The sequence below is a fragment of the Cupressus sempervirens genome, chromosome 11, assembly GCF_028749045.1.
Source record: "Cupressus sempervirens isolate cs-2001-9-10 chromosome 11, ASM2874904v1, whole genome shotgun sequence".
NCBI classification, from domain to species: domain Eukaryota; kingdom Viridiplantae; phylum Streptophyta; class Pinopsida; order Cupressales; family Cupressaceae; genus Cupressus; species Cupressus sempervirens.
Genome location: NC_143128.1, coordinates 609,373,018 through 609,445,106, shown reverse-complemented (window position 1 = coordinate 609,445,106; position 72,089 = coordinate 609,373,018).

Sequence of the window (72,089 nt, the reverse complement as noted above, 5' to 3'; positions counted from 1 at the left end):
TGTTATTGGAATTGTTGTTGAAATTGTTGTTGATAAATTGTGTGTAAGTCAAGTGGGTTCACATGGGACTGCATATTAGGAATGTTGGATGTTTGCCCCACTTGAGGTTGTTGTCATTGTGGTTGATGTTGTTGTTGATATGTCGAATGTGTGTTAAGTGGATGTATACTTGGTTGAGGGTTGGAAGTGTTAATTCCTTATGCCACCATAGGCCGATGTTTTTGTGGGAGTTGACTAAGTCCTTGGGAAGTGATCATCATGTTGGTATTATTGTTTTGGCTCCTTTGTGTTTTGGAGGTTTCTGCTTGGGACATCATATTGACTTGACAGTGAGGTTCATTCCTTTTGGGAATTGGTGTAATGTCAATAAGACTTTTCCTTTGTATGTCAATATGGAATGTTGTAGATGATGTTGCACATAGTGTACTCATGGGAGGTTCCATAACATTTGATGTCATACCACTTGGTAGGGTTAGGAGAAAAGGTGTACTTTGTTGATTTGCCTCCAAAGAAGGTATGTCTAGCATCCTTAGAGCACAAGTCCCTTTAGGTGCATCATGTGACTAAAATCAAGTCTCAATGTCCTTTTGGAGTGTTTAGGAATTGGTGGTATTTCATCAAACAAGTGATTAACATTGATGTGTTCAAATGTACTTTGGAGGATTTCAATTGTTGGTTCTTGATGGGACCTTATAGGTGCCATTATTGCATTTGAAAACTCCAAAGGTTGTTTTCCCTTATCTAAGTCCAAATTGATCATGGGTTGTAGGTTTTCAATGGTTGTGTTGGTTTGATGTTTGGACTTAGGTCCTTTCATATTTGGGTTGAATTTGACAATTTCTTGAGCTGCCAAAAGTTTGAAGTTTTTATGAAAGTTTTTGTCTTGACATGCCCTAGCCATTTCTTCATTAGTGATGCCATAATTAGTGTTAGAGTCATCATTGAGGTGTACAATATCTTGATGTATGTTTGATGTGTTATAGTTGAAGGTACTTGTGTTAGGTTGGCTGAATTCGAAGGAATGTAATTGTTCATCCTCGAGTGTGGTTACTACACTTCCACCTCTAGGTGGTATTGGCACGAATATAGGTTCAAAGTTAGGACTCCACTGAACCATCTCATGTGTGAGGGAAGTATTTGGAGGAAATCTCATGATAGGTGCATTGTTTAATATTTTTTGTGTCATAGCTTGATTATGAGGATCTTGTAGATACATGTTCAAGGGGTCTGCTAGTAAAGGTTGTGATGCTTTGATTTGTTCTTTGTCAAAGGTTTGTTGGGTTTTCTTGCTCTTCCTCTATCTTGGATGAGGTTTTGGTTGTGCTTGTGCCTCAGAAAACAAAGCTTGATAGAGTTCCTCGGGTCTCTGAGCTGATTGTGTCCTAGTAAGTGCTGAAATGATACCTAAGAATGTAGATACAATGAAAATTTTGAGTGTTTTGGGTGATTTAGAGTGGTGGGTATGCAAGATATGAGTGTTTTTGGGATTTTTGAGTGTTTAAGAATGTTATGCTAAATTAATTAGTTTTTTGATGTGCAAAGTGCAAATGTCCTAGGGATGTTATGCAAATGCAAAATGCAAGGTGGTGTTTTGAAGTTTGACTAGAGGGGATGAAAATGACTCTAAGGTATGAAAAATGACAATTAGGTTTATGTTTTAAACTTCCTAAGGATGCTAAAGATTGGTGTGTGCAAGGTAGACTATGCAAGGGGTGGTGTTCAAGGTTTGATAATGATGTTTGGGACATGAAAAATGAGGGTAAATGCTCAAGAAGGCAATTTGGTTGATGGACAATTTGATAGGGTTTGGTAATGAAAATGATTCTAAGGATTTTGATCACTGTAAGATGAAAGGGATATACCACTAGGGTAAGTCAAAATGATGTTTAGGAATATGATTATTCTAATGATAGAAGTGTGTTGCCCCACTTTTCACCATACACAAATTTTGCAAAGTGCAAAATAATCTAAGGTCAGGTTTCATCAAAGTCTGGTCGTATGTCTTTCCTCTTAGGAGTGGATTTTCTCCATCGGGTTTTCACCTTTTCCTTTCTCCCGTGTCACGTATAGCCTAGGAGGGTAATTCTTGATTGTCATGTCTTATGGGTAGTTTAGAACCATACTCAATGGAGATTCTTGAGTTGTGTTATTTCATCTAATTTTCTTGAAGCTTATTTAATCTAGAGATAGAGAAAATTGAATTGGTGGAAAATCAAGTTTCGACTTCTCCTTAGCAGGTTTTCACACCCCAAAGGTTATTTTCCAAAAAGGCTGGTGAATGCTATTTGTAAAATTTACTGAAGTGAGATGAATCATGTTATAGAATCATCATTCAAATGATGTCATGATTCCACAGCGGGAATTGTTTTAAAGGCCAAAAATAACTGGAATAGTGATCGACAAAAAATTGAGAAAGAGCTTCTCCAGGGCAGGTTCCGAAGTCAGAGATCAGTTTTTTGAAATAGTGTATGTACAGGGATAGGCAAAGCCAGTGGACCCCACCTCTCATTTACGAAGCCGGTTTTGTTTTCTCCGAAGGCTTTACTTAAAATGGATAAGGTAGAAGAGGTAAAACAATCACATTGGCGGAAAATCACATTCCTTCTTCTTTATTGGGGGGTTTTCGTACCCAGAACGTGAAATTTGGGATCCATAACTGCTACTCATAAGATGAAACAAAGAGGGGTAAACCTCATTATGGTTCAATCACCCAAATACCATTATATTTTCATGATCAAAATTACTCATAACTCATTGGATGAGCAAAATAAGCATCGGCGGAAGACTCAGAAGTTCTTTCTCCTGTGGCGGGCTTCGAACCAGGAAGTAAGTTTTTTGTAAAGGCATAAATAGGAAAATAAGGTGATGTAATGCGTCCCACTCTCCATCAGTGAACCTACCTTTATTTTTTTTGAAGGCTTTATAAAGGGGTCAAGGCAAAGAAATAAAAGAAAGATGGGGGTAGAGAATTGGAAATAGGTGTCTCCATTGCGAGTTTTCTACCCTCGAAGACCATTTTCTGAAGATCATCCCTGCAAGCATGGTAAGTATGTAAATTGATTATGGATTGTTCTGAGCAAGTAAATAGAAGCAATTCAATGAATTGATCAGCATCTTTGCAAGAAAAATTGAGTTACGTGGATTTTACCCTAGGAACCCCTCCATTCTTGTTATTCCGAAAAAGGGGATGAAATGGAATGTAAACTAGTAATTAATGAAAATTGCCTTTGAGCCAACAAGAATAGTGAAAAGACTAAGATAAATCCATTAGAACCTTTACATCCACCAATCCAACGGATCTACTCTTAATTTCTCTTGTGTGGTGCGAGTTATGAAATTCAACGAGCAAATCTGGGGTTATTTTATAAAAGGGAACTAACATATTTTCAAACTACCATTTACTGTTATACTATCAAGCTGAATAGTGCTTTCAAGTGATTCTTAGAGTTACAGAGTTTCTTACTATATCAATTGCAATAGTTTGAATCTTTGCCATTATACAACAAACAAAAAGGCAACTAGATTCACAGGTTTCGATGGATTCGGTGGAATTAAGTCAGCATGGTCGACTATCATGGATACTTCACTCCATTTCTATGATATGCAAGATTTCCAAAGGAGATTAAGAGTGGAGCCAATCCATCCTATAATAGAGAAGCTTTAGGGAAGTGGATTAGTGGAAGCAGTCGGGTTTCCTGTAGTAGTGCAAGCCCTAGAATTGATTTTAGAATGCATTAATCATTACAACCTGGATACTAAACAAATTATATTGCTTGATCAAATGGTGTTGATTTCCATTGATCGTCAAGCGATAGTGAATTGCTTGCAGATTCCAAAATAGGAGGAGTTCTCTGATTTGACAATGCAAAGAGCTATGTCTGAGTTCTCTTTGAAGACGATGGTCTGGAGGAAGGAGATTATGCAGTCTTGGTTTGAAAAGCCAAGAGAAGCTAAGAGTAAAATCCCTAAAACTCTTTTCGGCTTAGACCTAAAACCAAAAATTGTTGAAATTTTGGTTCTATCACATTGACTTAAAGGTAAGGTAGAAGCTTTTAATTTCATAGAATAGTACTTCTTTTTGGTGCAAGTTATTTGCTCAAATACATAGTATATTGACTTGGCATATGAGGTCAGTGAACATCTCTCTAGGGCTCTTAGTGTAGCTAAGTTTTATGATTCATTTCATATGTCTTCCTTCTTGATATACATGTTGGCTTCCCTCAAATTGTGGCCAGGACTCCCTAGAATTGAGAATTTTCTTGATGATGTAAAAAGTTATTAGTTTTATCCATGCTTCCAATTATAGAATAGTTATGCGGAGTATATCCAGGTAAATGATGCATTCACCATGAGAATTTGTAGGGAGCTCCAAGGATGTCCAGAACAGAGATTCAGCCTGAAAGCAATGGCTACTATTGGTCAATTTGGCAGTTATTTCATCCAATTCTCATCATTTTCTTATTTACGTATTGCAACGTTTGATGGTTTTCCACTAAAGCTTCCTAGATACCCAGATGATATGATCATGCTCATGGAGATAGTAAGGCAAGCACTCTAGGTGAATGTGTTGAATGCCAGCTTGAAGAAGAAAGGGTATGAATTCCATATAATGGTTGGAGCATATAGTTGCAAAACCAGATCAAATGCAAAGAAAATGCTCAAAGCATTTGAAAGTAAATTCAAATTGGAAGAATATGAAGCAGTAAGGCTCTTGTTTGATCCTAATGGATATTCCAGAGATGTGCTTCAAATTGGAAGCATAATCAAACATGTGACAACCATGCAAGATTATTGGGTAGATTGTAAGAATGAATTGGAGAGTCAAGATCGGGCCTTCACTAGATTCATAGTTGATCAGGTAAAGACATATGGCATAAATTTAGATGTGGAAGGATTGGAAGATGATGGTTAGAATATGTATAGTAATACATATTTGACCAAGTTGAGGAATACCCCCATTAGTTCTAAGCCATATGTTGACATAGAAGAAAACTTTGATGTTATGATGGCAAGAATCATCAAAAGAACTGGGAAGTGGGTAGAGTGGACAGCTAAGAAAAGTTGGAGCAAGACTAGAACTACTCATGCTTCTCCACCTATAGCTACTCCTACTTCATCTCAAAGTGCCACACCCAATGCCACTTTCATAGCTACTCTAAGACCAATCCAATCCATAGGAGGAGATGATTAGGCCCTGGAGAAGAATGCTCCAATAGACCCAACCTGTCAAGGTGGATCACTACTAGTCATTGGAGCGAACATAAAGATACAGCTCTTGCTCCATTCTCACCCCCACATACCACACTACCCTCATCTTCTCAGCCATCTCCAACTCAATCTCCTTGTAGCACCCCAGTTTAATCCCCTCATCATAGCCCTATTCGTTCTATAAGTGCTCCTATTCTAAAGCTCATTGTTTCTCCTATTCAAATAGTAGAGATTAGAGATTATCAGAGTAGTAGTAATGAATCCACTGAATTTGATGAAGTTGGAAAGAAAAATAAAGATGAAGAAAAAGATTTAGGTTCATCTCGACTTCTTTCTCAAGATCTGAAGAACCTCTTTTCTGCAACTACAGTGACAACAACTCTAGTAAAGAAAAAGATGTTCAGCATCGAATCACTTAGAAAAGCCTCCAAGGTGATTAGTACAGAATCTTTGCTTGGGGATAATTTGGAGAAGAAGAGGAAAAGAAAGGATCAAAGGATGTTGTATCTCAAGCAATGCGCTCAGGCTCTACTATGGCAAAAGCTAAAAGGCAGAAGACCTTGTCAATATTGGGACAAGATCCAGAAATAGGGCACTTAACTATGGAGGTAGAAAAACCAAACAAGGTAGGGAGAATTGAAGATATGATGCTAGAGGACTTCACTTTTCATTCAATTGATCTTGAGAGGCTAGAAATGATACAAAGGTAGGCCTATAGAAATCAAGTAATGAGCTGATAGAAGAAGAACTGGAGAATCTAAAGTTGTCAAAGATCAGAATGAAAGTAGAAATAGAGGAGTTAAGAAGGTTGATTGTGCAATTAGTTGTTCCATTGGCAACTATCATCGGTGTACCTACTACTAGAAATCCGTCAGCAGAGGAAGTACATGCCTTCATATCGCAGCTCCAGAAAGATATGCATTTTGGTCAAATAGGAAGAGAATGGATCGAGAGACTCAATACAGATCGAGTTTCCCTAATTGATCAAATTGGAAATGTTATCCTTCAACTAGAAACTAAAAGGAATAACCTTACTTCTAACAATAATATCCTGGCCAAAGAAAGGGTGAGGTGTATAGAGTGTATTTCTCTCTTGGAGATGGTTATTTAGATGAAAGCTAAGGATGCGGTTGAAGCAAAAATTATGAAGAAGGGAGATGAACCCCTAAATGAATGGCTCCAAAGTATGCAGTTCAAGTTGGAAATGATTCAAGAAGCTGAGAAGGGACTCAATGAAATAGGGGATAAAGTGAAGAAGACCCAGGACAGAGCATTTGAGCTCATACGAGGATTGCATACTGAGTCACAAACCAGTGGGCAAGGGAAATCTTTGATTGATGTAGAAGTGATGAAAATCAATTTCTCTCCATATTTTAGTAATCTGTTCGGGATAATTTCAAGCAGCCAAAATAGAGTAACAGAGCTCCAAATGCTTGGTGGATGTGTGCATGTGGCTGCAGAAGGAATAACTAGTCAGTTGAAAGAAGTAAAAGAATTAGCTCTAGAGCATTCTAGATGGATTTTGAGATTCAACAACATACAAGTAACCAATCATGAAGAACTAATTCCCATCATGGTGGATGCTAGGGCATATAGGACAAAAATTGAAAAGGGGAAGAAGTCCAAGTGATTTAGATTCCCCCTTTTCATTTTCTGTTATAAATTTTGAAATCTTTGTTAATACTTCGATATGATAAATTGGTAGCTTGCCATTTGTCATCCAGAGAAGATGAACCATTAATATAACTATTATAACGGTCATCTCTCAAACCTATATGTATGAAATTCAATGATGAATAAAGGGTCAAAAAATTTTGGTGTGAAGTACTATTTGTTGCAGAGCCAATTGAATGGTATTTTATTTCAATTATTTTCCACTCTAGTAGATGTTGTGATTAGTTAGTATTTCCTTTCCATTTGCAAAGAACTAGGGAAGAATAGAGTTTCATTTCTCCTATTTTTTGAATTCAAATGAGTGTGATAAGTATTGTTGTAATTCATTTGGCATAAGGATTCTATTAATTTTTCTCATCTTTCTAAGTCTTAGTTTAGCTTTAAATTTTAGCTTACTCTAGTTTTATATGAATGGATTTATGGATTCATAAGAGGTGTAGATATGTGAATCTATTTTCAGTATTTAGAAATTTTTCTTGCTTGAGTTGAGTTCTAGTTAGGCTTAATTTGGTTTGCCTCTTCTACTCTCGGGTTAAGAGCATACCCCACATTAGTTTTAGAATCAAAACATAACTCATTGAATATTTTTCACATAGGGAGTTGTACCTTAATTAAGAGGGAAATTAGTTATTCTTTAAAAAAAATATGGTTTCCCAACTATTGTGTAAAGTTGTTCTTTATTCCAAATTGGGAAAATTGAAAAGAAAGTTAGAAGAAGAACAATCTATTTACCAATAGATTTTTGGTGACTCCACTGAGGAATAGGAATAGTTGCTTGATCAAAAGGCCTATGTCATGAGGAAAAATGGTACTACCTCGTGAAAACATAATCCCAGTGCTCCAACCTAACCTTGTTTTTCAAGATGACCAAGAGGACATAATTTCTTCTCTCAACACATTTGTTTGGAGGCACAGACGGAACACTAAACATTATCAGAATGCTAGCCAGATATTAGAAGAAGAAGAAAGAACAGTTAAGGCTTTTGAAAGAGCTATTCAATGGAGAGATATCCGAAGAGTAGAAAGACAATTAAGATAGTAAGCTTAGAGTTAAAATAAATCTAGCATCCTGGAATAGTTTAGATTCCTCAGAAGTACCAAGGAACAAGGCGGGCAAGATGCCACCTTTCATAAACTAATTGAGCTTGGTTTTCCTATCTTAGAACTTCCAAAGCAGAAAAGTGAAGGTAAAAGTTAGAGTAGACCTTCTTCCCCTATTAGAAATCAAGACATCAACACTTCACATTCCACTTGTTAAGTATTAGCACTTCGCAGAGTTACTGGACATCCAGTTGTTAACTTTCTACCATATACTGCTAGGACAATCATGGCTACTTCATGGGCCACAGAAATCAGGACGTTAGCACTAAATGCTTATCACCCACTCCCAGCTAGTTCAAGAAATAATTTTCCTAAATTCTTAGGTGATGGAAGGTCACTACAAATGAGCACATTAAAGATTTCTTTGTGGCTACCCATATATTAGGGGTGGGAAATGAAGATGTTGCTGTAAGGTTGTTCATAGAAACCCTTACAGATAATGCAGTAGACTGGTTCTATCATTTAGCTGATGGTTCAATAACTGATTGGAATACGATGAGAACTGAGTTTGAAACCAAATTTAAGACCGTGAAAGATGAACATTCCTTGCTAACATAGTTAACTTCAATTAAGAAGCAACCAAATATGAGCATGAGGGATTTTATTGCCAATTTCAATAAGATCAATAGCTAAATTCCTACTGCTAGTAGGCCCACACCTAGAAATCTAAAAAAATTATTTATTAGTGCTATGCCTCTAGATATCAATTATGACCTGAGAAGGGCACACCCCACGGATCTGGTTGATGCACAGAAGAGATCTATTGAATGTGAAGATGACTTAATTTCTATGAGAAAATGGAAAAGAGAACTTCAAACTAAAGGAAGTTCTAGTAATGCTACGTCATCAGAAGAGATGATTTAGAAGTTGTCCAATGAGCTAGTAGCGATGAAAAAGCAATTACTTGGATTTAATAACTCTTATCAATGGAATTACCAAAACTCACCAGGTAGAAGCAATGAAAATTGATTCTCGTAGCCTACAGGTTCAAAACCTAGATTGTAAATCAAAGAAACACCCAAAAAAGGAAATATGTGTGTCTTTCATCTGACCATAGATCATGACAGCGAGAATTGTCCAAAAACTCTTTGTATGATGCAATTGCTATCTACTAATGAATTAAATATTGCAGCTCCATGTTCAAAACTTGATCCTTGTTCTAATGGTGACTCTGGAAATTTATTTCTAGAATATGAATAAGATTCTGAATCAAAAGGTGAGTGTTATGCAACCATTGGTGGAACTTCATAGACAGTACTTACCCATGGACAAAGGGTGAAGAATCAAGCCTCTAGTCATTCTCACAAAGACAACTCCAGTCCTTCTACGAGTAAGGAGCATACTAATCAAGCAACATCCACTTCACAAATAGGTAAGGACCACACATCTTTTGATTTCATTCAATTTTGTGAAGAGTCAAAGGTTCAAATTTCCACTATTGATTATTTAAGGTCACATCCTTCTGAGCTAAAGAGACTAGTGGATAGATGTAAAGGAGGTATTTTAGACTTGAATCATAGTGTGACTACTGAAGTCAAAGATGAAACTTTAACATCTAGCTTTTTTAATAAAGAAGACTCTACTATTTTGGCAACCTTTCCTGGATAGAAGCTTGAACCCTTTTATATTTCATTATACATTAATGGATGCAAACTCAGTAACTGCATAAAAGACTTAGGCGCATTAGATAATGTCATGCCATATTTTGTAGCTAAAGCCTTGGGATTAAATCTTACTAAAGTGCATGGGAGATGTTATTCAATGGATGCCAAACAAGTTCCTTTGCTTGGACAAATTAAAGATGCACAAGTAGCTCTAGCCTTGTATCCAGAAAAGAAAATCCTGCTAACCATTCTAGTAGCTGATATTCTTGCAAGTTATGGACTCCTTCTAAGTAGAAGTTTCTGCTGAGACTTAGGAGGAGAAATTAAGCTAGACTTGTCCCAAGCTATGATTCCTATTGGTAATAAGAAGGTCAAGTTAGAACTTGAAGAAAAAGAAAAATTGATAGTCTTAAAATTAGATGATCCCAAAGCTCAAATTTTGTACCAAGAGCTGGAATTTGACAACTATATGTTGTTTACCGAAGAAGGTGTGAATCAACAAATAGATAAAATTCAAGACGATAAAACCCCTAATGAAAACAATGATGTACTAGGAATATGGACACTTGAGTTTGATGGAAGTTGTGCTTCCTTAGGCTCTGGAGCTGGTGTAGTATTGATATCCCTAGAGGAGAAGCTGAACCCTTAGCATTCAAATTAGAATTCAGTAACACAAACAATACAACAAAATACAAAGCTTTAATATTGGGGATAGTCACTGTGAAAGAAAGGGGCATAAAGATTTTGAAGGCTCAAGGTGATGCAAATCTTATTGTGAGACAAATCAAAGGACAATACTCGATGAAGAATCATAAACTAAAGAATTATAGGAATAGGGTGTGGGATGAGATAGAAGGTTTAGACGCCTTCTCCATTAGAGTTGTGCCAAGAGAAGTGAATACCAAGGTTGACTCACTTGTAGTCTTTGCTTCCTTATTACTCCCACATCCAAATTTTAAGGATAAGAAATATCAAATTGAAATTATATATCAATCTATTGTCCCAGCTAATATAGAATCCTGGCAAGTCTTTAATGATGATAAGAGTTTGTAGTTGTTTCTTGAAAATGATAAGGCCGGCTTTGAACCTGAGTCCTACGAAGAAGATGAACCTAACAAAAGTGGTGAGGTCCAACTAAAAAGTAATACTATTCCCCATATTTCGTATACCTAGAGAAGTTATTTAACAGACATGATGCTTATGTTAAACAGAAGAGAAAGAAAAGGGGACCTACCATAGGTGAATATGAAGAATTGAATGTTGGAGATGTCCACGATCCCAAAATTATTAATATTGGAAAATGTTGTACTCTTGAAGAAAGAGAGATTGCAAAGAAATTGTTCAGAGAATATATAGATGTCTTTGCTTGGAGTTATGAAGACCTGAAGAGCTACAAAGGAGGAGAGGTAAAACATCAAATTCCTCTCAAACCAGATGCGATACCTTTCCGGAAAAAGCAAAGAAACTATAACCCGAAGGTCGTAGATGCCATTTTTTGAGAAGTTGATAAAATGTTAAAAGCAAAGATCATTTATCCTATCTATCACTCCACCTAGATGTCCAACATACTACCTGTCAAGAAGAAGAATAGACAGATAAGGATTTGTGTAGATTTTCATAATTTCAATCAGGTATTTCTCAAAGATAATTTTGCTCTGCCAAACATGGATCATTTGTTACAAATAGTTGTCGGATCTAAGATGATGTCTATGCTTGATGGATTTTTAGGATATAACTAGGTTGAAGTAGAAAAGAAAGATCAACATAAAACGGTGTTTACAACTCCTTGGGGTACATTTGCATATCATAGGATGCCTTTCAGACTAATCAACGCTAGGGCTAGTTCCAAAGATGTATGAGTGAGACCTTCGCTGAGATGAAAGATCAAATAATAGTCATATACCTAAATGATATCACTATTTTCTCAAAGAAAAGAAAAGATCATATGGAAGATCTGAGAAGAGTGTTACAAAGTGTAGAGAGCGTGGGATTTCTCTCAATCCAAAGAAGTAAATTTTTTGTGTAATTGAAGGAAGGCTACTTGGCCATATAGTGTCACGGGAAGGTACTAAAATTGATCCTGACAGAGCAGAAGCCATCCAAAGACTGAGCTTGCCTACAAAAAAAATAGGAGTTAAATCTTTCTTTGGCCAGGTGAATTTCCTCAGAATATTTGTCCCTGATTTTACAAAAATTACTAAGCATATAGTAGATATGATGAAGAAAAATTCAAATTTTAAATGGAGTGAGGAAGCCAAGCAAGCTTTTCAAGATATAAAAATTGCTATTGCCAATGCACCTATGCTATGTCATCCAAATTACAAATGGGACTTTATTATTTATTGTTATGCTTTTGAACATACATTAGCAGCTATTCTTGTGCAGGAGAATGATGAAGGGATACAAGCCCCCATTGCTTTCATGAGTGTTCCTTTGAAGAGTCATGAGTTAAAATATTTACAGATTGAAAACCATGCTTTTGTAGTGGTGAAAGCCCTTAAGAATTTCTATTTTTATATCCTACATTCGCATTCAATAGTCTTCATCCCAGATGCAGCTGTAAAGAGTGTACTGACGTAGTAGGATATCGGCTATAACACTAGAGGAGCATGGGTGGAAAAAATAAAAGAATATGACATAGAGATTAAACCTACCAAGCTGATAAGAGGAAATGTTCTATGCAAAGCAATTGAAAAAAACAAAATCACTAGAGAATTAGAAGAATTGGATGAGAAACAATTGGTGCTAGCAGTAGGTCTCTGTGATCCATGGTTTGAAAATATTGTTTACCTTTTAACATATGGTGAATGTCTAGGAGGTTTGAATGCAAAATAAAGGAGGGACCTTAAATTAAAAGTGGCCAGGTATGTGATTTGGGGTGGAAAGCTTTTTAAAAGGGCCATTGATGGTACAATCCTGAGGTACATAGATAAATCACAGCATGAAAAGCTGTTGAAGTCATTTCATGATGAAGCCTATAGAGGACACTTCTCTTCCTTAGTTACAGCCTTCAAAATAATAAGGCAATGTTATTACTACCTTGGGATGTTTAAAGATGTGTATGCATGGGTAGAAAAATGTGAAAAGTGTAAAATGTTCTTTGGATGCCCTTAATTAGCTGCATTGCCACTAAAACTTGTTATCATTGAAGGACCTTTTCAACAATGGGGCCTTGATTTCATTGGCCCAATTACTCTTTCATCCATTGTTGGTCACCAATACATCATAACTGCAACTGACTACTTCACTAAGTGGGTAGAAGCTTAAAGCCACGAAGAAAACTACTGCAGAAGTAGCGTGCAAATTTATAAAGGAGAACATTCTTGTCAGGTTTGGCATTCCTGTTAAACTAGTGATGGATAATGCATCTTATGTTTCATCAATTGAAATCATTGATTTTTGTTTTGAATATGGGATTACTATTAGTCTTTCATCAGATTATTTTCCTCAAGGGAATGGTCAAGCGGAGTCTAGCAATAAGAACTTGATTAATATCGTTAAGAAGCTAGTCTTAGATAATCAAAAAGCCTAGCACAAAAAGATTCATGAAGCACTATGGGTAGATAGAGTAACACCTAAGAGGGAAATCAGAATATCTTCTTTTGAACTAGTTTATGGAACTGAGGCTAATCTACCTTTACCACTAGAATTGGCCACAAGAAAACGTAAAACAGTAATTGAAGATGATGTCTATAAGGATGGTCTAGAAAAGAGAATCCTGTATCTGACTAAAATGGAAGAAGAAAGGATGGAAATTGTTGATCATATCACACAACACCAAATATGAGTGAAGCAACTTTTTGACAGGAGAATGAGACCTCAGAAATTCATGGTGGGAGACATGGTGCTACTCTAGGACAAAAGAAACGCTCCAAACGGAATGCATAAGAAGTTTGACATGCTATGGAAAGGCCCTTTCAAAATTCAACAAGAATTTGAAAATAATTCATTCAAATTGGCATATGAAACTGGTGAAGTACTATCCCTGACTTATAACGGTCAAGACCTCAAGCTCTACCAACTTGCAATTGAAAACAGGTAACCCCTGTATTGTACCATAGTTAGTCTTAGTGTTATGTGTGTATTAGTAGTTTTCCCTTTTTGTTATCTTTTCCTTGTTTTGTTTCATTTTTGTTGTGTTGCCTCCTTTTATTTTCTTTTGTGAAACCAGAGATTCTAAGTCCCTTTGCTTCGGCATACTCTACCCAAGTCCCTAGTCAGAGCCAGCTATTGCCCCACTTTTCACCATATACAAATTTTTCAAAGTGGAAAATAAAATAAGGTTGAGTTCCGTCAAAGTCTGGTCATATGTCTTTCCTCTTAGGAGTGGATTTTCTCCATCGAGTTTTTACCTTTTCCTTTCTCCCGTGTCACATATAGCCTAGGAGGGTAATTCTTGATTGTCATGTCTTATGGGTAGTTTAGAACCATACTCGATGGAGATTCTTGAGTTGTACTATATCATCTGATTTTCTTGTAGCTTATTTCATCTGGAGATAAAGAAAATTGAATTGGTATAAAATCAAGTTTTGGCTTCTCCTTAGAAGGTTTTTGCACCCCGAAGGTTATTTTCTGCAAAGGCTGGTGAATGCTATTTGTAAGATTTATTGAAGTGAGATGAATCATGTTATGGAAGGATCATTCAAATGATGTCATGATTTCATAGCGGGAACTATTTTAAAGGTCAAAAATGACTGAAATAGTGATCGATGGAAAATTGAGAAAGAGCTTCTCCAAGGCAGGTTTCGAAGTCAGAGATCAATTTTTTGAAATAGTGTATGTAAAGGGATAGGAAAAGCCAGTGGACCCCACCTCTCATTTATGAAGCCGGTTTTATGTTCTCCGAAGGCTTTACTTAAAATGTATAAGGTAGAAGATCTAAAACAATCACATTGGAAGAAAATCGCATTCCTTCTTCTCCATTTGGGGGTTTTCGTACACAGAAGGTGAAATTCCACTCGGATCCATAACTGCTACTCATAAGATGGAACAAAGAGGGGTAAGCCTCATTATGGTTCAATCACCAAAATACCATTATATTTTCATGATCAAAACTACTCAGAACTCATTGGATGAGCAAAATAAGCATCGGCGAAAGACTCAGAAGTGCTTTCTCCAGTGGCGGGCTTCAAACCAAGAAGTAAGTTTTTTGCAAAGGCATAAATACGAAAATAAGGTGATGTAATGGGTCCCACTCTCCATCGGTGAAGCTGCCTTTATGTTTCCCAAAGGATTTACAAAGGGGTCAAGGCAAAGAATTAAAAGAAAGATGGGGGTGGAGAATCGGAAATAGGTGTCTCCATTGCGAGTTTTCTACCCTCGAAGACCATTTTCCATAGATCATCCCTGCAAGCATGGTAAGTATGTAAATTGATTGTGGATTGTTCTAAGCAAGTAAATAGAAGAAATTCAAAGAATTTATAAGCATCTTTTCAAGCAAAATTGAGTTATGAGGATTTTACACTAGGAAGCCCTCCGTTCTTATTTCTCCAAAAAAGGGGATGAAACGAAAAGTAAACCAATAATTAATGAAAATTATTGTTGAACCAACGAGACCAGTGAAAAGACTAAGATAAATCTATTAGAACCTTTACATCCACAAATCCAATGGATCTACTGTTAATTTTGCTTGTGTGGCATGATTTATGAAATTCAACGAGAAAATCTAGGGTTATTTTATAAAAGGGAAGTAACAAATTTTAAACTACTGTTTATTGTTATACTATCAAGATGAATAGTGCTTTCAAGTGACTCTTAGAGTTACAGAGTTGCTTACTATATCAATTGCAATAGTTTGAATCTTTGCCATTATACAACAAATAGAATGGAAACAAGATTCACAAGTTTTAATGGATTGGGTGGAATTAAGTCAGCATGGTCGACTATAATGGATACTTCACTCTGTTTCTATGATATGCAACATTTCCAAAGGATATTAAGAGTGGAGCTAATCCATCCTATAATAGAGAAGCTTGGGAAAAGTGGATTAGTGGAAGCAGCCAGGTTCCCTATAGCAGTGTAGGCCCCAAAATTGATTTTAGAATGCATCAATCATTACAACCCAGATACTAAAAAAATTCTATTGCCTAATCAAACAGTGTTGATATCCATTGATCGTTAAGCGATAGTGAATCGCTTGCAGATTCTAGAATGAGAGGAGTTCTCTGATTTGACAATGGGAGGAGCTATGTCTGAGTTCTCTCTGAAGAAGATGGTCTGGAGGAAGGAGATTATGCAGTCTTGGTTTCAAAAGCCAAGAGGAGCTAAGAGTAAAATCCCTAAAACTCTTTTCAGCTCAAACCTAAAACCAGAAATTGTTGACATCTTGGTTCTGTTGCATCAACTTAAAGGTGAGGTAGAAGCTTTTAATTTCATAGAACAATACTTCTTTTTGGTGCAAGTTATTTGCTCAGATACACAGTATATTAACTGGGCATATGAGGTCAGTGACCATCTCTCTAGGGCTCTCAGTGCAGCTAAGGTTTATAATTCATTTTATATGTGATCCTTCTTGATATACATCTTGGCTTCCCTCCAATTATGGTCGGGACTCCCTAGAATTGAAAATTTTCCTGATGATTTAAAAAGTTATGAGTTTTATCCATGCTTGCAATTATAGAATAGTTATGCGGAGTATATCTGAGTAAATGATGCATTCACCATGAGAATTTGTAAGGAGCTCCAAGGATGTCCAGAACAGAGATTCAGCTCGAAAGTGATGGCTACCATCGGTCAATTTGGTAGTTATTTCATCCAAATCTCATCATTTTCATATTTGTGTCTTGCAACATTTGATGGTTTTCCACTGAAGCCTCCCAAATACGCAAATGATTTGATCATGCTCATAGAGATAGTAAGGCAAGCACTCCAGGTAAATGTGTTTAGTGCCAACTTGAAGAAGAAAGGGTATGAATTCCCTATAAAGGTTGGAGCATACAGTTGCAAAACTAGAATAGATGCAAAGAATATGCTCAAAGCATTTAAAACTAAATTCAAATTAGAAGAATATGAAGCAGTAAGGCCCCTATTTGATCCTAATGGATATGCCAGAGATGTGCTTCAAATTGCAAGCATAATCAAACATGTGACAACCATGGAGGATTACCGGGCAAACTGTAAGAATGAATTGGATAGTCGAGATTAGGCCTTCGCTAGATTCATAGTTGATCAGGTAAAGACATATGGCATAAATTTAGATGTGGAAGGATTGGAAGATGATGGTCAGAATATGTACAGTAATATATATTTGACCAAGTTGAGGAATACCCCCATTAGTTTTGAGCCATATGTTGACATAGAAGAAAAATTTGATGTTATGATGGTAAGAATCATCAAAAGAACAGGGAAGTGGGTAGAGTGGACAGCTAAGAAAAGTTAGAGCAAGACTAGAACTACTCAAGCTTCTCCACTTGCAGCTACTCCTACTTCATCTCAAAGTGCCACACCTAGTGCTACTGTCATAGCTACTCTAGGACTAGTCCAATCCATAGGAGGAGATGATCAAGCCCCAAAGAAGAATGCTCCAATAGCCCCAACCTGTCAACGTGGATCACTACCAGTCATTGGAGCTCAAGCTGAAGCTAAAAAAGGAACTAAAGAATAGAAACATGCAGCTCTTGCTCCAGTCTCACCCCCACATACCACACTACCCTCATCTTCTTAGCCATATCCAACTCAATCTCCTCATAGCACCCCAGTGCAATCTCCTCATCATAGCCCTATTCCTTCTATAAGTGCTCCTGTTCTAAAGCTCGTTGTTTCTTTTATTCAAATAGTAGAGATTGGAGATGATCAAAGTAGTAGTAATGAATCCACTGAATCTGATGAAGTTGTAAAGAAAACTCAAGAGGAAGAAAAAGCTCCAAGTTCATCTCGGCTTCTTTCTCGAGATCCAAAGAACCTCTTTTTTACAACTACAGTGACAACAACTCTAGTAAAGAAAAACATGTTCAGTATCAAATAACTTGGAACAATCTCCAAGGTGATTAGTATAGAATCTTGGCTTGATGATACTTTGGAGAAGAAGAGGAAAATAAAGGATGAAAGTGTTTCCTCAAAGGATGTTGTATCTCAAGCAGTGCGCTCAGGCTTTGCTATGGTGAAAGCTAAAAGGTAGAAGACCTTGTTTATATTGGGACAAGATCTAGAAATAGGGAAATTAACTATGGAGGTAGCAAAACCAAACAAGGTAGGGAGAATTGAAGATATGACACAAAGGACTTCACTTTGCATTCAATTGATCTTGGAGAGGCTAGACATGATACAAAGATAGGCCTACAGAAATTAGGTAATGAGGTGATAGAAGAACAACTTGATAATCTAAAGTTGTCAAAGATCAGAATGAAAGTAGAAATAGAGGAGTTAAGAAGGTTTATCAAGAAATTATTTGTTCCATTGACAACTATCACCGGTGTGCCTGCTACTAAAAATCCTTTAGCAGGGGAAGTACAAGCCTTCATATCGTAGCTCTAGAAAGATAGGCATTTTGGTCAGATAGGAAGAGAATGGATCGAGAAACTTAGTGCAGATGGAGTTTCCCTAATTGATCAAATTGGAAATTTTATCCTTCGACTAGAAACTAAAAGGAATAACATTACTTCTAATAGTAATATCCTTGCTAGAGAAAGGGCGAGGTGTATAGAATGTATTCCTCTCTTGGAGATGGTTATTCAGATGAAAGCTAAGGATGCAGTTGAAGCAAAAATTCTAAAGAAGGGAGATGAACCCCTAAATGAATGGCTCCAAAATATGTAGTTCAAGCTAGAAATGATTCAAGAAGCTAAGTAGGGACTTAGTAAAACATGGGATAAAGTGAAGAAGACCCAAGATAGAGCATTTGAGCTCATATGAGGATTTCACACTGAGTCACAAACCAGTGGGCAAGGGAAATCTTTGATTGATGTAGAAGTGTTTAAAATCAATTTCTCTACATATTTGAGTAATCTGTCTGGGATAGTTTCAAGCAACCAAAATAGAGTAACAGAGCTGCAAACACTTGTTGGATGTGTGCACATGGCTATGAAAGGAAAAACCAGTCAGCTAAAAGAAGTAAAAGAATTAGCTCTAGAGCATTCCAAATGGCTTTTGAGATTCACCAACATACAAGTAACCAATCATGAATAACTAATTGCCATCATGGTGGTTGCTAGGGAATATAGGACGAAAACTAAAAAGGGGAAGAAGTCCAAGTGATTTAGATTCCCCCTTTTCATTTTCTGTTATAAATTTTGAAATCTTTGTTAATATTTTGATATGATAAATTGTTAGCTTGCCATTTGTCATCCGGAGAAGATGAACTAATTAATATTCCTATTGTAATGGTCATCTCTCAAACCTATATGTATGAAATTCGATGATGAATCAAGGGTCAGCAAATTTTGGTGTGAAGTACTATTTGTTGCAGAGCGAATTGAATGGTATTTTATATCAATTATTTTTTTCTCCAGTAGATGTTGTGATTAGTTAGTATTTCCTTTCCATTTACAGAGAACTAGGGAAGAACAGAGTTTCATTTCCCCTATTTTTTGAATTCAAATGAGTGTGATAAGTATTGTTGTAATTCATTTGGCGGAAGGATTCTTTTAATTTTTCTCCTCTTTTTCAATCTTAGTTTAGCTTTAAATTTTAGCTTACTCTAGTTTTATACGAATGGATTTATGGATTCATAAGAGGTATGGATACATGAATCTATTTTCAGTATTTAAAAATTTTTCTTGCCTGAGTTGAGTTCTAGTTAGGCTTAATTTGGTTTTCCTCTTCTGCTCTTGGGTTAAGGGCATACCCAACATTAGTTTTAGGGTCAAAACATAATTCATTGAATATTTTTCACATAGGGAGCCGTACCTTAATTCAGAGGGAAATTAGTTATTCTTTTAAAAAAGAAAATGGATTCCCAATTGTTGTGTAAAGTTGTTCTTTATTCCAAATTGGGCAAATTGAAAAGAGAATCAGAAGAAGAACAATCTATTTACCAACAAGGTGTATGCAAGATTTTGAACTTAGGTAAAATGTTTAGAAAATATTTTGTCTAGGAGCTTAACCTTGTAATAAAGGACTTTGGATCTTGACCAAAAAGTGATAAAAGATGGAAAGATCAAATTGATAAAAGATGACAAGGTCAAATCTATGAAGACATAAATAGATTTTGACCAAAGAAAGTGATAAGAAAAGATAAAAAGACAAGTCAAGATCCATTATCCGTCAACACTAGGAGATACTCTAAGACTCATACTTTGTCAAGATTTTTGACTAAATTCAAAGGTTTCAAGGGCTCAAAATGGTGGTGGTGTTGAGAGGATATGTAATATGGACAATTCCTATGATGCAAAGTGAGATTTTGGGTGCAAGAGGTTGTTTTTGGTCAAGTGTAGAATGGGGAGGTATGAAGGCTCCTAGATGCATTTTTGAGGTCCTGAAGTGCAGTTAAGAGGCCCAAAATGGTCATGAAAGTACCCAAGTATGCCCTAACAGTGCAAAGTGAACTCAAATAGTACCAACCACTTCATTGATGCACTTGGAGCTAGTTTGGGTGCAGTTGGTAGTTTTTGGGTGCAGTTGGTAAGCTAGGAAGAATGTTTGCTAATCTTGAAGGGTATGGTTACTAAAGTGTTATGCTAGGAAGCTAAGATGCTGGGGTTGATGTTAGGATGGGTTGGGAGATGAAAAAAAAAGGTTATGACCTAATGAATGATCTCTTAAGTGAAGGTAATGAAGACTAGGTGATGCAGAAAACAGATCTGGGCAAGCTAATGCAAGGGGAGCTAACTAGGTACCTAAAGACACAATTTTAGCCCCAAAATGCTATCTAGAACCAAAAACTAGGTCTCAAGACCACCAAGTGTGCCTAAATAGTGTAGAATATGTCAATGATATAGTTGGTAGTTTTTGGGCATAGTTGGTAAACTAGGCTAAAACCAAGGAAATTCTGGGACCTATGATTTCCAAATTGATATGATAGAGAGGTAAATAGTAGGGGACAATGTTAAGACTAGTATGAATACTCAAAATTATGGTTAGGACACTTGAAATGATGGATAAAGTGGTCAATATGATGAATAGGTATGCAAAGATGCAAGGTGGTGAATGTAAAGTGTTGATTTTGAGATGGGAATGCAAAAGACTAAGGGAGGTAAACTGAACCTAAATGGATGCAATTATATGAATGGTAATAGATGCTAAATGAGGACTAAAAGGTGCAATATGAAGTCAATATGATGCACAAATGAGGCCTATACTAGGGTGATTGCAAGTGAAGTCTATGCAAGTGTGAGATCTATGTTTTGGCAAGCACGTTTAGGAGTACAAGTCGGCATGTTTTCCAAGGTTTGAGTGTGTTGAACCAAAGTTTGCAAAGTTTGATAAAGGTTGAAATGTTTTGGCAATTTGTTATGTTTTGACAAGTTCAAATGATATCCAAGGTGTAAATTTAAAAGTTTGGCTTTTATCTTGATTATGTTTTACACACATGCAAGACACATTAAGACAAGAATAGTTGTTGTTAAAAGTTAATAAACACACCACAACCTAGGCTTTTAGGACTATATCCACTAAATTCCTACTTGAACCGAAGTTTAGCCAAGCTTATCTAGAGTGAACAACCTAGGATCTTGGCAGCACAGGCTCCCCCTTATAGAGAACTCACTTCTCGGGGCTACAAAGATCCACTTCCCAAGGGGCATGACTTCCCAAGGGACTGTTGCCTCTACTAAGGACCGCGAGAATGTAGGATGTCTTCACCGGCATGGATGACCCCTTGAACCAATGGATAGAAAGGATTTTGGCCACTAAAACATGATTTTTAGTAAGGGCATTCCATTCGGCAAGTGAATGATAAAATTTTGCAGAAGGTCTCCTAGCCCCGAGAACAAGGGTTTCATGCACCACAAGGGTACTGGAGGAGAGCTATCACGTAGCAGTACTGCTGACACAACTTTCACAGTAATCAAATTTTATATGGCTATTGGAATTTTGACCTGGCTTTTGGCCCGTTACTGCTCTCAGGTTGCCCCCTGGCATACCCAATATCGATAATCTTGGTCCAAGGCAGGCCTCCTATTGAAGTTACATGGATTTCTCTTACACCCAAGATCGATGAATGGCGAGGGGAGAGGATATGTCCAATGTAACTACCAAGGATTTAACATTATAGACATGCCAGGTAGAAAAGAAAAAGGTTCATTTTAAGCACCAAACAAAATTGTTATCTAATCTAAGAAATACACACACATGGTTTTGACAAGCACACAATGGTCTTCAACAACATCCTGCAAACAAAGCATTAGTAGTTTATGATCATGTCTTCATCCCACAATCGCCACATGCTGCAAATATACCATCAATAACACAAAATCATCTAATCTAAGATATATAATGAAATGGAAACCTTATGTGCAGATTCTGATTAATGTATGTGCTTACTGTGAACCAGGTGTGCTCTGACATCGCATATTGCACCCTAGAAGGCCAAAATGGCTCAGAACACACCCAAGTGCACCCAAATAGTGTAGACTAAATCAATGATGTAGTTGGGACCCAATTGGGTGTAGTTGGTAGTTTCTGGCCACAGTTTGGTGCCCAAGTGCAAACTGTGGGGAATTGGTGCCTAGGTAAGGCCCAGAAACTAAAATTTTCAAAGCTACACTCCCAAGTGCACTCAAAAAAAAAAAACTATGTGAATGATGTAGTTGGGGCCTAGTGTCCATAGAAAGAGGTTTTGGTGGCTTTTGGACTCCTAAAACTACTCCTAGGGGTCCCAAGTGCACCCTAACAAAGAAGAGTGCACCCTAGGATAGAAAGCTAATAGAATGAATGAAAGAAGAGCATATAAGCATTTTACAAGACCCCCTAATTAATTTAGGTGTGAAAACAAAGAGAAGATAGTCATTATACCCTTCCAAGTGAGCTCCTTCCTTGCACCTACAAGCACAAAACAATAAAACCCAAGTTAGATGTGCATGTTCACGTCGAGTTCACCAAATGTAGCAACTAGAAAATGGGTTAAATGCATAACATACTATGAGAAATCACAAAACTCAATCAACATATGTTAGCACCCACTAGTCTACCATGAAAGCCAAACTAATAAAGAAAGCAATAGAAACTCCCTCTTTCGTTTGTAGATCTCATGTCCTTCTTTCTTCTCCAAATGATGTAGCTCCAAAGTTTCCTATAGTGCACACAAAATTGAAGCAAAAGCCTATGATATGGATAATGCCATGAAAATACTTGAAGTTGTGATTTGAGCTTGAGAGAAGATGGTATGAAAATGCAAAGAAGCTAAGGATCTAAGGACTTAAGACTTCAAGGATTCAAGGACTAGAAAATGAGAGAAAGAGTGTCCATTTTATAATTGACATGGAGGATGAGAGCATTGGATTTGTCACCCATAGATATGTGATGTGGCAAGAGATTCCTTTGAGAATCCATGAAGCATATGACAAAATATGCCAATTGTAAGATTATCTAACACATGAAAGTCAAACTTGGCTAAATGTGGAAGAGAATCTATGACGCGTCATAAGACACCTCAACCCACTTAAAGCCAAGAATCTATGACAAATAAGCCAAATAGAGACATGCATAAGAGAATAAGAATATTTGGTTATGACATATATTATCCAAGTGTCAAAGGAAAATCCATGAGGTGTCATATCCAAGTGTCATGATGATGCAATATTTTATGGAATATTTGAATTAAAAATCCTTTTATTCCACAAAATAAGAATTAGTAGAAAATGGAATTAATGATGGAAAATGGAACTTAGGAAATTAAAAATTTCCATGGTTCGCAGATAATGAATGAATGAATTAATTAATTAAGGATGATAATTAGGAAGAATAATTAGAAATAATAATAGGATTAAATTATGGGTTATTTAATTTTATAGAGAAAATTAGTAAATGATTGGCCAAATTGATTAAATGAATGCGACCATATCCTTTGATGAAAATGTGATGATGATATAGATATCAAATAAGATGATGATAGATAGACCAAGGCCATGGTCAAATTGATTGATAAATTGAAATTGATAAGATACCAAGGACACATGACATGAATTGGTTGATATGTAACACTCAAGCGACATTGTAAATGCTATAGGATTGAAATTGATTGAAAAAGGTTTGATCATACTAAAATTGACAGACACTGTCAATATTATTAAAATGGTTGGTAATGCCATGATTTGACATTGAAAGCCTCAAAAACATCAAAGATCAAATGACATAAATGATAGTTTGACCTAGCACTGAGAGTCGTGATAGTACTAAGGTCAGATTGATAAGATTGATAGGTTGATCAGTTTATAAGACACTGAAAGCCACAACAATACCTAGGAGCAGATAAATGATGATTGATTTTGGATGTTTGATATGTTTTGGGTTGATAAGGATTGATTCTAAGTAATTCTAGGTTGATTTGGGGTGATTCTAAGTTGATTTGAAATGGGTTTGAGTTGATTTGATATGATTCTGAGTTGATATGAAATTGATTTGAAAGGGGATACAAATGATGAAATATGGTCAATCTGGCCAAAAGATTAGAGTTACTAGAATGAGAAAATGGGAAAAATTAGTATGAAGAAGTGATGAAATTGTAGATGTGAACCATTTTTTAGCATCTTCACGAAGTGTGGAAGGGAATGTAATAAAGTAGTTTTAAATAAAAAATCAAATGCTTTAAAATTAAACTCCCTCCCCATCTCCTTGCAACAACATCGCCCCCCACCTTTTAGTCAGCACTTAATGTGGAAGGGGGATGGTTTTGGGTAGTGTTCCCATGTTCGAGGCATGGGGGGGTAGTTAGCTAAAGGTTAGGGTAGGTAAAATTAGGTGTTAGTTAAGTTAGTTTGCATTTTATATTTTAGATTTTATTTAGTATTAGTTAAGTTTAGTTTGTGGAAGTTAGTAGTTAAGATTGGTATTAGTTAGTGTTAAATTTATTCATTTGATTTTAATTAGTGTTAGATTAGAGTTAAAGTTAGTATAATTTATTTTTAATTTAAGTGATTTAATTAGTTTAAAAAGTTGATTTGATGTTAGTAGTTAATGTTAGATGTTATATAGTTAGTTTTATTAACTATTTTACTATGTGGTTTAAGTTTATGTTAGTTATTTTATTTTAAATAATTAGATTAATTAGTTTATGATAAGAGTTTAGTTAAAATTTAAGTATTTAATAAATAATTGGATTAAATTAGTATGTTTTAATGTAAACAATGCTAGTAAGGTTAGTGGTTAGATTAGTAATGTGTTTTAATTATTAGGTTAGGATGACTTAGATAAAGCTCCTTTTTGGTATTATGTGTTTAGATTTTTAATTAAGTATTTTATTTATTTATCTATTTTAATTGTAAATAAATAAATGTTAGCTATTTAGTTTAGTTGTAATTTGTGGTTGCTAGTAGATTTGGTGTATTACTGATTTACGTATAGATTATTGAAAAGCAATAAAAATAGTATATTTTTCAGATTAATTTAGTTTAATTAAAATATATATTATTTTTTCATGTAAGGCTTAATTATGATTAGTAATGTTTAGGATGTGATTGATAACACTAAAATTATTAAAATTAATAGAGTGAAATTTTAGATTGATTTTGAAAGATGAGTAGGTTAACAAGATAGTTAGTGGGGGGTGTTATATTGGAGTCTAATAAAAATATGAAAAAATGTTGAAATCAATTAGCTAATTAATGTTTAAATATAATGAATTACTCTTACATGATAGTTAAAAGCTAAAATGAGCGATCAAAGTATTGTTAGGGGAACCTATACTTGTCTCTCAACATACCTATAGCTTAACTTGTGAAACAAGCATATCAATTATATCAAAACCTAATGTGACTTATGTATGTCTTTTCTCAACCAATATTAACATAGTAGATTTAATTAAGTTTTTAAAAAACAATATGTGTGTTTTTGCCTTGTATTTTGAGCATGAAAAAATGCATCAAAAGGGGTTATAAGCAAATAGTTTGAATTTATCGAAAGAAGTCATAGGTCAACCTATGACCTCTTTTGACACAGCTTAACCAACCAAATAAGTCCCTGGGTCCTAGGGCCCCTAAGGAGATATGTTGTCATGAAATGTGTGGAAATGAGTCATAGGTTATCCTCTAACCACTTTTGATGCATTTGAACCAACCAAATAGGTCCCTAGGGGTCCTAGGGCCCCAAGGGACATATGTTGTCATGAAATGCATCAAAAGGGGATTCCTTTCAATGCAGTCAAATGAACCAAATAGGTACCTAGTGGTCTTAGGGCCTCAATGGGACATACGTTGTCATGAAAAACATGGAAATTGGTCATAGGCTATCCTATGACCGCTTTTGACACATTCAAACCAACCAAATAGGTCCCTAGGGGTCCTAGGACCCCTAGCGACATATGTTATCATGAAATGAGTTGAAAGAGGTCATAGGATGATGTATGACCCCTTTCAATGCATTCCAACCAACCAAATAGGTCCCTAGGGGTCCTAGGGCCTCTAAGGACATATGTTGTCATGAAATGTATTGAAAGAGGTCATAGGGTATCCTATGACCCCTTTCGATGCATTTGAACCAACCAAATATGTCCCTAATGGGTCTTAGGGCCACTAGGGACATATGTTGTCATGAAATGTGTGGAAAGGAGTCATAAGTTATCCTTTGACCCCTTTTGACACATTCAAACCAACCAAAAAGGTTCCTAGTGGTCCTAGGGCCCCTAAGGACATATGTTGTAATCAAATGTATGGAAAGGGGTCATAGGTTATCCTATGAGCAATTTTAATGCATTCAAATGAACCAAATAGGTCCTTAGTAGTCCAAGGGCCCCTTGGGACATATGTTGTCATGAAATGCATTAAAAGGGGCCATAGGTTATCATATGATCCCTTTTGATGCATTAGAAACAACTATATAGGCCCACAAGGGTCCTAGGGCCCCTAGGGACATATGTTATCATGAAATGAATTTTAAGAGATTATAGGTTATCCTATGACCCCTTTTGATGCATTTGAACCTACCAAATAGGTCCCTAGAGTTCCTAGGGCCCCTATGGACATATGTTATCATGAAATACATTAAATGGGGTCATAGGTTATCCTATTGCCCCTTTCAATGCATTTGAACTAACCAAATAGGTCCCTAGGAGTCCTAGGGCCCCTAGGGATATACCTTGTCATGAAATGCATCAAAAAGGGTCATATGTTATCGTATGACTCCTTTTGACACATTCTAACCAACCAAATAGGTTCCTAGGGCTCCTAGGGCTCCTAGGGACATATGTTGTCCTGAAATGCATCAAAAGGGGTCATAGGTTATCCTATGACCCCTTTCAATGCATTTGAGCCAACCGAATAGGTCCCTAGGGGTCACAGGGCCTCTAAGGACAAATGTTGTCATAAAATGCATTAAAAGGATAACCTATTACCTATTTTGATACATTTGAGCCAACCAAATAGTTCCCTAGGGGTCTTTGGACCTCTAGGGACATATGTTGTCATGAAATTCATGGAAAGAGGTCATATTATAACTTATGACCCCTTTCAATGCATTTGAACTAACCAAATAGGTCCCTAGGGGTCCTAGAGCCCCTATGTACATATGTATATATGTCCTATTAAATATTATAATAATCGTATATATATATATATAAGTATTATATTTATAGGTCATAATAATAATAATAATTATGATAATATATATTACTATATTATATTTAATAATAATTATATATAAATATTATATTTAATAAAATAGTAATATGTAATAATATACAAATTTGTTCACATTGCCCACACTTGCCAAATTTTGACTTCCCTTCAAAATTTGGGCATCCATTTTGGGTACCTAATAGGAAAAGGGAGGTATTGAATGAAAACATTGCAACATATAGGAAAAGGGACAAGGTAAATCACCCAAGGAAGGGACAAGGTATGTTAAATGTAAGTAATGTTGACGATGTATTGATCGAAGGTAAAGTCATAGAGTTAGATAATGAATATGTATAGTTGGGGATTGAAAATGTACCAATTGATAATGATAATGTCAGGATTGAAAATTTAGAGAATGAAATTTTACCAGTTCATAATGTAAATTAGATGATTGACCATGTCAAAAATGACAATGTATAGGAATGTTACATAACTCCTAAATATAATCAACATGGAACTTCTAGAACACCAAAATGGATAATTAAAATTGATGAAATGATTATTACCAATTTGGAAGGGAAAAAATCACAAAGAACCATTTGGTTATGGGCTTCAAGACTATATAAGATGTTTCTGGACAACAAGATAGTGGTGGAGCAATGTTAACCTTTTATGCACTTATTAAAGATGTAAAAGATGAGACCCATGCTTTCCAAATTGAAGATTCATGTCAATAAAATATTGGAAAGAAATGTCATTATTGTGAAGAATCTTTTCATTGCTCTCAATGGCATTGGAAAAAAATCACAAGGACAAGGGTAAGAGAGCTGCTCAAAGGGTTATTACAACCTCTTTGGAAATTCATCATTTAAGAAAGGGTAGATATATGAGACAAACTTGTATTGACTTGAACCTCAATCATACTACTTTGAGAAGAGCACTTAGTAGATGAGAGAGAATTTATGATCCTCTTCAAAATGAAACATAGAATTTTGGTGGGAGACTTACATGTTTTGATAAGAAACCATCCAATAATGTGAAGGAAGAAATTACACAGTTTTGGCACTCTAGCTCAAGAGTATCAACCAATGCTAAAGACATGTTAAATTTGAGAATTGGCATCATAGACCACATCCCACATCCTAAAAATTATTTGGAGGTAAGGAAAACTATGTTGTTCTAAGAATTTAGAGAGATTCATTGAAGATTTCATATAGAACACAAAGGGCTTTTGAATCTTTGAAGCCATTTTATTGTGTGCCACTTAAAATTTGAAATACATGTTGTTGCAAATATCATGTCGAGTCTTCTATGCACCATTAACTATTATGCTCCATCCATTCTACTTTGCATACTAAAGAAATGTTGGAGAATTGTGTTGCTTGTGAGCCTCCAAAATCATCAAGAGACTTGTTAGATCAATTTTTATGTCATAGAGTTGATGGTTGTTTCTTTTATAAAAATTATTTCTTAAATGAGAACTGTTTAGAATGTGGTGGCTTATCCAAGTTTGACACATGTGTCAATGAGGAGTGCAAACAAGATCATGGGAAGACAATAGTAAAAAAAATGGTAGATGAAAGGGTGAAATACACATTGAAGAGGGGTGTGAGGGCTCTAGAAGTGAATTGGTTGCAAAAGAAATCAGTGTGGTTAGTTTTATTTTAGATTTTTAGACAAATATTTTCTACAAGTATGCAAGAGATAGTCATAGGCCTCAGTGATTAGATCAATAATTTAGAATGTGTAAGGAGACTTTTTCCATTGACACTATTATATCAATTGTTGACTTTGTTGAGAACTACACATTGCAACCTCAAAATGAGACACAGTCTCAATATTGCAACTCCATTCAGATTGCTATTTTTGTCTAGATAACATATAGATATGCCTCTAATAGTGTGTAAGATAATTGAAATATTATTAGAGAGTACCATTTTTATATGGGTGATTATAGATCTCACTCTCATGAGTTTGTGCAACATTATTTCAAGAATTATTTTGATATCTTATAGGAGCATGACATTACTATTGATAGACATATCATTTGGTTAGATAATTACATAGGTCAATTAAAGAAAGCTCGCATGTTTTATTATTTGTGTAGGATGCACATAGAGAGAGGGGTGCCTCATATTTAGATTTTATTTGAGTTTGTCTATGGGAAAGGGGAACATGATGGAGCAAGGGCATATGTGAAGAGAGCCCTAGTTAAGGAGTAACTGATGATTTTAGGAGTAGAGCTTCTTGATGCTCATAGCATTATTGATTGGTGTAGTTCAACATTATCATAGGGGGCAACTCTTGATTTAGTAGTATGCAAGTTCTTTTAGTTGGTTAAGGAAGGGTCCATAGGTGATAGATTAGATTGTGCTATAGTGAGAGACTCATCAAAAATTAATTCATTATGGAGCTCTGATTCTTGTACATGGACCATTTGGACATGACAACTAACTTTCTTTTGTCCTAGTTGATTTTAGTGTGATTGGGATCACTGTGAGTCAACTGAGTGGGTGGAAATGTGGGCTCCACATTATCTTACTCTATTTTCTATCATACCCTCTATCAGAAATGATGGCATGGAAATTTCACTTGAGCATAACCATCTATCAAATCTTCTTTAGCCAGGACATGTCTTTGTATTGGTTGCACCATAGGAGAATGATGAGAAATTAGATTATTGTTTAGCACATTGTATAAGAGGTAAACAAAAGCTTGCATAACCAATTACAGATGATAATGGATTCACATATCCTACCGATTTAGTGGTTGTTGCTAGAACATGGCTATGGACATACATTCTTAGAAGGAATGGAATTTCTACATTCAAAGACTATCCAAAGCACAAAACAATTATCATATAGTTGCATCTTATTAGAGAAACAAATGTGAAGTTGGTGAAGCATCACGGAAGAGAAAAAGTAAAAGAACATTTTACTATTAGTAATGATGATCATGAAACCCTATTGGAGACCCTGAAATAGAGAGAGGGCACTACTGGAACACTCGACTAGGTATATTTACTTCTTATATTATTTTGTTCATAATGATTTGGTGAATTGATGATTATCGTGTTTAATACAATAAGTTACTAATATTTTTTATGATATTAGAATGTAGGTACATCATGAAGAGTAGCCATGGATGAAGATAACAAACTAAATAAGGAGTAGAATGAAGAAAAAATAATTCTATTTTTGACACTACAATTTTTTGTAGTTGTGTATTGAGAAATAATGATGAAATACTTGAGATATTTAAAATATAAACTTGTTGATTTAATGTAAGAAAAAAATATGATTTTACTTAATGCAATTTATGTGGGGGCGGCTAAAAAATATTGATTTTAATACATACTAACACCAAACATGCACTGTTCCCAATGTCAAAAACTTGAGAGAGGTTAAAAATAATGTTTTTACTTAATACTAACCCTAATGAAACCCTTGTTTAGTTGTAATGAGTTTGCATTGGTCACGGCCACCCTGTACCAAAGAGTCTCCAAAATGCTCTAAGTGCATTTTGAGGTTGATCTTCTAAGGATCATAAATCAAAGGTTGTGGGGGCTATCAATGAAACATCAAATCCTACAAGATGGCCATGCCAAGGCCTATAATAACCTATCTCATTTTTAAGAGATCACATTCTTTTTGGATTTGGCACAATGATCTCGCTCGATGCAAAAACTCACAGTGTGCCTTAGTTCATAGGTGCATCATAGCGTAACTTTGAAACTGCTGATTTTGGTTTCAAATTGTTAGCACCGTTAGCTCTAGATCGGCAGGTGAACCCTAGTGACAGCCTTTTTCTAGCCACAAAGAGCATTCATTATTCAAGGCCACCCTATATCGAAGAGTCTCCAAGGTGCTCTATGTGCTTTTTAAGGTTGATATTCTGAGGGTCATAACTATGAGCTCATGCAGGCTATCAATGAAATATTGAATGTTGTAGGATAGTCATGCCTAGTCCTAAAATAACCTATCTCATTTTTGAGAGATCACATTCCATTTGGATTTGACATAGAAATCTCGCTCGATGCCAAAATTCACAGTATGCCTCAGTTCATAGGTGCATCACAGTGTAACTTTGAAATTGATCATCACCATTAGCTCAAGATAGGTAGGTGAAACCTAGTGATAGCCTTGTTCAAGTCATGGAGAGCCTCCATCATTTGCAGCCACCTGTACTAAAGAGTCTCCAAGGTGCTCTAAGTTTGTTTTGAGGTCAATCTTCCAAGGGTCATAACTTAGAGCTCATGGGGGCTATCAATGAAATGTTGAATGTTACAAGACGGTCATGCTGAGGCCTAAAATAACCTATCTCATTTCTAGGGTGCTCTAAATGTGTTTGGGCAGGTGAACCATAGTGACATCTTAAGGAATTGCATAGATTATTTCAAATTAAATGTATATGATATCGTTTCAAATTAAACATTGCATCAAAATTTGATATTCATAAATTATTGCATTTGAATTGAATATAAAAAGTATGATCAAAATGAATGATACACATGATCCATGATAAATTGAACAATACTATATTAAATTAATATGTATATCATTTTGCACATAAATGACAAAAATATATATCAAAATACATGTATCCATAGACAAACTACACAAATATATATATCAAAGTTAATGTATCCATATACAGATTATGCAAATATATATCAAAATACATAGATCCATATACAAAATGTGGTTGGTCATGCCATCAAAATGTGTATAATATCAATGTTTCTATATACAATTCGGCATATGCCATTTCAAAATGTCTCATGATGCATCTTATGACAACTATACTATCCTATGCTCCTGGTGGATGACCAAAATGCAACCTCTTTGCTGCACTTGGCAGATTGGATGCCTCCAACATAAACAGAAAAGGAAAACTCAAAGTTAGACTACTAAATTGATATGATTCTATGTATCTAACATTAAATAACTCAAATGCATAATGGTCCTTTTTTAATGAAGATTTATAGTATTGAACTTTCATCATAAATACCTCTCTCATCAACCTCTTATGCTAGTCAAGAGTCCTCTCATATGTTGTCAGCAATGCTTGAACCTCATTGATTTTGGCCTGTGTATGCTTAAGTAAGTTTTTAGATGAATCTGCAACTTAAACTATAACATTATAATTCATAGCATGTTAAATTTATAACATATAATCAAAAAATAAAACTACAACTTACCTCTGTCAACTCCTCCTTTGGATATAATGGCTATGTCAATAAAGATACAAAACTCTGGCATCCAACCTTGTTCAAGCTATGAGATACAAAATACTAGTTGTTAATACCATAGAAATCAGCTTTGAATTTATTTATGAAAATAAGGAAAACAAAAAATAATTTATATTTATACATATGATGGAGCTCTCACTGTGAATTGAAATGCCAGAGGGTCTGTGATGTGGAATTTGCCTAGACTTATCACCAATAGCCACACCATATACAATAAAGAATATAATTAAATTTCATTACCATAAAACTTTTATAACAATGCATCAATGTTTAATCACTTCAAAATTACCTAATTACCTTTCCCTTGTCAATGCATTGTGCCTCATCCCCTACACTCTGGCCCCCATTGATAGGTGATAGCTACAAGAGAAAAGAAAGATTAGAAACCATATATGATCCAATATCGAATAGAAAAAACAATGAGAACACAACATAATGTACCATAGATGACTCAAGGCCAAATGAAGTAGCTAAGAGCGTGACATTACCAACTTGCTTGAGCTCCTCCTCAATCATCAACTAAATATGAATGAAGAACACATATGTGTGTAAGTCAATATGGGTTAAAAATTAAATTAGTCTCTTATAAAGATTAACTATAAATTGCATATGTCATAACAAAAAAATCTACACACATACTGACACAAAAGGATTCCATGCCTCTCCATACCCCTCCTCTCTCATATCAGGGTGTGTACCCTCTATATGTGCATTTGGTGTATCCTTCTCAAATACAATCTGATACTCAAAAGATCACCTATGGGACCTAGACAAATATTCTTCCATGTTATGCAAGTATTGGGCACACAAATATGTGATGAGCTCATCGACGATGAACTCACACCAATATCATCAACATGGGGAGGCAATACTGACGTAGCCTATGATATCAATAGGATACTCAATCTATGGATGGCTCTAATAGTCTAAGAGCTAGCCTCTACAATGATATTAGGATGTTGTACTAGAGGAGAGGGGGAGACATTAGTAGGGGGGACAAAAGTGCCAAGTTTCTTCCACTGGGCAAAGGATCTATTTTTAGGAGCTCCTTCTCCTACACCTAGGTTGGGCTTCATGCTCCAATAGTTCACCTTAAGGTGCAACACAAATTTTGCATACAATTTTTTTATGAAATAAAATAGAACCTCTAAATTGTTGTGAGGAGGAATGTCAAAGACCATCTACCAATGATCCCGAAAGTTTGCATGCATAGCCTCATTTGTCCACCATTTAATTGATAGTTTGGGCTTTGTGCCTTCTATTTGTTTATCAGTTTTGGGGTCCACAAAAAGGCTAACTATATCATCTTTAGTTATATTTAGGACTGTAACCTCATCATAGTCCAACCCATCATCAAACATGGCATGGATTTGGTCATGCCAGTGAAGAGCAGCATTTTATTCATTGGTAAGTGTTTCAATATTATCCACTATGGTGTTTAACATGGATAATATGGGATCTAATGCAGGTATAGTTTTATATGTGGTTTGCAAAACCCTCAGTTCAATGAGATTTTTAAATATTAAATCTTCAATTCAAGGAGGGCTTTGAGGGAGTAGGGGATCATTTGGTGGAGGGTTATGAGGAATATTATTTCCTGCCTCAGTATCATCATTTGGGTCCACCATAACTATTAATTTACAAAACATAAATTCTATTTAAAACAACCTAAATTTCAACAATTTCTATTAAAAAAACTTAATTTTTAACAAATTCAATTTAAAATAAAAAATTTAGAATAATATTCATTCAAAAAAAAATTTAAAAAAAAAAAACAAAAACTTACCCTTATCTGATACCTATTTAGAAATTTGATACCCGAATGGAGGTCAACAACCAAACAAAAAAAATGCAATGTAAAAAGACCTCTCAATTTTTTTTCAAGCCTATGTTACAAGTTTTAGGTATCTGATTTCTTATTGGATACCCAATTACTGATCAGATACCCAAAAGGCCTTGGTCCGAACTTTTTAGCCTTGGTATTAGGATGGGTGGAAAAAAGTCAGAGAAAATTTTGAAATGCTTTTAAACATTTTCAAACTCCACTTTTTTCACATTGCTACTTTTTGGCATACTATGATCCTGCACATACCCATGTGGAATATTATTTCTAGAAGAAATAAAATTAGAGTATGAAATAGTTGAACAAAAAATATAAATTAAGATGAATAGAGATTAGAACTAGAAAAGACATAAATAATCAAAAAAAAATTTAAAGTTTACATATATTTTAGTAAATAGGAGCTATCGGAATTACAATAGGAAATGTAAACTTCTTAGGGTGAGGGGTGGTGAATTAGTTCTTTAAACTTTGACCCATAAAAATATTAACCACACATCCATCTCATGTATTCAATAAATAAATTGAAATACCATGTAAAAACCTATACATCTAAAACATGTAAATAAGTAAGCATTCACACATATATGACATAAGATATGATTGCCTAGAAACCCTCCAATGAGAAGGTAAAACTAGGGTGAGGATGTCACCCACAAATCTTTACTACTATAGTAATAAAGTGTATCCAATGAAGGTTACAATGTTTGATCATGAACCATGATCTACCCTATGAAATGTCTACCCTATTAAAAGCTTACAAATACTATTAGGTCTCACCTATTATATGATTTCAACACCTTGTTAGAAGTGTACCTAATAAAAGGACTTCAACTCACAATTAAGTAAGGACCATATTACAGGATTTCAATACAACCTATTAGGACTACTTTGTTAAGAGATTTAACTGATTCACCTATTAGAATAAATCAACAATGATCCTGTAGTTAGCACCCTTATGCTTGATAAGAGATAACCTTTATTCTATTGTGTACTTAATACTTCTTGATCAGATGACTCTCTGTTGTTCACTATTTCCTTCCTCTATTCTCCTTTAATGTGATTCTACAATATAATTTAGATCATAATGCCTTGGTCACCATGAATGTCCTAGTTTGCACATGCAAAACTCTCCTTGATCATTCATTCATTCCCTTTTTTTACTCATGCAAAGCTTAGGGTTTGTTCTCCTTAAGAAGACCTAGGTGACTTAGGGTTAGGTATGAATCAACGGTTGTGATTCATTCATATTGCCACTTAAACCTTTCAGTTACCTAATTGGGTGAATATAATACATAGGGATTCCAACTTAAGATTTTTCCTTATCACCAAAATATTGTAATTCAATCTCTAAGTTGGCTAAAAAATTGTTTACATAGTAGTTTGTGCCAATCCAAACAACTATGAAAAAATTGTATTACTTGGCATCTAAAATCCCTAATGCTCGGTACATATTGACTTCAATGCTATCACTCAAAATCTAAATGACTTAGCATGACTACTTGCTCAGCTCCTAAATCACTTGGCATATACTATCAGCTTGGTACTTGAGTGGCTTGGCATATGATTGACTTGACACTCATTGTTTACTCAACATGCTCTAACTTATATGTCATACTTGGCTTATGTTACTTGTTTGGCATGAACTAAGTAAATGACTTAGGTGTGTAGACACTCACTAGTCAAAGCCAATCTAAGATTAACAATCTCCCCCTTTGACATGAGTGTCAAAAATACTTGGTCATATATTAATATTCTTATTCTTATGAGCATAACATAAACTCTTATTTGGATTCTATAAAAAATCTTCAAATATCAAAAGTTTGCAGTATGACTTATACCTCAGAATCTTACAACTCCCCCTAAGTTGTTTGATCTATTGTGTACTATATTCTTATATCAAAATATTTTCTCTTGTTGAGTAGATTTTCCTCAACTGATACTCTTTCTCTATTGTCTGCATTCTACTTTTACTCTCCCATTCTTGCTCCCTCATACTTGCTCCCTCATAGTTCTTACTTCCCCTTTTTGACACTGATATCAATGGGTTATATACTAATAGTGTATTTGTCCAAAAAAGATTTATGGACTTCAAGAATAATCTTAAAATTTGCATCCCAATTATCACATGCTACCTCCAAAGACTTGATTTGGATGGCTATCTTGATAGCAAGTTATACTAAGTCATCTAATGTAGAAAGATTGGGGTCTTTCTTCATAAGTGTTTCTACATAGCCTAGGTCCTTGTGTAGAATCTCCATGTGAGGAGTCAATATCAAATAGATGATGATCAGTTTAGCCCTTATGTTGGCTTCATCTGCATGTAGTGTTCCTAATTGACTTTGGGTTTGCAAAAGGTTCCTAAAGTGTTTCTCACTTTGAGATGGAGTCATGGGCAATTTGGCTCTAGATGATTGCATTTGACTTTCCAAGCTTAGAATGTTATTCTTTGTCTCCTATGTGAAGAGTGTGGGATTAAATAGTTTGGTGTACAAAGAGAAAATATTCTCTAGTACCTTCTTGACACTATCTATCTTAGTTTTCAATGCAACTTGTGTTAGTGCTATCTCACTTCATATCTTCTCATTCATTTTAGATTGAAATTTCTTCTTAAACCATTCTAACAATTTTACATTAGTATATAGGTTTAAATATAACTTACTTTTTCCACTATGGTTGTCAACTATTTAATGATTGGCTTTGTTTAATCTAGAGTAGGCAGACTAAATGCATCCAAGAAAATTTCTTTTATGTCAATCAAAGCTTGCCTTTTCCCATGCTCCCTTCTAAGCACTTCTTGATGTTTCTTTCTAGCTAAGGCCTCTTGAAGTATACCCATTTTCTCAATTGTAATTGCTACATAGTCAAACTTAGGCAAAACAATTTCTTCATCTTGGCTAATACCTCCATAAATTATTACCTCTTTTGCCTTAGATGAGCTAGGACTCAGCACTAAGAATTGAAAAGGTTTTGCATCTATGCTTGACCTCTAAAGAGTTTGACTGGAAGAAGTTTTAGTTTCTAGTAATGTTACTAGTGCTTGTATTGCTTCAAGCTCCTTTGGCTTGGGTTTTAATTCTATCTCTTAAGGCTTGTCCTTCTCTATCTCTTTGGTTTTAATTGTAGCTTAAATTTGTGCTAGAGGTTTAGGTATATCTACCTAACCTATTTTACTTGGTGTCCCATGATGAACTAGTGTTTCCACCTTAACTTCTCCAACTATCTCATCCTTGTCCTTTTAAGGTTCTTGAACATTTTATGAGACTAGAGTGCTTTCCATGGGTGTACTAATAGTGCACCCCATTGTCTCCTTCCTTTGATATACAACTAAGTGTGGTGAAGCTTGTACACTTGTGACTTGAGGAGTGAAGGTAGTTGTCTCTTGTGTTTTCACTTCCTCCCCTATAGTCATAGACTCTAACTTATGAATTTCATCAACACTTGCCAATCAAGGGTTGTCACATACTTTGACCTATAGTGTTGATTGGTCAAGTATTCTTTTCAAATATTTATTATGGGCTCAATTTTCTAATCAGTATGATCATAAACATCCTTTACTATTATAAGTTCAATACTTACACTTATTACCTATGAAGGACTAGCACTTGACATTTGTGTATCTTGTACATGCTGATTTGGTTACTGCTCTTCCTTCGCTATAGCTTGATCATCAATATTCATATCCATGGCTCCCTCAACTATGTCTTCTTCATTTTTATCCTCTTCATCATCATCTACCTCAATAGGTTCTTTTTCACCTTCTTTGATTGTGGCTAGTCTATATGTAAGTTTCTACATCTGTGTGGTCTTCTTTACAAAATCCTCTATGTTGTTTTGTAATATGCTAAATGCCCTATATTTAGGTACAAATCTCATAAAATATTTATTTATGGCTTTAGAAATTTGTTCCTTGCTATGTTCTGGCATAACTTGAGAAAGGGTTGTCTCCCTAATTTTCTTTTCTACATCTAAACAATAATGCCATTTCTACTCAATTCTATCATATGGGCTCTCAGGTATTGAGTTTGCAATTTCTAGAGGAGATTTCTTGAATGTAGCCATCATGGCATATATTGCCTCCTCTACTTGATTCTTCTAAACCTCTCCAAGGTTATCAAAATCAATATGAGAGAAACATGACAAATTAGAATTATTTCTAATGTTCTCACATAAATTATCTAGGTCTGAGGAGGGACTATGACTCACCACTTGGAATTTGCTATTGTCATTAGATTCAATCTTCTCCTCATTAGATTCAGCCTGAGAAACATACTTTTTTTTTGGCCTTTTCTATTGTTCTCCTTCTTGCTCTTTAGGCTTGGCTACCTCTTTAGCCTTCTATTCAGTGACTCTTGTGCTAGCCCTTGTGGTAGGTGTTGTTGGTTTGGGCTGACTTGGTTTTGCAAAATTCTTTGTTTTTGTCACTATAGGTGTCTTTATCTTCTTTTTTTATTGTTATTAGGAGTAGGTGCTTCCTCATATTTTTCTCCCTTGGCACCTTCTACAATTTCTATTTCCTCCTCTACCTAATCCTCTCCTTTTACCTTGTGTCAAAGCTAGTGGTGCTTGAGCATATGTTTCTTCTTCTTCTTCTTCTTCATCTTCTTCCTCTTCCTCGTCCTCGACTCCTTCACCAAATTTTTCTTTTAGTTTCTTCACCAATAGGCAATCTTCAACCCCATAGTGATTTTAGATTTGGCCAATTCATAGTTTCCAAAAGCTTTGGCTTCTTTGTCCACTTCTTCTACAAGTAATGTTGTGATTGCTACAGAGGCCTCATCCACATTTATCTCATATCCTAATGGCCTTATCCATCTCACTCTAGGAATTTTTTCTTGTACATATGTATGATCAGTGTCAACTAGGAAGGAAACATTATCGGGTATGTGCAGGATCATGGTGTGCCAAAAAGTGGCGAGCTGAAAAATATGTAGTTCTGAAATGCCTCAAAGAATTTCAAAATCTATTCCCACTTTTTTCCCACCCATCCTGATACTAAATGAAAAAAATTAATACCTTTCTAATTCCTACTATATCTTTCAATACCAACCTTATATGGTCATCTTTAAAACATCCTGAAAATGTGTTTTTGGCATGTTCTTATGTTTTTTTAACTTCAAGCATGTAGCTAATGACTTTTTTAAAACCAAAATTTGATGTAATGAAAAGAGTTTCTTAAGAATGTTCTTAGCTTTTCATAAATGTAAGTTTTGTCAAATTACGAGTTCAATAAGTAATTATTACTTATTTTCTAATGGAGTTAGCTACAAAGTGCTGATTGACATACTGGTTGAAAAATAGCTATAACTTTCAAACCATATAAGATTTGTGAAATCCAAAAGATGCGTCACATTCTATGCTTTGACTAGTATAAGAAAAAAAAAAAAAACCACTTAATTTTGATTTTTTTTGAACTAGTTAAGGTGGTCAGACACGGTGGTTTTTAAATTTTGAAAATAATATAGTAGAAAATTCATAATTAATTATTCATTTGGAATATAAATTGCCAAAAATATGCGTCACATCCAGCCATGAGTCTAATTTTTATATCTAAAATTATATTTAAAAATATTATCATCTGATTATGATTAAGGTAGTCAGACACACACCTACTTTTTATTTTTGCCCTGAAATTTTTGTAGTACTGCATTAAAATCAAAAATTTTGACCAATCAAATAATTTTTTCTCCAGATAAGGCCTTGTAGTTTAGAAACTAGATTCAATTTCATACAGATTATTTTCTTACAACTTTTTGATATAAAATCCAGAACCACTTTAAAATTATGTGTCAAGTTGACATAACCCTAATTTGCTAGTTTTTCACTGCCACTTAAGGCCATAGTTTGGTACACCATGATCCTGCACATACCCTATCATAATGTTTTTCCACTAGTGGGACTAGTATCCTTAGTCTCTTCTTCATAGATTGCTTGAAATCTTAAAAATAGCTAGTCATAACTAACTTAAAGTTATTGTGTAATTTTTCAATAAATTCTACTATCTGTACTACAATTGATCTATTTTACTTCCATAAAACCTTGCCAAAAGTAGGAAATCTATTTTGCACATAGAATAAAATGCATACCAAAATAGATCCAAATTTGTATTGAGCACTCTTTGTTTTTCTTATTGCTAGTAGGTTTTCAATCAATTGCTACAACTACAACTTGGCAAGATCATAAGTATGATAAAACTTATTTGCTATTACCCTCACTGAAAAAGCTATTACGGAATATGTGATTGTATCAATTTTCATTCCTCTTTTGTTCAATATAGCCCTTGAGTTCTTTTCAATAACTTTTTTAGACTCACTCCTCATAGTCTTTGGTTGATCTAGGGTTGGATACCTTGTTACCCTATGAATAATTTTCTTTGTGGTCTTAACTAGCCTATTGTCTAACCATACTGAGTTATGATGAATTTTTCTCAAGACAATACTTATCCACTTAGTTTTGAAGACATTTGAAAAATCTAGGGCATAAGTTAACCCTTTATTTTCAACAATGTTGTACTTTGCCTTCAATGCTCCACTTTCACATAACGTTTCATACTCTTCTCTAATTTCTATGTCACCTATGCTACCAATCTTTTAGGTATAAAAATCCTTGACATCTTTTATTATTAAGACTAACGGTGGTATCATAGACAACACACTAGAGGGATCTTGTTTATTTGCTATGTTTGGAATGAAATTGTGAATAAGTTGTTTAATCTCATTTCTAATTAACTGAACCTTTAAAATCTCTTCTTCTACTACACCCTTTGCATTCAAAGAACTAGATACCATCTCATAAATCTAGGGTTTACAAAATTTGAAATTATGTAACATAGCACATGATAAATACCTTACAAATATTGATGAAATGGGGTCGAATAGCCATTCAAATCTCCTACAAACTCTTCAGATGATATTCTTTAGATCACCTTTAGCTCTTCATCTTTTCTCTCAATTTCAAATGATGTTAAATGAGCAAAAATTGATCAAATAGCCCTTAAAACTCTACAATTAATGCAAAGTTCTTACACAACTGTAAACTCGACATTAACTAATTTATGAATCACTCGACATCCACATGCCTTTCCATTTTCTTGGTAACCACTAAGATCTTGGCCTTAACTAACTAATTTTGTTTGCTTAGCATCCACTAGCATTTCACTCGACAAACATAGGATACTTTTCATGTTCAGCAGTAACATGAAATGTTGACAAAAACTTAAAATAATTTTCTTGAATTTTAATAACACTTTGCATCTTTATTCATGCATATGTAATATTCTCATAACTAAATCCTTTGATCTAATGTATGGTATAACTTTTAAATATGTCCCACATACCTCTTGGTTGCTTAGTTTGATGAGGTGTGATCAGCTGACCCATTAGGTGAAGTGATCCCATTTGCACTTGATGTGATACAAACCTTATTTCTCTTCCATGTCTTGTTCATCTCATCCTTGACATTTTCAATAGCTGCCTTGCCTTTGCCTTTGTTGAACTCACAACTTGGTGGCTTTGACCTTTTTTGACAATATCGGCTGATGTGACCAATCTTTGAATAGTTAAAATATGTGGTTTGACTCAACCACCTTTTGTAGTCACTCTTGAAGTGTGTTCTAATAAAATTCTTAGGAACATGTCCATACTCTTGATAGTAGTGACAACTATACCTCATATTATAATCCCAACTATAAAAGTTTCCATTGTTCTTTACCTTTGTTTTCTTGTTTGATGACCACATGGGTTTGGATTTGCACTCAAAATCTCTATGTCTATACTTTTGATAGTTATAATGATATCTTTCAAATCTTTGAGTATGCATGGTCTTGGTTCTGCATTCATGTACCTGATGACCTTATTTTTGCACTTATGGCAAGGTCCCATGCTCTTTTGCATAATATTTTCATTTACAATCTTGCTCCTACACACATTAGCAATATGTCCTTTCTTACCACAATTGTGACAAGTAGGTTTTGAGTTCTTACCTTTTTTACTTCTTTCTTTATCACTTTTAAATGATTCTCCTTCTTCAATACTTGTGTATCCCAGTCCACATGTATCATTGTTAGATCTAGGAGATTTCATCAATTGTTCAAAGTATTTGATAGCTTCATTTGGTCTATTGAAACTTTCACCAAATTCCTTTTCCATTCTTAGGTCATTGCACAATTGTTCATTTTTCAACTTTAGTGTTGTTATCTCAATGTCCTTGGCATTTAGTTCATGGTTGGCATTCATCATTTGACCCAAAGTTTCTAATTGTATGTTAACAATCTTAGTTACCTCTGATGATTTCTCTTCCAATCTACTAGTCAAAATTCTTTTGTCATCTTCAATCATGACTTTTTCTTCCATAGATTTATTTTTCTGTTCGGTCACCTCACATAATATGGCTTGTGTTTCTTTTTCTATCTTAAGATTTCTGATTTCTTTAGCTAGAATTCTATTCTTTTCCATTAAATCTACAACTACTACATCAAATCCATTGGAGTTTCCATTTGCAAATAGCTTAGTAGTGTTCATCTCTTGGTATTGTGTGTCATTCTCCTCAGTGGAAATTTCCTTCCTTCTTCTCAATGATTTCTTTAGATCATCTCTTTCTTCATTCAACTGATGTAGAATGAGTTTTATTTTAATTCCTTAATTCTCAATGATCTTTCCCAACTTCTAGACTTCCATTTCCAATATTTGTCCTTAAAGATGCAAAGCTTCACTTTAAGAGAACTAGGCTTTGATACCAATTGTTAGAATTACTATAAGAAAGGTAAACTTCTACGAGAGGGGGGTGAATCAATGCTTTAAACTTTGAACCATAAAAATATTCATCACACATCCATCTCCTATATTCAATAATTAAATTGAAATACCATGCAAAACATATACATCTAAAGCATGTAAATAAGTAATCATTCACACATATATGACACAAGCTATGATTACCCATTAGCCCTCCAATGAGAAGGTAAAACTAGGGTGGGGATGACACCCACAAATATTCACTACTGCAATAATAAAGTATGTATAATGAAGGTTACAATGTTTGATCATGAACCATGTTCTACCCTGTGAAAGGTCTGCCTTGTTAAAGGCTTACAAAGATTGTTAAGTATCACCCTATTAATGGATTTCAACACCCTATTAGAAGTGTGTCTCATTAAGGACTTCAACTCACAATTAAGTAACCATCTTGTTAGAGGATTTCAATACAACCTATTAGGACTACTTTGTTAAGAGATTTAACTAATTCACTTATTAGAATGACTCAGTAATGATCCTACAGTTAGCACTTTGATGCTTGATAATAGATCACCTCTATTCTACCATGTACTTGATCCTTCCTTATCAAATGACTCCCTATTGTTCATTGTTTCCTTTCTTTGTTCTCCTTTAACTTGGTTCTACAATATAATTCAGATCATAATGCCTTGGTCACCATGAATTTCATGGGTTGCATATTCAAAACTCTCCTTGATCATTCAATCATTCCCTTTCTTACTCATGCGAAGCTTAGGGTTTTTCTCCTTAAGAAGTCCTAGGTGACTTAGTGTTGGTAATGAATCAATGCTTGTGATTTATCCATATTTTCACTTATACCTTCCTTTTACCTGATTGGGTGCAAGTGATACATAGCGAATCCAACTTAAGATTCATCCTTATCACCAAAATTTTATAATTCAATTTCTAAGTCAAATTTAAAATGGCTTACATTGTAGTTTGTGCCAATACAAACAACTATGAAAAAAATGTGTTACTCAACATCTAAAGTCCCTACTGCTCATCACATACTAACTTCAATGTTGTTACTTGACCTCTAAATGACTTGGCATGCACTACTTTCTCAGCTCCTGAATCACTTGGCATATACTGTCAACTTGACACTTAAGTGACTTAACATATGGGTAACTCAACACTCACTGTTTACTCGACATGCTCTAACTTATGTGTTGTGCTTGGCATATATTACTTGTTTGCCATGAACTAAGTAAATGACTTAAGTGTGTAGAAGCTCACTAGTCAAATTCAATTTGAGATTAACAAGGAGCATTCTAGAATATTGCCTCATAATACAATAGTGTTTCCTTGAAATCTGCTCCTATAACACTCAAATATATTAGCCAATAAAATTGAATTAAAAAGAAATTAACGATTTAAGAAATAAAAAATTCACATATATACTCTAGAAAAATGAAAAATGAAAATAAAAAATATAATTGCTTACTTGTAATTCTTTGAAATCAAAAATATTAATCATTAACTAATCACAAGCTATTGTAATAGTATAGCCTACATATAGAATCATAATATTTACATCCAACATGCCTAGATATAAGGCCTTCCAAGTTAAAATGATTACAAATGAGAATACAACTCAATCGTCATATGCGAAGATCAGCCTCCTAGCAGTAATCCTTTGAGATGCTCCTAGTTTCTTCATGCTCCACTCCATGATAAATCCCCAATTGATGAAATAGCTATAGACATCACAAGATTCTTTTCTTATACTAAACCAATATTTAGGTCATCCTAACATGTTAAATCAAATAAATACTCAAGCCACAAGTTGGCTTCCTAGATTAAATAGCACTTAGGACAAGCCCAAAATTTATAATCATAACTAACTCATAAGATAAAATAACATTATGTGGCTTTCAAGTGAGTCTCCAAAAGAGATGACCTATCCCCCAACAAATAACCACATAGAGGAAATTTTATTTTGTGGTGACTGATCAGGGAAGTACTGTACATACTTCATAAATTCTTTAGGGTTCAGGGTAGCACCCAAAAAGTTTTTTTTGGGTCATGGCCAATGTTGTGGCCGACATATGGCCGACATGTTGTAATCCTAAAGTGCCATAAATTTACCTGTATAAAAGGGCTTAGGGTTAGGCATTTTCATTAAGTTGCAATGTGAAATTGGTTCTTGTGGTTGTATTGAGCTGCAAGGGATTACAAATTGTAATCAAGTTGTAATCATTGGATCATAATAATATCAAACATGTTGTTTGGTCAGCATAGGCCAAGGATTGGGTGAACCATGTTAAATCTTGGTGCCTTGTGTTCTTTTCTGTGTAATTTATTATTTTCTATTATTGGTTATATTTGCATGTAACTATTATTTTTGTTTGTGCTTTAATCCTAACAAGTGGTATCAGAGCAAGGTTGTTTTTTAAGTTATCCTCTACAAGAAAGTCTCATGGTTGAGTGGGAGTGATGGTAGATGAGGGTAATTTGAGGGTTGACTAGTTTAATGGGGAAAACTTCCAGTTATGGAAGATGCAAATGGAAGAGTATCTTTAGCAGAAGGATTTATGGAAGTCGTTGGAAGGAAAACCCAAGAATCAGGGATCTATGTCAAATGATGAATGGGATCTTTTAGATAGAAAGACACTTGGAAGCAATCAATTATGCTTGGCAACATCAGTGGCATTTAATATTACAAAAGCGAAGACAACAGAAGATTTGATGAAAACCCTAGCAACACTGTATCAAAAGCCCTCCACCACAAACAAGGTATTTCTCATGAAGCATTTATTTAATATGAAAATAGTAGAAGATAGATCTATTGTGGATCATTTGAATGAGTTTAATACTATTACTACTTAGTTATCTTTTGTGGATATCAATTTTGAAGAAGAAATTAGGGCTCTCTTCATTTTGTTTTCTTTTCTTGAAAGTTGGAATGGCTTGATAATGGTTGTAAGTAATTATGTTCCTAGATCTAGTACCCTAAAATATGATGATGTGATCGGTGTTATTTTGAGTGAGGAAACTCATAGAAAATCCTCAAGTGGATCTACATCAATAAGTTCTTTGAATGCACAAAGCAGGGGTAGAAGGACTAAAAGAGGAAGTAATTCTAGAAATTGTGGGAAATCAAGAGGAAAGTCAAAGGGGAGGAGGTCTCAATCGAGAGGACCAAACGGTTGCTAGTACTGTGGGAAACCAGGTAATAAAATGAAAGATTGTTAGAATTGAAAGAAAAATTAAGGAGATAAACTAGATGGAGACAAGGAGGCGAATGTGGTAAGTAACAAATTCGAATAGGACGCTTTGCTTCTATCTTTAGAAAGTGTTGATGATTCATGAGTTTTAGATTCTGGTGCTTCATTTCATGGTACATCTCATAGAGGTTATTTCATTGATTATGTCCAAGGGGATTTTGGGCTTGTTTATTTGGGGGATAATGAACCCTGTCAGATTGTTGGTAAGGGAAAAGTTAAGATTAAGTTGCAGAATGGGAATCATTGGCTACTACATGAGGTAAGACATGTTCCAAGGCTGAGTAGGAATTTAATTTCTGCATGACAACTTGGTGATGAGGGTTGTGTAGTTACTTTTAATGATAAAGATTGAAAGGTTAAAAAAGGTTCCCTTGTAGTAGAAAAAGGTGTGAAAGTAGGCACCTTATATCTTTGTACAGGTCATATTGTTCCTTCTACTTTAATTGTTTCAGAGAAAAAAGAATGTTCAGGAATGGTTGCTACAGTTGAGCAGGGAGAACAAATAGTTGCTATAAATTTTGACATAGAGCTATGGTACAATAGACTTGGGCACATGAGTGAGAAAGGTATGAAAGTACTTCATTCAAAGAAAGTTCTACCAGGTTTGAAATGTGTTAATATGGATTTCTATAAAAGTTATGTGTATGGGAAACAAAAGAGAGTGATTTTTATGAAGACTGTGAAGGAAAACAAAAAGGAGAAATTAGAGCTTGTGCATACAAATGTATGGAGACCGGCTCAGGTATCTTCCCTTGCTAGCTCTCACTATTATGTTACATTTATTGATGACACAACTAGAAAAGTATGGGTTTATTTCCTTAGATAGAAATCTGATGTATTTCAAACTTTTAAGAAATGGAAATGCATGGTTGAAAATATGATTGGTAAGAAATTAAAATATCTCAGATTTTATAATGGTGGTGAGTATTGTAGTCATGAATTTGAAGATTATTGCTCCACTAATGGTATTTGTAGATAGAAAACTATTCCAAGGACTCCACAGGAAAATGGAGTGGCTGAACTCATGAACAAGACTATAATGGAATTTGCAAGGAGCATGAGGTTGCATGTTGGGTTGTGCTTACACATGTGGCTGGAGGTTGTGAATACTATTGTATGTTTGATTAATAGAGGTCCCTCTACTCCTTTGGGTTGAGGTATTCCAAAGAAAGCATCGACTAATAAGAAGGTGAGTTATTTTTTTTCTCAAAACCTTCGGTTGTGAAGCTTTTACTCACATAGATTCTGAAAATAGAACCAAGCTAGAAGCTAAGTCAAAAAAATGTGTATTTGTTGGATATGGCATTAATGAATTTGGTTATAGGCTTTGGGATTTTCAAAATCAAAAAATTGTAAGAAGCATAGATGTCATATTCAATGAGAATGTGTTGTACAAAGATCTATTGCAACAATATGAGAAGAAAGAAGATGATTATGTAGTGATGAATAATACTCCAAAAGTTGATGTTTTAGCCATTCCTCATGATGTGAAACAACTACAAAAACAAATACCACAAACACCAATGAATGTTAGATGGTCAACCAAGAAAATTAGACCTCTAGAAATATTTTCTCCCTCCTTGTATTCAATTTTACTTAATGATGCTGGTGAAACTGAATGTTATGATGAAGCTATATAGGTGGATACTAAGATTCAGTGGGAGTGTATAATGAAAGATTAAATGGACTCTTTGCTAAAGAATAAGACATGGGATTGATGCAACTTTCCTATAGGTAAAAGAGTTTTATAGAATAAGTGGGTTTAGAGGTTAAAATAAGAGGATGGAGGTAAGAAAAGATTTAAAGACAAGTTAGTTGTGAAAGGATTGCATAGAAAAAGGGCATCAATTTTGATGAGATATCTTCTCTTGTTGTTAAGATGACTTCTATCTATATTGTTTTAAGTCTTGTGGCTATTAAAGATTTGCATTTAGAGCAGTTTGATGTTAAAATAGCCTTCCTTCATGGCGATTTGGATGAAGAAATATATATGGCTTAGCCATAGGGTTTTGAGGTCAAAGGTAAGGAGAACTTAGTGTGCAAATTAAAAAAAAGTTTATATGGCTTGAAGGAAGCACCTCGGCAATGGGATCTAAAATTTGATAGTTTTATGTATGAGCATGGGTACAATAGGTGTCATTTAGATCATTGTGTTTATTTTAAGAGGTTGGATGATGATAGCTACATTATTTTATGTTTATATGTTGATGATATGCTTGTAGTTGGGTCTAACATGGATCATATTAAGGGGCTAAAATGCCAGTTAGCACAAGCATTTTCTATGAAGGATTTGGGGGCAGAAAAACAAATCCTTGGTATGAAGATTTGTAGAGATAGGAAAAATAAAAAAATGATGCTATCTTAGGCTGATTATGTTGAGAAGGTGTTGCAATGTTTCTCTATGGAGAATGCTAAAGTTGTCAGCACACCTTTACCTGGTCATTTGAAGTTGACTAAGGAGATGTGTCGTAAGACATAAGAAGAGGAGGATAAGATGTCCAAGGTACCCTATGCCTCTACTATAGGAATCTTGATGTATGCTATGGTATGTACAAGGCCAGATATTGCACATGCAATGGGAGTCATTAGTAGGTATATGAGTCATCCAACAATTGAGCATTAAAATGTGGTCAAATGGATTCTCAGATATTTGAGAGGAACATATAATAAGTGTTTATGCCTTGGGGCTCTACTACTAATTTACAGGGCTATGTTGACTCATATTTGGAAGGGGATATTGATACTAGGCAAAGTACTACAAGTTATGTCTTTACTATTGGTGGGGTAGCCATGAGCTGGGTTTCTAGGTTACAAAATGTTAATGCTTTATCCACTAAAGAGGTAGAGTATGTAGTGCTATAGAGGTAGCCAAGGAGATGATATGGCTTCAATTCTTCTTGGAAGAATTGGGACACCCTTAGAAGGATAATTATTTATTTATAGATAGTCAAAGTGTCATTCATCTTGCAAAGAATTCAGGTCTACATTGAAAGACCAAACACATATAGTTGTAGTACCATTTCATTTAGTTAATTTTGGAGGATGGACAAGTAAAGTTGGACAAGATACATACATATGACAATCTAGCTAATATGTTGACAAAGGTAGTCACAAGGGAGAAGGTGAATTACTCTTTAGCTTCGGTTGGTCTTCTAGACGAAACAAGAATACAAGAACAATAGAGTCTTGGGGGGTTTGGTCTAGTGGGAGCCTACCAGCATAGTAGCATAGCTATAGGATCAGTCTCCAAGTGGAGATTGTTGTCTAGTGTGGAGTCTGATCAATCCCCAAGTGGGAGATTATTAGTTTGCGGTGACTGATCAAGGAAGTACTATACATACTTCATAATTTTTTGGACCATGGCTAACGTTGTGACTGACATCTGGCTAACATGTTGTAACCCTAAAGTGGCATAAAATTACTTATATAAAAGGGCTTAGTGTTAGGTATTTTCATTAAGTTCTGATGCAAAATTGGTTCTTGCAATAGTATTGAGCTACAAGGGATTACATATTGTAATTAGGTTGTAATCATTGGACCATAATAATATCGGACTTGTTATTTGGTGGACGTAGCCCAGGGATTGGGTGAACCATGTTAAATCTTGGTGCCTTGTGCTCTTTTCTATGTGATCTATTATTTTCTGTTATTGGTTATATTTGCATGTAATTGTTATTTCTGTTTGTGGTTTAATCCTAATAGTAAATATAACAAGATCACAAATAGTCAAAACCAAAATAACATGTATTCTCATAATAGAATCATAAGATTTGCATTCAAAATGACTGACTATAAAGCCTTCCAAGTTATACCAATACAAAGGAGAATACAACTCAATCGTCATATGAAGAAATCCACCTCCTAGCTATTCCATGCTCCACTCTAAGGTTCATCCCCAACCAATTGAATAGTTGTAGACATCACAAGACCCTATACTTATACTAAACCAATCCATAGGTTGACCTATCAGGTTACATTCAATAAGCATTCACATTAAATAAACACTCAAGCCACAACTTTGCATGGAAGATTAAATAACAAATTGGACTAGCCCCTAGTTTACAATGATAACTTTCTCATAAGATTAAAAAAAAATATTATGCATCTGTAGCCATAGGCCCACATGTCATCCAAAAATTCATATCTAAAAGCATACAAGATAACTCCAAAAGATTGATGCTCATAGAAATAATCTACAAAATCTTCCCAGAAAATAAGTAACATTTTACTAGGAACCACTAAAAGGGCTCTAACTCTAAACCTTATGTGTACATAGGACAAGATCAACCAATATTTCTTAAACATAAACCTAGCTACAAAAAACATAGTGTCTAAAAAAATTACTGAGTTCATGATCATGGTTTATTTATGTTGATAAGATTTATATACGTAGAGTCACTAATACATTTGGAGTGAAATTGTGACAAAAATTTGCGACGGCGGGAAAATGTTATGTGTTTTTGACTTTTTTTTTTCAATTATAACTCGACGATGTTGCAATTGTTAGAATTCTTTAGAATAACTGAGACGGGGGGGTGAATCAGTTATCCAAGGTCCAAATGCCCTAATAATACTTTTCCTCTACTTATGATGAATCCATACACTATTCATCCATCCAAACTTAAATCAACCATCTCAGCAAGTTATAGAAAATCAACATGCAGGAATAAAACATGCAAGATCAACACATGACACAATGATTTACATGGAAACCCAATTTGGGAAAAACCACCAGTAACATGCTACTTGATTTTCACTCTTCTAAAGTGATGCCTTGTTAAAAGCCTGCCCTATTAAAGGCTTACAACACACTATTAAATGTGACCTTGCTAGAGGATTTCACCATACTATTAGGAATGGGCCTGATCAAAGGACTTTAAAACATTCACATGGAATGTCACCCTATTAAAGAATTTACAACATGGCTATTAAACCAACCTAAGTCCATAGGATTTAAACTATATGTTACAATTGCTAGAGAGTAACAATAATGGCTTTTTGATCTGATACAACTTACAACATATCTTGCAAATTTCATATCACACTTCAATTCAGTCCTTTTTCTTGGCTTTTAATCACTTCAGCTCTTACAGCTTGTCATCTCAAGCTTCGTCTCCTTGAGTCTTCTTACTCATCATAAAAATGCATCCATATCTGTGGTCATTTGTTAAAGTAGAGTAACTGTGTTTTCTTACTCCTTAGACCTCCTTTAGCAATTATGCTTTCATGCTTGACCTCCTCTTTTTTTTTTCATGACCTTATGACTCCTTAAATAGAAATCTAGTTTGCTTTTTCTGCTCAATTCTCCCTTTCCAACTTTAGGGTTTCAAATGGATTAGGTAGGATATAATGTATCTACCCCATATCTTTCTCTTATCTAGAAAACTTCATCTAGAGTCTAGTTGTATTCTCTAAAAAAATTCTACATGGTGTTTTGTGCCACCAGCTCATCACTCTTATCTTCCATTTAATACAGAGATTTTTAGATAACAACCTTGTCAGCTTAGATCTGGCGAATCTTCAATTTTGAAATAATGCAGCAACTTGGCACTATTGGTTTACTGATGCTCAACATCTCTGTGTTACTCAGCACTTGTATCTGGTTGGCACTTGATTCTGCTCAGCACTTGATTCTGTTCGGCACTCGGCACTTGATTCTGCTCGACACTTGATTCTACTCAGCACTTGATTCTGCTCGACATCTGAAGTTCACTCGGCACTTGCTCAGCTTCAACTAGGAATCTGTTTGGCACCTTAATGAACTTAGTTAGGTTTTAAAAATGACTTAGCTAAAACCTTATATCTTTGATATGTTTTAATGTTTCTATTCTCTGTGTCTTAGAGCATGTCATCAATACACTTTTTCATCAATAACTTAGCTGATCCTTGGACTTCATTACAACATCATAACTTCAACCTTTCTCTAGGTGTTCTAGTTACATCTTATTGATTGCCTCCTCGTCAATCAACTAATTGATAGTATTTGGATCACTAAAGCAATTTTCATTCTTGCAAGTAGCAAGTTTGATATCAATGACAAAACAATGATTGAGAACATTCTTTACCAGTTCCATATGATCATTCCAACAATTTTGCTCATGATCTTTTCAATCATTTCCAACAGCAATTGTAATGCTAATAGGATATAAGAAAAAAAAAAAGAAAAAAACATTCCTCATTTGAAATTTGTCATGTTCATAATCGACACAGCTTTGCGCACGGTGAAAGGGCCAACATAAAATTTGAAGGACTCTTGCTATTGTGAGGGAACCATCTTGGGCTCCCCAATCATAAAAATGCATTGAATAACTCGAGAGGTATTTAATATTGTAAAGGAAAAGGGTTAAACCATTGTTATACTAAATATCACTCATATTATGCATAACAATTGATGATTGGTAGTCCTTATCTATCACTCAATTTTTTGTTTGTGTCATTGCAGGGCATGGAGTATGGAGCGGTCAAAAGTGAATGGACTCGATTCATGCTATTCCAAAAAATATTTGTAAGCATTCCAAACCATGGCCATTCTTTAACACATGTTGATATCATAGTGTTTCAGATTGACAAATCTTTGTTCAAATGTCCACATCTAGATGCACAATTTCCATACATGTTTAGCTGAGCACAAATCACACTTACACTCAGATTCAAAACTAGATCTAATCATAACCAGATCTAATCACCATAGCATGTACATTTTTACCTTCCAAGCCCTAATCTCGCTAAAAAAAAATTAGCCAAATTCGAGTAGAGCCTTGTGGACCATCTCTGAGGTGCCATCTGTGGCAACATCAATCTCTACATGGCAAAGAAAAAAGAGGATTTATAAGAGCATTGGAAGGATTTTTCCTCTACTACTTGGGGTTTACTCATGCAAGTTTAAAGAGGAAATATTTTGTGCCTCATGAAATAGTTGATGAACAAAAACAACATGGTTAGTGACAAGAACCATTTAAAATGTCCTACTTGATAATAAATATTTTTCATTTCAATCATTCTCAATAGAAATTGGAGTAGAATGTATCTCAGCTATGTCTCCATCTAGATTGGGTAGATGGCAAGTGGGTTTAGCCTTTGGAGACATTCGTGAGCCTAAAGAACATTTCTCCAAGACCAAACAGAGGAAATACCAGACCCAAAAAATTCAAAAGATAAGCCATTTTTTTGGACTTTCAGTACATGGTAAAGATAATGGTCTATTTGTTGCATTGAAAAATACAGCAAATCAAACAAATGAAAAATTTGGAAAGCAAAGAAAGACAACTAAAGACAAATAAGATGATGTGTTAAGTAGCACAGGACAATGAACACAACTATAAAGGATGTGGAGGGTGAAAAGAGCATTCCTCCATATAAGGGATAGGGGAATCATTTCTCTTCCATACATGCAAATATTAGTAAAGCAACTAAAGTACCATTTTTTAGAAGTTAGGCTCAAAGAGGCTTAGAATATTTTGTATGCTAGGGGTTTGAAACAAGCAGAAATATCTCCAAATTATCATTTTACACTAGATAAGAACATTGCAATGAACTCTCTTTATCTTGTAGACAATAAGAAAGCTAAAGGTTATCCTGGTACTATTTGTGAAACAGGTGTAAAATCAACTTTAAGGTAGATGGAGCTCCTTGTTAATCATTTAGTACTCATGGAATTGCACCTCCAACAAGGTCATAGTTTAAAAATTGAAGTTCTCCTCTTAGATATTATAGAGGTGTTACATGTCAATAGCTTTTTAGCTAAGACACATAACCTATGGCCAAAATAATTGAAACACTCTTTTTCTCCTTAAGGTGTAAAAGTGTTATTGATCTTGATTAATGACTAGGTATTTTTGTTGATAAAGGGATTATCCTATACTATATACCATAAAAAACCCTATATGACTCATTTTCAAAAATCATTCAAGGTTTTTATAGGTTTCTACTAGTTGAGTCATCAACCACTTCCACTAATTCTCTCAAGAATATCTTATAAGAAATATAAGAATGTTGCATGAAGGTCATCCAACATAGGGTCCTCTTATCTACCTTAAGGACTTCAAGATGGATGCCTTATGCATCTTTGATTTCTCCAATCCTATCCGACTTGAGCCATGCTACCATACTAGTATCATTGCATGAAAGTGTTTGGAGTTGTGGTCTCCCTCATGAATCAGTGGTCCTGCAACATTTCATATCAAGAAGTTTATACTTCCACATAAGATGCACCCTAATAAACTACCAATCTAGATTAATACTAGTGTTAATTTTGAATGCTAAAATGCATTCCACCCATGAATGTCAACAAATAACAATGTACGATTCTAAGTGGCCTCACAACTTGGTGGTGATATTTTGTCATATAAAGAAATGAATAATACCATGCTACCACAAAAAGGCCATGACAGAAAACATGTGGTTCAGTAGTACACAGTAATCAGTTATAATTATATCAGTCCATTACAAGAAACATTCATTGTATGCCACTGCAAGTATAGGAAATGCCCTTATGTGAGAAAATTTTTATGCCATGCTGCCTATTCCTTCCTAAAAAATAACCCAAAATTACTATAGGTAAAAGTAAACTTTCTCAGCTTATGTATAAATGGTCCAATCACTCTACACCAAAAGGGCAATGTATCAATATTTTCTATGGATTAATGTCTATATGAGTGTTGATTTAAGGGTGCAGGTGAATGGGTCCAAAACAAAAGCAGTTTTTTGACATGTAGAGATTGTAATATGCTTTCTTTAAAGATGCACACATTCATTGCTTATTTAATCTGGATGAAGCATCCACTCCAGATATATCGACTCATTTTATTTCTTATTTCATAAGAATCATAGACAAGTCTTATGAGAAGTCATATATTATTTCAGCTTTCTTAACCCCTATTGATGTTTGAGCTCAATCTACTAGATTTTATAGCTTGTGTTCTTTGATCTTTCATGATTCAATTTCCTGTGTTGCAGATTCGATTGAGTTTTATATCCTAATATAATAAATAATTTGAGTGCAGATTCACTTCTCAATTTAAAGATGATTACAAACTACCCCGTGGCACAAAAATAGATATATCTAGGCTCCCTGGTCATATCCTATAGACAAAGTCCTATATAAGGTGGTTACAACAACTTGTAAAAAATTTCTCCATACTTTCCTAGGATCCTGTAGTGACTAGTATTTCCCATTATAATCTTACCCTAACTATCTTTGGAAATTCTCTCCCTATTCAAGTGTATCATTGTTGTATATCTTTTCTCCTAACATTTTGGTCGGTTGTAAACACTTCCATAAATTAGCTCTCACCTTTTCATGAACCTCTCTCATTGCTTCTACTATATCTTCAGCATGAGAACTCCTCTTATCCATACTCTTCATATCCCTCAATTTAAAATATCCTCTATCTTTTTTGATATACTATTTTAAAAGGACTAATACCATTTCTCCTATTTGTCCATTCATTATAGGCATATTGTTCCTATGGTATTAATGCATCCCATTCTTTCCCATGATCCTTTGTTGGACACCTTGACATGATTTTGTTAAATAACTAAGGAGGGAGGGGGGCTCAATTTTCCTCTGCTATCGAATAGGGCCTTAAAAAACTCTCAGCATCTTACAAACTTAAAATTTTTCTATATCAACTTGGTAACTATATTAAAACTTCATAATAATATATAATTCATCCTTCACTAGTAAATTGTTAGCTTTCACCAAGTATCAGAGTAATAAACTTTTAACTATATACTTCATGTACTGAGTTACATCAACAAGAAGTATACAAAAAATAAGAATAAAATAACATTTAACACAATAATCCACACATTTAAACACAAAATTTTTTAACATGAAAACTCTATTAAGAGAAAAATCACCTATGACTAATCACATCAAATTTGTAGTATCAGATCTTCACTTCCTTTCCTTTACTGATTATTTTCTCCTTGTTATATATTCATTCATTTCTATCCCTTGTCAACAATGCATATGTATATTTTAGCTCTTCCTTAGCTCGTGTTCGGATGTTCTCTTATACCACGATCTTCCTTCCCTCCATACCAAAATTTTTCATGTTTAGATCTTCTCTCCCTTTGAAAAAAATGCCAAAAAAAAACTAAAAACTTTAATATAATGGTAGTTGTACCTTGTACCTTACATGTGCTAATACATTTTTGTTTTAATAAATCTTTGCTTTCTTTCTTTCATTTTCTTAACATATTTAGGACTACATAAAGAGTGAACTCCTTCTTCAACTCCAAATAGATATTCTCGAGGTATATTGGTTGTACTGTTTCTTTATTAATTTTTGGCTCGAGTTTCAACAGTCTGAGCTATTTTTTTGTGTACTATTTTCTCTATTTGGTGTGTATGGTTAGCTTTGTGCCATGAATCTCCAATCGTGAAACCCTAGTCTACCATAGAAAGCCTGCACTGCATCCCTAGTTCTGCCAATAAAAAACACTACAGCTTTGCAATAAACCTGATGAACAACTTCATAGTTTTTGAAGCTAGATGACAATGCAGATTTTGAGCCACCTGATGAACAACTTCACAGTTTCTTGGATTTAAGAAAAAATCATATATATGCATGTTCTTGTGTCTAATGTCATATGTTGCATAGTAATTAATATCTCTTGTACAAATTACATTGATGTTGGTATATATTATGCTCTCTTCTATATTAGAACATTCTAACCTTTTATTTATGGATATGGTGCTCGATTTGGTCACACTATAATCTGTATTTGGTGTCTCATTTGTAATAGCTGGTTTAGTAACTACATAGATAAGCTTAATGTGATTGTTATAAAAATATTGTTATGTAATGGTGTTTCATGTGCTGGCCAAGGCTAGTTTGAAGGCCACCCACTTCAATACCCTGCTAGCATTTAGAGATATAGAGTTCTATAATATCATGAAAAACATTCAATATACAAAAGCTCATTCTCTTTGTAAAATTTTTGGCTTTCATTTTAATTTTGAATCTTTTCTTCTATTGCGATAGGCAAGCTAGAGAGAAGTGCTATATTGAAGGCCATATCATGTGCAGGATTTAAAGAAACTACCGAACCTCTAATTTGTTTGACTAGAGGTAGATTCCTGATTCTTTGCCTTAGAACACTATCATCTTCAAAATCCAATATGAAATCTATATGACCATTTAATTTTTTCAATATGCCCTATGGATGTCCCTATCTAACTATATATCTTTTAATTGCATATAATAACTAATTTATGTGCTTTTTCATGACTATGTTTGACTCATATAATTGTGATCTCTCTAGCACTATGATGTCATTTAATATGTCTTGCTAAAGCTTGTAAATTTTGTTCCTTTTGCCATGTCATGTAATATGTCTTGCCTTGTAGCTTATATGTTTTGAAATTGCTGTTAGGCCTTGTAGCTTGTATATTTTGATTACTAGAGAGCTTCTATAGCTAAGCAAGAAGGCCGTTGCATGAGTTATAGCTGCGTGCTCGGGTATGAAAATTGTATTTTTTTAACCTAATGTATATTTTAACTAGAATTTTAGCTTATATGTTTTGAAATTTCTTTTAGTGGCTTAATGTTGTAAGGTCTCTTGAAATAAGACCTTCAGGCGATTGGTCAAAGTTTTACAAATAATCTTATCCAAAATTTTGCCTAGAGCAATTGACTGAATGTTATAAAAGATGATTGGGTTAAATGTCTTAGGAATAAAGTCAAAGAAAGTATTTTTAAAATATTCAAGTATTTAGCTAGGTCCAAGAAGAGTTATGTACTTTTGACAGTTTTTCTTAGTTTGTGAAAGTTGTAGACAGAAGTTTCATAGCCCGATTTTTGCTTCCTGCGAAGAATGATCATGTCAGATAATATAAGTGAAGAAAAAAATAGGGATACAATCGATAGATTGTGGTCTAACTTGAAAAGAAAAGGTGATGGAAAATGTTATTGTCCTTGCAAAATTTGTAAGGGCTTAAACAGTAGAAGACTACTAATCAAAACAGTTAAGAGACATTGTAGGGAGAATGGTCACATTGAAGGGGGGCATGACTATCATCCACTGGTAAGTTGTTCATTATATCATTTTAACAATTTATATACATATGAAAAAACTTGATTATTAGTTGATGATCATGGTTTATTTATGTTAATCAATTTTATATAGGTTTATCTCCCTAGGGAAGTACATGATATGAACCACAACAATTCGAAGAATATGGTTTTCGAAGTGGAGGAACATGGAGGTGCAAATATCCAAGGTGAAGATAATGATCCCATGGAAGATGATGATCATGTACCAGAAAACACAATTGAAGATGATGGTATAAATACATTGATCCATGACACATTTAGTCCAAGTGTATCTAATCATGGTGATGATGATAGCCTCGATGTACCTCTACTTGAGAAGGCATACGAGCCCCTATACAAAGACTCCCAAACAACTCTTCTCTCTGTTGTATTGTTGTTGTTTAACTTGAAGGTTATGAATGGTTTATCCAACATAACAATGTCACGTATGTTCAGGTATGTCATATATTTCTTTATAGTTAACAAAGGGTGAATAATGTACCACTAATATTATTTATATTAACAACTTATATTTTTTGCTATAGATTGATAGGTGAGTTTCTATTACCACCATCAAATATTCTACCTCACTCATATCAAGAATTATCTATTGTTATGAAAGATATTGGAATGGAGTATCAAGCAATACATGCTTGCCCCAATGATCATATTATATATTATAAAGAACATGAATTTGCAACACAATGCCCTGTATGTCATACGAGTAGATATTGAATAGATCGACTAACAAAAAAGGTGCCTCAAAAGGTTCTTCGTTACATCCCCATTATTCCATGGATGCAAAAATTATTCAGGTGTAGTAGCTTGGCTCAATTTATGGATTATCATGCATGCAATAGAAGTCGAGATGACATTATTTGAATCCCTGCGGATGCTTTAACATTTATGCACATAGAAGAAAAGTGGCAACACTTCAAAGAAGAACCTTGTAATCTCAAGCTTTCATTGGCAGCAAACGGTGTCAATCCATTTGAAGAGATGAGATCTGTTTACTCGGTGTGGCCTATTTTTGTTATCAACAATAACATTCCTCTGTGGATATCAATAAAGAGGGAGCACATTATGTTGGAAATGATTGTTCTAGGTATCTTATCATTTGATAGTTATTAATTTACATGTACTTACAAATCTTGCAGTAAAATGGTCACAATAATTATGTCATGTTACTGTTCATTCAAGTAGGTAAATATCAAGTGAAAGATATGAATGTATATATTGAGCCTCTTATCGATGAGTTGGTGGAGTTATAGAATGGTGTCACTATGTATGATGTGTCTAGACCAATAGGACAAAGACAATTTCAGTTCCGTGCAATACTTACATGAACAATACATGATGCCCCAGGGCTAACACATTTTTGTGGTATGTTATAGTGAATTCAAGTTGCGCACGATAATTCTAATTATAAAAATCAACATATTTAATAATCCAATTCTATCATTATCTTGTAGGTCTTCAAACAAAGGAAAAATTTGCATGTCTAGTTTGTGGTCCAAAGATGAAATCTTTTCATTCAAAAAGTTTAGGAAAGTAGGTGTTTGATAAGTGTAGACACTTCCTCCACAGGAATCATAAGTATCAAAGTATGAAAAAACATCTTTTCAATGTGAAAGAAGAGACTACATCAAAGCCACGAAGAATGACACCTCACCTATGGAAGTTGGAATATAATAGAATTAATCATCGAGGTAATGTCATTCCACCTAATGGTTTATGTTTGTAATTTATATATTTCTATTGTGATTTTTGTTTACTAATTGTGTAATTGATGATCATGAAGGTCGTCAAGGCAGTACTGACAACCTTCCAATGGGACTAAAAAGCTATCCCAAACAATTTAGCAGGTTGCCCTACTACGAGCACTTACAAATTGTGCATTTGTTTGATACTATGCATATTGGAAAGAATATAATAGAGACATTGTGGAAAATATTGGATGGAAGGCATGACAAAAAAAAATTTGTCAAAATTTGTAATGACATTCATGAATCCAATCATGCATTGAAGAATTTCATTCATTCAAATAGCAACATAGATCAGATTAATATAAGTGCCCTTCCTTGGTTATTAATGGAGTATCAAAGTGATGCCATAAAAGAAGTCATGCTAAAAATTTGATTTCCCACAAGATTTGCTGCGAACATAAACAATCTCATATATAAAAAAAAGTGAATTTGGGCTAGGGCTCAAAATGCATGATTGTTATACTTTCATCAAGGTAAGTTATGTTCTTCTGTATTTACAATATATTCATAAACTATGTGTACTATTTATTATGTTATGTTAGAAAAAAATGAAATGATTGGTTTATAATTACTGCAGTATGTGCTTCCTCTATCTCTCCCAGAGCCCTTCAACAATAACATCAAACAAGTGATATACGATCTTGGAAAATACATGAGGTAAGCAGTAATATCTATTCAATTTTTTGTATATATTTATTATATTTGTGATTTATTTTTCTTGCTATGTAATCTATTGTATATTATTTTGTAAAGTCTCGTATCTATATTTTTTTGTGACTTAAATCTCTTAATGTAGGTGGTTGTCATCTAAATAAATCCATAAAGAAGATATAAACTATTGGAAGAGAAGAATTCCTCATTTACTGTGTGAAATGCAAAACTGTCTACCTCCAACTTTTTTCAATGCACAGGAATACTACCTCATACACCTAGTTGAGGAGATTGAATTGTGTGGACTTGTACACACTAGGTCAACATGGATGGTTGAGAGGCACTTGAAATCTTTGAAGGCTTTGGTTCGATAAAGAGCACATCTTGAGGGCTCTATGGTAGAGGGATATATGGTATACTAGACTATGGTGTACATTACTGAATATCTTCCTAAGTTTGCATCAAATATCCATGTAGATCACATTTGGGATCTCGAGCCTTTTAAAAAATCAGAAGGGGAGTACTTGATGGGGAAAGGTACATTGAGGAAAGTGAGAGGTAATAAATTATAACATGTTATTGTAATAAATTATTTCTTAATCTTCAAAATAAATTAGTTGTAAGTTGTCTTTTTTTTTTTGTACAAGTGCTTGAGAGTGGGATACACTACATTTGTATATTGCAAACAATCTTGATTGGATGATGGTATGGATTGAATGATGTCAACATTTTGGTCGGACATTAACATGGGAAGTTGTATCTTTATTGGTTAAAGGAGTTCATTGTAATGGAGATTCCAATGTTACACAAAGGGAAATAGATTTAGCACATGGTTTAAGAGATTTCTAGGTATGTACAAATTTATTAATCACCCATATGTTTATCAACTCATGATACAATAATTCTGACATGTTTCATATATTATTGTAGGTTAAACACCACAAGGCTATGTTCTATAATGGTTATAAATTTCACGTCAAAGTGTTCAATGACACGAAGAAAACTTGTGATTCAGGAATAACTACAGTCTTTCAAGTGACTAATATTTCATCTAGAAACAACTTACATCCTCAAGAGTCTAAAAATTGATACTATGGCATTTTGGATGATATACTTGACTGTGACTTTAGTTCCTTCAAATTAGTACTCTTCATTGTCAAATGGTATAGGGTACGACTTAATCCAAATGATCCTGATAGAACTGTTATTGAACATGATAATGGATTTACAATGGTTAATACAAGGTCATTTGAGCCAGTTGGGGATGAGCCCTATGTTCTTCCAAGCCAATGTGAGTATGTATTTTACTCAGAGGTTCCACATAAACCAGGTTGGTCATTTGTTGTTAGACATGAACTGAGAGGAAGGCCAATAAAGTATAATGCGATGGAAGAAGAAGATACCGCAGAAGTAGAAGATGATGTAGATGTTGCTACTGATGATGATGATGAAGATGATGTTGATGTTGATGATGATGATGTTGATGATGATGATGATGATGACGACGACGACAATGATGATGGTGAGGATGATGATGATGATGATGATGATGAGGAGGATGATGATGATGATGATGATGATGATGATGATGATGATGATGATGATGATGATAATGATGATGATGATGACGACGACGAGGATGATGATGAGGATGATGATGATGAAATTTAGAGGCATGCCCTCAATCCTTAATCTATTTAATATTCATTTCTTGATAAAAATATATTTGTCTTATATGGTTACATAGTTTATTCATTATCTATTTAAAAGCTACAAGTTTCAACTAGAAATAAAATACTGCTAATCTAAATTAGCTATTAATCTAAATTAATTAAATAAAACTATTTAAAACACATATTGATGCGTGAATGTATTGAGCCTTATTTTCTTTCAGGTCAAAAGCATTTGTAAGTGTTTTGTTTAGAAAAGGGAATTCATTAAATATCTATAAAAGGGAGTTGTACCTAGAATAAAATTCATAGGGTAAACATAATATAAGTGCTTAGCCCTTCACTACACCTTCTTCTCTAGTAGGCTTATAATGTGAGCCTGATTTAAGTGTTATATTGTGTACCTTTTAATGTTTTTAATTTTTATGTGATGCTTATGATGGATGTGATTATGATTATGATGTGATTATGCTCATGATAATTGAATTACATTTGCAAGAAATTGAACCCCTTTCAGGAGCATCCCGCATAGTCTCATGGATCGACAAGTATAAGTCAATACTCCTTATAGATAGTCTATTTAATACACTTATCAATAGTAAGATTGATCTCTTCTAAGATCTCTCCCATTTGTAGGTACCAACGAATAGGTATTCATTAGAAGTGTCTTCCTCGAGTGAGGGAAATATAGGAGTAGAAGAGGAAAGTGAGACATGTAGTTTATCTAGAACATGGAGATTAACTAGAGGTCAAAGGACTAGAAGGAAATTCAATAAATGCACAAAATTTTTCCCTACTCAAGGGGGATCATGTTCTTATGATGATGAGATGGAAGGCAACATTGAGGTGCCCTTGAGGTACCAACACCTACAGAAACATTGGGTACCCAAGGAACTTCCTCCAATAAACATTGATTTTTGTGTTAACAAGAGGATGTATGGCATAACACCATCATCATTACATGGTTTGGGCCTATTTTCTATGGATGGCATAAAGGTGTCTTACAACAAAGTTTTTGAATTGATGGAGTATGTTGGACCATCTTACGATTACAAAAGTTGGATGCATATTGTTCAATATAAAAAAAGTATGTGTAGGTATGCCCTCTTAGAAAATTATATACAATAGCAAGACAATAATCAAAGTAAACATATGGCTATATACATTGATAGAAGGCCAAAAACAATAGGGAATATTGTGGGTTTTATAAATAGTACATGACCTGGGTCAACTATAAAGTAACCCAATTGCATATTTGAGGTGTGTGAGGGAAATCGTGTATTCATCTGTGTGATAAAATCAATACATGTAGGGGAAGAGCTTCTTATTGATTACAATTTGAACCACATAGATACAAACAAGGCTACTATCATGGGGGTGGTACATACTATTAAACCAACTTCTAATCAATGACTCCAACATACTATCTAGTCAATAAATTTTTGGCTAACAGTTTTATACTTGATCTTTGACACAGGAGCACAATATGGAGCAACCGCCCAAAGGGGATGCTGGCGATGTTCTCGGCTCATCTACACATGAGCAGGTAAAACTCATTGTAATTCTGCAAACTAGATAGAAGCAAAATGTTATTTTTTTAATGTTGTTTTCTTCATTGTTTTGGAGTAATTTTAATAATACTAATATTGTTGTTGTCACAGAGAGCCAATGGTCAGAGGGAGGGAAAGGAACCTGTAGTCCCTCAGTAGCCCACCCTTGAGGAGGACCCTTTTTATATTGATTTAGCAGAGACCAATGACCCGATTGGTTCTATTAAAAAGTTGCTAAAGAAAATTGGTAAAGAAATTATACATTTGGCAACCATTAAGCCTACTACTCAGGAAATAAAAGATAGGGCATCTGAATTGTTGCACACCTCTCAAACCTTAAAAGTAAGTATTAATGAAATTTTTTATTATAACAAGAGTTCAATAATGGTTTTTATGTTATGCTCTTTTATGGAATTAATTAAAATATGGATGTGTTGTCTTTACAAAGTTTTTTGCGTGATTTCGAGCCCCATTCCCATGATGAGGGTGCTACACGTGGTTCAGGTAGATCGCATGTTCCATTCCCCACTTGTTTTTTCCACTGAATATATATAGGAATTATCATAATCATTGACAATAAATGCTCAAGCAATCCTTTTTTTTTTAATGCTCTAACAATCTTGTCCATGCTAGTCCACGCGTTCTATATTTATGCATGCTCTAACAATTTTATTCTTCAGCTTTAGATCCTATGACGATGTCACTTCCATCTAGGACAACCGCAAATCTCTTTTTGACTGCTGAGTTGACAACATGCAGCTTACAGGCATCGACTATTGCACCATCTACTGGTACACAAATCCCTCTTTTTCTCTCTTTTGTTATGTGTTTAAGTGTTATGTGTTTACGATGTAGATTGTAATGACCCCCCTTTGGTAGTCACTCAACACTTAAACTTTTTCACAATTTTTTTACAACTATTTATTTGATACGCCTTTGGTTTTTATAATTCACATGAATGATTAACTAGACTCACATGTCTACTGTCTTTGAACTCAAACATTACTTTTTCGCATATTTTTAACATCTTCTTGCATGAATCATCACCTTCTTTTGACTGTTACAATTGCCGACTCCTATTCAGTTGCTATTTCAATGAATACACAAAGCCTACACAAATTATACTTGTTCACTGTAGCCTGAACAGATTTACACTAACCACTAATGTTGTCATGGCTTTTAAAAACTTCGTTATGGCTTAATACATATCTGGTGGGCATGCATGGCCTTTCCTATAGATAGAAGTGAATGTGAATGTGCTTCCTATATGCCAATTCTTCCACCCACAAGTTCCAACAAATATCTGCTTCTACTTAACCTATGCTTGTTCCACCATATTGATGAGGAATGCAACTATCAACTTGCATAAAAGGGTATGGGTACACATTCTTGCGTAGTATTCTCAACACTGACATATAGATGTATAGCCTCATATCCTTGTGATGCCTCAGGAACCTCATATGTTTCATCAGATTGTAGCAACTATAAATTTTCCTATTTGTTCCTTCCTTTAGCTATCTTGACATTGATCACTATCTCCATTGGAAGCCACATGATGAATTGTCATACTTTTCTTCTTCATGTCTATTAATTTGACTATCTTTTGCTAATCTCTTGTATTTTGTTATGTTTTGAGGTCCAATTCCTTTCTACTTAAGCCTATATCCCTCATATCATGGCCTGGCATACCTTTTGTGACTATAGAGTGGTCAATTCTTTCATAATTAAAATGGTGTGCATACTGAGCTACAACATGTTCACTACAATTAATCAATAAATACATGCATTATGGCTCCTATTTGATAGAGTGTTGCTTAGTCCTATCATGTTGAAAGTGGAGTATATTCTTGAGGTGCAACATTGTATAGATGCAATAGATCAACCAGCTTGGAGGCTGAAGCCATTATTTGATTTGTATAGTTATAAATATCTCTATCCATGTTCTTACCATGTTTATGTTTACAAACTTTTCAAAAAAATTGGCCTCAAATTCCCCATGATCTTAATAGGATTAGTTGTCCTTTACACTCTCCAGTTGAACTCTGTTTAGCACCTGGATGACCAAGCCATGTTTTTGTTTGTGATATTTAATAAGACCATCTGCCATATATATCTGCATGGCAAGCCCTCAATTTGGAGAAATGATGATCAAAAGTATGCCATTGCAAGGTGTAAAACATATATGGTATAACAATTCTACAACTAGCATTAAAAAGCACTTTCCTGAGCTAGTTTTTCCACATTGTCAGAGAATTCATTTTTAGGAATCCACAATGATATTTTAGAGTTGGTTCTATTCCTTATTTTGTCTATAGGGAACATTACACTAATGCACCTGGGACTACACAGAATTACAACTAGTTGGAGAGGAAATAAATGTTAAGATTCAGGATCATTAATTAGATGTTCAACCATATCCAGTGAAATTTGATTTCCAAGCAATTCCATTCTCACTTGAAGCTTTGCCAATTATCTTGTAGAAAAAGCTTGATATGCTTCCATAATGGCAACTTCAACTTACCCCTTCTACTTGATGGCAAGTGACCTGATAGACGAGTCACGAGATTGCATACATCCTTGAGTAGTATCTTATTGCCCAGATATCAAAAATGTATCATGACTAGCCTTTAAACCATCTTCACATTAATACCATTTTTTGCCATACGGCTCAGTTGAAGGCTGAAAAGATACTTCAGCATGACAATTAGATTCCACAAGATGGCTCTCAATTTTTTGTATATGAGGCTCTTGTTGTTCTTGTTCAAGTAAAGAATGTGATTGTTGGACTTTGAAACTGAAGGCTTTCTCTTCCTAGATAAACCTCACTCAGACAACATGCACTTGATGTTTTTTAAAAAAATCTCTTTTAACATTTTAGCAAACAGTTTGTATGCATTCTCCCTAACTTCAGCTTCTTTTGGCATTATGCCAAACAACTCATGCCTGAGTTGATGCTGCAATTCAACTTTTGATATTCAAATCCACTAAAAATCAATATTCTCTATGTAAAATTTATGAGAATCCTCATCAAAAGTAATGGATGATTTTCTGCAAGGCTACTTTATGAAATTCTTGGAGTAGACCACAACTAGAATAGCATAATAGCTAGAGGTTAAAGATAATTCCTGCAGTTGTATGTGCTATCAAAGTTCAACAGCTTTTTTTTAACAACTTTTTAACATCAATTATCATTTTTTCTTTTATACATTGTGACAAAGAATTATGAAACTTATGAAACTTTTTGCAATAGGAGCTGTAGCATCATTTCCTAGATGTTCCTATGTTCCTAGTACAGGAACAGTGAAGGATGTCATATTGATCATCAACGACGATGAAGGCATTCCATTAAAAGTAGCCAAAGTTCCAGGTACTTTAAAGTTATTATTCTATAGTGATATAATAGTAATTTAGTTTTTGATCACTCTTCATCGACTAATGATCCCATGATTGTTTTGTAGGGAATGATGAAAAAACTTGGTGATGAGTGTTTGCGAATATTGGGGCCCACTGTACGTACCTGGTGGAAGATCATATCCTAACTAAAACCTCAAACCACTATTTTGAATTCATATCATTGCTAGAATAGTTTTCCTTTTCATCCATTTATTGAACTATATTAACGGTAGCTTCACTTCATTTATGAGTCTAACATGCTTTTTTTTTACTTAAAAGGTGGAATAACCAAGACAAAAAGTTGAAGGATGATCTTATAGAGAGTTTGACCCAACTCTTTGGACCTCGTGCATTCGAGAGGAACAAGCTCCTTGAAAAATCTAGATCATAGTTGAATTATATTAGGGACTAGTACAGAAAACATTTATAGGATAACCACAGGTACGAGCGTCCGCCCTCTATTCTTGAAGCTGAGTGGTAGGCTCTGATTTTGGATGGAAAGTATAAAGCTAACAAGAAAAATGCAATTGCACTAGTAGAGAGTACACCAAGGTATGTGATACTATTGAGAATGTAATTTTGTACTAATTAACCTCTATATTTATACTATCTAACATATTTCAAACTTTTCATAGATTGCTTGACACATCAAAGGCAACAAAGGCAAGACTAGAAAGGCACAGGACACACAAGCTCAGCTCTGGTGGTTTTTCAAAACTTCAAGCACGAGTTGTAAGTATTAGTAAATGAAAAATTGTATCAAAATTTCTATATATTGTGATGGGAAATTCTAGGATAGACTAGCTTGTCTATGCTCCTGATCCTCAACTTTTGCAACTTTTGTATTTCCTTTTGATATTTTAATTACCCTCCATTGGTTGATGAAACAATGCAAGTAAAATTCACCATACCACGCAAAAATGCAGGGCTTAGAGTTCAAGAGATGCCTCACAGAAGAGGATAAGAGAATTGGCTTCCAACAAGGATATAGAGCCGTGGCTGAATGGCTATGAGCTGAAATCAGTGTGGAAGGTTCTAATAATGATGCATCTGAGCCATAGGTAAATAAGCTAAATGAAATTTATTTCAAATTGAATACTTTACCAATTAGTCTATTTGATGTTAAGTTCCAATATAAAGTGAGTATATCTATTTTAAGCAAGCAATGATAAGAATGCATAGGATGTTGGAATGCAGCCTGACAATCTTTCTGCACAATCTATGAATGCTGAAGGTTTGCATGATATGCATCCCAGTGGTGGAGGTATATATTTGTTATTAATTGTTTTATATGTAATTGCAATTGGTGTTTGGATTAATGTAACATTTTGTATAGTAGCTGTAGAGGATGGAGGGGTCAATGTTCATGAGCATGTTGACATTGAGTCCAGACAAAATGATGTGGTTAGATCAGGTAAAGAGCGCCATAGTTATGTTATTTAAAATAATTAAATACTTGTAACAATTATAATAAATTATTTTTAATTTAACTCTATTATTTGTTTATTGCAGAGGACCCCCCTTTGCAATAGCATAGGAATTTGAGATCATCACGAATAGAGAAAAGAACAACTGATGAGGGGGGAATTGATGATGACAAGTTGATGCTCCTCTTAGAGCTTACATAGAAAAAAGAAATAGAAAGAAAAAAAAGAAATGATTGACATCTACATACCTTAATTGATAATTACTGAATTTTATGTCTCAATGAATTTAATTATGTGTTAATGAATGTTCATGAATTAAGTGTTAATGCAAAATATTGCTGAATGTTGCATGTTTATGAATCTAATGTGTTAATGAATGTTATCATGTGATATTGATTGAATGTTAGATTTTATTAATGGTTGAAAGAATGAATGAATGTTAGATGTTAACGAGGAATGTAGAGTGATGTTAGGGGTAGGGGGGTGGGGCCAAATGAGCTTCCACCTTCACGTGGTTGGCCTTGTTTAGTAGATAATATTACACTATTCTCGAAACAAAGTGAAGCTCAATAAGATACTAAATATTTCTCTATTTTTTCCTATGTTTAGACTGTTGTCCTATGCATCTAAGGCTTCATGCTTTGAACTGTCATGAAGTTCTAAACTTGTAGCTTTTTTATTGCATCCTTGGATCTCAGCACTATCTTGGGACTGTGTTATCACCAATGATATGTTTATCATAATTAACTAGGGACTAATGTATTATTGATGCCAAATGTATTAGTGAATGGGCAAAGTTGACTAATGAATTGCTGAATAATATAAACTTCTAATTAGGCCATGAAAAAATCATAGAAAAATTCATTCAAGCGTAAAGATCTCCAAACATTAGAACCGTGCAAAGTGAATTAAGCATATCTAAAAGGTGATCTAGTAAATGTAGCTGGGCAAAATCTGCTAAATTTATGCTTACGTTGGCTACATTTCCCTCTTCTTTAGGTAGGTCTTTTCTCTTGCAACTCAGCATGAAAAGGACCATTCTTGTTATTTGTTTGTTTAACTATTGTTTTTTCATTGACTAGGATGTGGTAGGCTTGCAAGTACTAGGTTCACAATGAAAGCATGGAAAATTTCATGAACTTTCTATGTCTATTAAATCACTATTACCATTAGTCATTTTGTCAATGTAGAATACACATTTTGTCTATTGTTATGTTCAGTTTGGATGATATGCATATGATATAGAGAAGATCTTAATGTTTTGATTTGCAGCTAAACGAGAGTCTTGGTTGCAAGGAAAAGAATATGGAGATTAAGAAGAAGGTTCTAATTTTGTTTGCAATACTGTGCAGCGTTTGCATTTCTGGCTCCACAAAATGAGCTCGTCATTTTCTTGTATTATTCTTGGTTGAATTGTTGATCAGTCATGATTTTCTTGTATTAGTCTTGGTTAAATTGTTAATCAATATTAGTGAGTGCCAAAGTAATTTGGATAATGATATTGATTGAAAAGACTATAAGAAATCAACTTGTAGGAAAATTCATCAAAGAATTTCAAATGTTGAAAGCTAGGTTCAAACGTTTGATTGTAAGTGTCAACTTATCTGATATGTGAAGGAAATAGAAAACAAATTTCCTGACAACAAGTATTGAATGAAGGGGCATACTTACTATTTAAGCTTGCATCAGTTGTTTTAGGGGTACAAGCTTCCTGACTGTCAACACTTTTCAAATTGTCAATTTTCAAACCATTACAAAGAAAAACACATGCACATTGATACTCATCCAGGTCCATAGATTTAAGCTCAATGAGTTCTCAGCTAACTTGTCAATTTTTCTTCCTCATGAAATAATAGAACTATGTGCTGAGTCCTGCAAAGAAATTAGTGAGACCCTCAGAAAGACTCAAGAATTGCACAACATAGACTTAATGCTTGGAAGTTGTAATTGTGTTTTATGTATGAATAGTGCTTACATTGAATTTCTTTTGAGGTAATCAATGTTCAAAAATTATAAGAGATTTTAGGAAGTTCATGTTTGAAAATAAAATACCATATATTATTAAGGATATGAGTTCTCTGTAGTCTGTTATAATTGAAAGCAATCTTGTAGGTTAAACTGATTTTATGGACATTTCTAATCACACTCAATAATGTATTACAGAAAGAAAAAGGATCCAAAAGTTTAATCAAAAAACTTGTTTTCAATGTGTGTGCATAGTTTTCTTCTTATTTCCTCTTACTAGTGTTATATGGTGTTCTAAAGTTTCCTTAGAGGAACATCTCTATCTAACTTGGTTATGCTTGTTGTTGGTGTGATCTCAATGTGGACATCTAAGTTTTTCTAGAGTTACGTGCATACTAAGAATCCTTAATGTGGAAGGATTTGAATTGATATTACCTATCAATAGAATTATTTTCAGTGGTACATAAGGGAACAGTCTTTTCATGGTCTACTAGTCTGAAAACTAATTTCTTTTTTCTTGAGGCAATGTTGGTGTGCTCAATACCTGCTCTTGATGCTTTGATGTTTTTATATTCATGTTATTAGTTTTAACTACCTAATGTTAAATACCACTACTTCAAACCTACTCATCAACTTGGCTCTGAGTGCATGATCAACCTACTTTCTTCCATCTTTCATTGCTGAGAAATGTTTTCTATTACTCCACCTAGTTTTTCATGTTGCTTCTATGCTCTCCTTGACAACCAACTTACACCACAGCTTATGGGAGCATTTCTCACAATCTTCATTCTAGATTAAAAACTATCACATATATTCAATGATTTCTTTCTTCCTAGTTAACAAATTAATGGGTATTATATCTTGTTATACACACTCGTTGGCCCTAAGCACTAATTTGTGTGTAATATAACCAGTGATAGTGCTAGACCATGGTAGATTCATAAGGGAGGCAACAAAATCTCCCACAGTAGCGACATATGACTACATAATTGTGGGAGGAGGAACAACGAGATGTCCACTGGCAGCAACACTTTCATAGAACTTCGCAGTATTACTTTTGGAAAGAGGAGGGAGCCCATATGGGAATAACAACATTACGAGACTAGAGAATTTCTTAGCAAATCTGGCAGACAGTTCCCCAAAATCGCCCTCCCAACAATTCATGTCAGAGGACAGTGTATACAATCATAGAGCATGTGTGTTAGGAGGAAGAATTTATTAGTCAACTTTGTGCATTCACTAATACATTTTATTGCATCCTTGGATCTTAGCACTGTCTTGGGACTGTGTTATCAACAATGATATGAT